This window comes from Eleutherodactylus coqui, chromosome 1, assembly GCF_035609145.1.
Source record: "Eleutherodactylus coqui strain aEleCoq1 chromosome 1, aEleCoq1.hap1, whole genome shotgun sequence".
In the NCBI taxonomy this organism is placed as follows: domain Eukaryota; kingdom Metazoa; phylum Chordata; class Amphibia; order Anura; family Eleutherodactylidae; genus Eleutherodactylus; species Eleutherodactylus coqui.
The window spans coordinates 162,284,027-162,356,115 of NC_089837.1; the positions used below are offsets into that span (position 1 = coordinate 162,284,027).

The window sequence follows — 72,089 nt, forward strand, 5'->3', positions numbered from 1 at the left end:
AAAAATCGCAAAGCACAAACTTGTGATTTTTGTGCGATGCAATTTTAGCATTAGAAAGTCCCATTGACATTTGCATTTAAAAAACATAGCGATATCACAGCGTTAAAAAAACGCTAGTGGGTAGAAGCCCTTATTCTTATTCATTTCTAGATTTACTGTTCCTTTAAGGGCTTATTCAGATGGACATATATCTGTCGGGATTTTATGTTCGGCCGATACACGCTGCCCCTCACTGCAAGGGGAGGAGGCAGGACGGGAGCTAGCGCATTGAACTCTCGCCCCCTCGCCACTGTTTGCAATGGAGGGACGGGACGGGGATAACTTATCTCTGCCCCCACCTTGCCCCTCCAATGCAAACCGTAGTGAGGGGCGGAGAGGTGGCGGGAGCTCAATGCACTAGCTCCCAGACTTCTTTCCTTGCAGAGAGGGGCAGCATATATCAGCCAGACGTGAAAACCCGACCGATATACGTCCATCTGAATAAGCCCTAAGGCATCATCTTTACGTCTACATTTACAACTTTCCTGAATTTCCTAAATAGATTTGCATTTAATTCACGGCAGTCTGAATGAACACTAAACACCCCCAAACACTTTTCCCTTACTATACCCCCCAAAATGAATCTCCACAGGTTCACCCACCCTGGAGAATCAGTAGATAGTTGTACTGTACTTCCACCTGACAGTCCTGCTCCCACAGCCATCCTTCAATTGGAATTGCTCTCATGGACACAGCTGACACTATGCTTATTTGACTAAAAAGGAATCTGTCACATTTCTGCTGTCTTCTCTCAGGGCAGCATAAAGTAGCCACAAGCATACTGATTACAGCAATATGTCTCCTAAAATGTCTTTAAAGTAGTTTCTCAAAAATCTACATTTTATCAGTAGCAGCACACACATAAAGGACAAGAAGAAGTAGTCTTTAATATTCATGAACTGTGGGGTTAGCCCTGTCCTCCCAACATTGACTGAGTAATAGGGAGAAATCTGTCAATCAGCATCCAGAGGGAGGAATGGGTGACGCTAACTCTGCAGTTTATGAATAACGAGCATTACTTCCTCCCAAAGTGCTGTGTGCACAGCTCCTGACGAAATGTGTAATGAAACTACTTTACAGATTTTATGTCTATGTCGTTTTCTATTCTATGTCATTCTCCAAAAATGACAGAAACGAGTAGAAACCATGTCAAACAGAGACCAAAGCTCCGTTTTACTAATTAATGGTTCTGGGTTCTGCCTGAACACATTTTTTGGTTATTTAGATGGAATGCCAGCACAGAGAGGCACAGTGTAGTGAATAATGCAGTGTGAGTGCAATCTTACCTGCCCATAAAATAACATGCATGTATGGGAAGACAAGAAGTCCAACATTAGAATGACCACAAATGAGTCCTTCATTACACAAATGCTTCAGCATTTTTTTTATTTTGAATAATTGCAGCAATGCTTATAAATATACAGCAATACATGACACTAAAACCTATTCTAATTTGATATACTATATCCTCCATCTCCAGTGTGAAATGTCTTGCATACAGTACATAATGTCCAAACATCTCAAGGACATATAAAATTCCCACAATATATCATCTAATAAGCACTGTAAAAGGACAGCCTCATGGGGATTAATGAATAATATAAGAAAACATTTAAGAGCATGGACGTGACCATCAGAGCTGCAGCCTGGCTATGGAGAGAAGTGAATGAATGTGCTGGGCTGTTCTCTAAGCTCAGCACCGCCCTCTGGTGGGGCTTTAATAAAAGGTGAAAGGCAGAGTAGAGCTCATTCAGGTCTGTGTAGGATGTGAAGACACTCATCCACTGCTGTATGTCATGGCAGTCCTCAAACTGCTTAAAGCATGTGAAAAACTGAAGAAATAGTCTCTATCGATAGAATAAGGTAAGTGCTTTGAATTTGTTAGTATCAGCTCTTCTACAAATCAGCACTGCTGAATTCTGCTTTTAGCCACTTTTTCAGTTTAAATGATTTGAATGCAAGAAGTGCAGTTTGCAATGAAATAAATATATTTTGTAATGATTCTAAAGTCTGTCTGGATACTAGTTATAGTAGTGATGAATTCTGTAGGTAGATGTCATTCTAGGTGAGTGTAGTAGGGAAAAATAAGTTTACACAAGAAGAATGTGTGAATGGATTAGGGTCTCGCAAATAGTAATACTACCATTGAGAAGCTCTGGACTTGGACAGTTACACATTAGTATTCAGGGAAAGGGACCTTTAATAAAAAAAGACTACAAGGAGTCAAGATAAGGCTGCACATTAAACCTCTGCAGGTTGTTGTACTGTCTTGATGACTATCATTTAGATGATGTAGAATAATAGAGGTCCATAGTTACGGCAAAAGAATTTCATTAGATCAAACAGATAAAGAAAAGGCTGTTCATGTTTGCATACATAGAAATGGAGACAGGGACATATACTGTACGCCTGTATAGAGTTTTCCCTATGCCTACATACTGTCAATAGAATGAAGCATGTACCAGTAACATACACCACAAATATTCATTGCTTCTCAACTTCCTAAAAAAATAATTAATTTTATATATATATATATATATATATATATATATATAATTGCACACAATCTACTATATATCTTCAATCTGTCGTCTTTATCTATACGCATACAAATTTGGATGTGCCATATCCATTTTCACATATTCACACACCAATGTAAACTTAAGAACTCCTTCGATATTAATATATGCAAATGCTTCCTGGGTCTTTTTAGTTAAACTGATTGTGGATTACAAGCATCCCAGGAAAATCTCTGTCTTTGCTTCTTGAAACCAATAATGAGTGATTTAATCCGCAAAGCGTATCCTGTGACTTGATTACATTATAGGAATACTCATAGGTTATCAATACGCACAGTGTCTGGACAAGATTTGAACATTTTTATATTGATAGTTTACAAAATGTCTCTATTTCTAATTGCAAAGAGAGACAAAGACATCACGTATTTAGAAATATGCTCTTTACAAAAGCAGATTGTGTAGAATGAATGTTAACACAGTAAGTAAACACGAGGATATGCCAACACTTACAAAACGGTTCAGTTTCGATCACTGGGAACCCACAATCCCTAGGAGGGGGCACAGCGATCTTCGTGTCTTCTACTGCTCCCGGACAGGTGCTGTGCAGAGAACTGTGAATCAAGAAAATTTCTTCCATTGCAGTACCTGCGAAGCACCAGGTCAGCAGGGGTGCAGTGCAATAAAAACCACTGAAGGAACTGCAATGCCGCGCTGCATACTATATGTTCTAGGTTTGGTTGGGAAGGATCCAGAGTCCTTACTTATCATGATATGAAACCCCTTTCATTGCAGGCACTCAGAACTGGGTTTATTTAATTTACCCAAGGTTCACAAATTTTTATTGGTCATGAGTTGTTTTTACATATAAAAAGTTGTGTTAAGCCACACAGATTATTAATTGGTTTTTCCCATTTTAGACATTTATGGCATATAAATGATAAATCCATCTCTGGGACCTGCACCTATCATCAAAATCAGGATCCCCCGACTCTGTCCCAGCTCACCAACTTAGCCACTGGTAGCCATGAGGACAGGAATAGCCGAACTGCTTGGTAACTCCTATAGAAGTGTATGGTAGTAATCAAAACAGTATATCACTTGAAAGTTGTGGAAAAAGTGTAACTTGTAACTCCCATTCATTTCACTGTTTCTGTAACTCCCATTCACTCCTATAGAAGTTATGGAAAAAGCATAAAATAGCCAGTACATCTATCTTTTTATTCCTGGCCACTGGTATTCCCATCTCAGCCACATTTAACTGAGATAGGAATACCCCTTTAGGGTGTGTTTACGAGTTTCGGAAACTATGCGGTTTTTCCACAGCTGAAAAGTTTACTATCAAAGTGAATGGGATTAAGCCAAATCCAGTTCACATGTAGAGGAGAACTAGATTTACTGTACTGTAACTCTAACCTGCAAATTTGCTGCGGATCCACTGCTAAAATTCTGCAAGAAAATCCACGACATTTCCGCAACTTGTGAATGCACCCTTAAGCAGATACTTAGAGAGCTGCCTGTTAAAGAAAGGAGCCAGTGTAATGGCTCCTACTCTAAAGCTAACTGTCAGTAATATGGTTTTGACACTAGTATCAGCTGCTGGTAATGCTATGACATTCCCAGTGCCACTGATGCTCTATATTATCTGCAGCTGTGACCAGCTGGGTAGCCAAATGCTAGGGACACATGTAATTCCCAAGTAACTGGTTGGCGAACATAGTTTAACACAGTATTCCATGGGACTTGAGCTCATTAATCTAGGAAAAGTTGGAAGACAGTATTTACCTTAGAGCATTGATGCCAATTCCAACCATGTATAAGTATTATTAATTGGGCCCACTGTATACATGGCTAAGAATTTCGTAGATGTGATTGTTCTTAAAGGGAACCTATCATCACCTTTGAGCTCCATAAACTATGTTACATGACTCAGAGTTGAGGGAATTGAGAGTGTGTGGATTCTCACCAATGCCCCATTCCAGTATTGTGTCCCCATTAGGTTGACACACGCAAGCATGATTCTTTTCAGATGGCTCTCTGCACGTGCTCTTTCATTTATCTCTATGGGAGGGCGCTCTAACAGAGCCATGTGTAGAATCATGTTGTGTGATTATACCAACATTGCAGGGATACAGTGCTGGAACAGGGCACCCAGTGAGTATGAAACACAGCTCCAGACTCCCCGTTCCCTCACCTTTGAGCTATATAACATAGTTTATGGAGCTCAAAGGCCCTTTAATGCTGGCCATATACTTGTGATAAAAGTCAGCGAATGTCGCTAATTTCTGCACGATCAATCTTATATGTTTGGGACCTCCCAATTCTCTCCTGATCACAGATGTTGATCTTTCATAGGTGGAAAGAGATCGTAATGCTGTATTACAAATTTCTCAAATCTTTGTTCCAATGGGAAATAAGCTGCTGCCAGAAATGTCTGGCGGCGGATTGTTCAATTCTCTCCATTAAAATAAGCATGCACACTCCATGTTTATGGTGCAGTCAGAATGAATAGCTCTCGGCCGAATGAGCATTTGACTGCTGCATAAAATGCACAGTGTAAGTGCCTTAAGAGAACAAGTGTAAGGACTAATTGCCAATCTTTGGTTTGTGTGAGTTAAGATCATTTCCCCATTGGGATATTCAGGCATTATTACGAAATATGAAGCTTTTTAAGGTTGTGCTGACCTCATCTTGCAAGGCATGACAGAATTATAGGCATCTGAACCTGTGAGAGTTTTATGTCATTATTTATTTCACAGCTTTGACAACAAAGTACTTTATAAGAAAGTGAAGAACTTTCAAATGAAATATACAGAACTAATTAACCTCTTTCATTTGGCAGAAGTATGCAGTTTTTTAACGTGCGCAGTTTTTTAACATGATTTTGCCAAGGGCCAAATTGTGATAACTAGATGACTGGGTCAGAGCACCTCCAAAACAGCAGGTCTTGGGGGTGTTCTTAGAATGCAGTGCATAGTACCTGGCAAAAGTGGTTCAACGAAGGAGAACTGCTGACAGGGTCATGGGTGCCCATGGCTCATTGATGTGTGTAAGAAGTGAAAGTTACCTATCTGGTCCAGTCTCATAGAATCTAGTAGCAAAACTAGCTGAAAATATTAATGCTGGCTGTGATAGAAAGGTGTCAGAACACACAGTGCATCCCAGCTTGCTGTATATGGCTCTATGTAACAGACCTCTGCCCATCGCCAAAAGCACTTAGGTATAATAGGCATGTACACATCAAAACCACACCATATGGCAATAGAAGAAGTTAGCCTTGACTCATGGATCACATTTTCTTTTACGTCCTGTAGATGCCCAGGTTCCTGTTCATTTCATACCTGGAAAAAAGATGGTACTAAAGAAGGAAGGCAAGCCGGTATATCCAGTGAGATGCTCTGGGAATTTTTTTTATAGGTTCTGGCATTCATGTGGATATTATAGTAACACATACCACCTACTTATACATTATTCATACTTGCCAACTTTTGAAAATTGACTTTAGGGAAGTTTAACCCTTTGCAATCTAATTTTGGATTCAGGGTTTCCTAGGGGGCTTTCTCTTTCTGCCATTATACAATGGCGCCATCTGCTGGCTAAAGCCAGTACTGTGGTATGGGACATGCTGGAGAGGCCCCCAACAACAGAGCGGCCAGTAATATACAGTAAGAATACCCTGCCAGACGTCTTTTGACATCGGAGCTGTACAGCCTTTAATCAGAATGTCTTCAGACGTCAGACAGTAGATTGGAAAGGGTTAATAATGCGGCACGTGCAACATGGTGCACTGCCAGTTTTTTCAGAAATAAATTCCTAATGCATACCCCACCCTCTTATTTACTAAAAGAATGAAAACCATATTTATGTGGAACTGTGAACCAAGGTTTTTAATGAGAAGTAGTTACATGAATACACCTGTACTAGCCTATGTCACTTGTTGTATATCCTGAGTAGACACAGCACAGCCAGACCAGTCTCCCCCTGTATACGAACACTAGACCAGCTTTCCCTCTATACAGACACAAGACTAGTCCCTCCCTGTATATAGATCCTAGACCAGCCCCTCCCCCGCCCCAGTATATAGATCCCAGGCAAAGGCTACAGTACATTATTCACACATATTTTATATATAATATCCAGCTATATGTGTGTGCTTTACATGATGGCAAAACAATACCAGATATATGAATAGAGGAAGGAGCACTGTAACTGCTGCCTCATGTATCTTATACCATCATCATTCTCTTACTGTGTGAGGCCTGTGAGCACCAAAACAGGGATACTGTTTTGTGTGGGGCACCACAGGTGGCATTATTAATATCTGGGACACTATAAAGAGTGGATTGCATAGAGATGTGTATAATGTAGGGAGGGTTCTGCAAGGAACCAAAGATGTCTTTGTGTCTAATCGTGCAGAAACAAGTTGTGACCAGGAGAAATCATCATGACGGTCTGGGCTGGATGCAGAAGAAAAGGCAAACGGTACTGTAATCACCTATATGGTCTGCAGAGCACATGTGTAGAGCTGGTAGCTACCACTATCTGGTCACAGGAATGGGGGTAATATTCATCCTTGTACAATTTTTTTTTTGCAACAGTATGGTAGTACTATGTGGTCATGGTCTGGGAGTATTATCTCATATAGTATTATTATTGGTAATATTGGTCTTTATTCATTAGCAGTGTGGTGATATAATTCCATAACTATGTGATGGCAATATGTGATCATAGTGTGGAGGCATTAATTGGCCATTATAAAGTATTATTATTGGTAATATTGGTCTTGGTATAGTTGGTTTTGTTTAGTGACAATATGGAGGTGATTATACAGCTCATGATGATTGCCCTGATACTGTGTGTTGCATTTTCTTTTTTTAATTTTACAAAATTAATTGTTCTGTGCTTTATAGAAAATTTGCATCAGCAAGCCATGCGCACCTCATAGGCTTCTCCCCTACTACTTACACAGCCGCGGCTGGTGATTTGGTGAGACTCGCTTTCTTGTATTCAGCTCACTTGCTGCTGGTTTGGGCCCATCTAAAACATAAGGCCATTTTGCAATTTTTTTCCAGGGCCACTTTGGTTTCCCAATCCTTCCCTGGAGTCATGAGCAGCTACATCTTCCTGTTGGAGGCATGGGAAAGACCCTCTGGCAGGAATTAGACTATGGGTCACCTTAAGGGCCTACTATACTATATTATCTCATTTTCTTTAACTCTCTTTGGGTCATTTGTATGATGACTAGTAGTTGCTCCAAGTAGTGTCATGAATTACCTAATGATCTGTATGAAGAAATAATCTTGATGCTAGATATTACAAGTAAGGGGGGTATTTACAGAAGTAATGTGGATTCATAGCAATACTTATTGCTGGTGCTGATTATGTCATGGATTACCTGATATAGCCATAAATGTCCATAAATGAGAGCATTGTTGAATCCTGACAATTAGCATTGAAAAGGGAAACATAGAGGTTGGGCTCATTTTATATTGGGCAGCTGCAACCTGGACTCACCCCTCCAGGTGCCTGGCTTCAAACATCTATTGTGGGACTGAGAGAGGGCCGGAAGGCAAGCGCATGCACTCATCCAGTTTCTTACAGGGCCAGTGCACACCTAAAAATACTTCCCATGCCAATGGTCTGTCTTCCATGGATGTATCAGGCATCTTGCTCTGTGTGGGGTGTCTGAATACTGTGGCCATTTTCATCTTACTCAAGGAACTAGTGAAGTTCATTGGGCTATACCTGGATATGTTCCTGCTTCTGACCCCGGCTTGACTATGCTTTTGTCCACTGCCTGCCCAGTCAATAACCTGATTGACAATGCTGAACCTGTTCTCCATGATCTAACATCTGGCTTGTGCCTTGACTACACTCCTGTGCACACCCTCTGGTACTGTGCCTTGCTATTAAGTAGCAACTTAATTTGACCTTCTACTTTTAGGAATGGATGAAAAAGGAGAGGGATTTGTATCTGATACGCTCAAGACAAGCCATACAAAAATGCCCATATTTTGGCAGCACAAACCCATGACCTTGAGATGGTTGGAATGGGTGTGAATTGGTTAGAATGTGCTATCATCTAATTTCCCACATAAAGTATAGTTGTAAATAACAGACGGAAGAAAACGATGGAATAATAACTGCATGACTTACTAAGAACACTCCTGTAACCTTCCTGTTACACAAAGGAGAATGACTTCATTGGAGACTTTTCTGTGTACTTTGTTAACAGGAGAGATACTAGGTTATGTATCAGTACAGGAAGCAGGGTGATAGCAGTGTGCATTAAGAAGTAAGGGAACGGTGTACATTAGAGGGAAACAGATATGCACAGTATAAGCCAGTGAAATACTTCTATTGCTATTCATTTTACTTGAAATGACAGTCAATCCAAGCAAAGACTTTTCTTGGAATAATAGATAACCACATCATAAAATTAGCAGCTTTGTAAAGATTAGATAGACATAAAGGAAGAAATTCATACAAATATATGAAAATTTAAAGGAACCCCAAAGTATAACACTGTCCTCTACATCTCCCAAAAAGATTGTGCATTGGTAGGTCATAGAGGCCATAATCGGGATGATGTGGAACAGTGGATATGTATTTGCATTGCAGATCCCGGAGTTTTCTGTGCCAGCAGCTCATGTTGAATCCCATAAGAAAAGCACAATGGATTGAGCATGGGTAAGATAAGCCCTTGAGATCAAGTTGTAAATGAATGGTGCAAGCTGATGCTCAAGTCATGATTACGCTGTTACAATTCCTAGTTCAATAAACAGTAATTGCAGAGTTGGGAATTCTGTGGCTCTATTCCACAAGTGCAAATCATTTCCTTCTACTTCAATTCTCAGTTGTTGCAATTCCTTACAAGAAGGTGATTTAAAGTGTGACAAACATGTTACAGAATTTTCAGTCGCAGTAATAATTTGAGGGTAACTCTAATAGTTGGAAATAATGGGTCAATATTGATAGCATCTTTGGTTTTTAAAACTTGAAGTGCTGTCAAAAACCTAGCAACAATACTCCACATGCTTCTTAATGTAGGGTGTGATGTGATGTAAGAGCAAGTATGAATCTAATAGCTATACATCTTAGCCTGATGTGGGGCAGTTTGTTGTCAAATCAACTCTGCTCTGATATATATGCATTATATAACTGTACGCTATGCCTAAAGACTCACTCATTATCACCATAGCATCAATCCATGGAACATGCAGGGTGGGCCATGGAAAAGTAGCCTTGCACCACACATGGGCATATTCATTTTCACATTTTGAGCATGTTCAGAATGCAGAACACGTGCTCTTGCTCTTAATTAATGCCAGGAGCATCTTTTGAGCACATTCTCTCGGTGTTCTGTGCAGGAGACCGCACATTTGCATCTTCTATTCTCATGCGAGATTCGCATTAAAAATAATGGATTGTATTTTCATGCGAGCTTTGTACGTCTCGCAACACACAAAACTCGCACGATTTTCTTGCCCGTGTAAATGGACCCTTAATAAAAGTATAGTTAATAATATTTTGTTCTCCAGCGGCACTAGTGCGGCTCGGGGGTATTTTTGGACTTCAGGCTTATTCACAGTATAGCTGTTTATCTTTATTACATGTTGGACTATCAACGTGATCTTACAGTGTTCTTTTAGTTCTTTTTGAATAATTTAGTTTTTTTAAGCATTTTTATTTCCATAATTTTTACTTTTTTTTTAATTCTTTGGGAAAACGGTAAAGAATATCCTCTTTTAACATTCCAGTTAATTTTACTGGTAATCATATAGAGTTATCTTAAACTAGACATTTTATTTGTTTCTCATTGTCTTCTGTAAATTGTGATATATTACATATCTATTTTAAGGTAATTAGGGTCTCAAATGCACTGCAAAAATAATTGGTAGGGTGGTCTTTTTTGGGGAGCAGGTTAATTTATATGCATTTATCAATTTAATTTATTTCTACTTTGGTTCCTTTTCTTATATGATCTAACCCCTTAGTGACCAAGCCTGTTTGCACCTTAATGACCAGGCCATATTTTGCAAATCTGACACGTGTCACTTTTTGCATGGAAAAACACCTGAAAGGTTTTGCATCTCCAAGCGATTCTGACATTGTTTTTTCGCCACATGTTGTACTTTATCTAGGCGGAAAAAAAGACCGATAGAATTTGTTTTTATTTATTAAAAGCGCCAAAATTGGGACAATTTTGAAAAAATCATCATTTTTTCACATTTCCAACTGCAATATCTCAAATATGTGCAAATATAATATAGAAATTTTTGTTAAGATATATATTTCCATCCGTTTACTTTATTTTTGGCGCACATTGGGAAAAAAAGGAGCAACCGGTGGCTTTCGGAACAGAAATTTTGCTTGAAGGAGATTTAGGCCCTTTTGCACACTTGTAGAGCCATTGAGTGACCAAAACGATGGAGAACGCCCACAAGTGACCCCATTTTGAAAAGTAGACCCCTTAACAAATTTATCTAGGGGTACGATGACTTTTTTGACTTCACAGTTTTTGAATGAATCTAAGCCAAGCCGAAGGAAAAAAATTACGATTTTCATTTTTTGGGTAATTCTGTCATTTCAAAAGCAGTTTTTTTTGTACCGCACATATATGAATGAAGACTGGCACCCCTAAATGGATACCTCTGTTTGTCCCGTGCTCAGAAACATACCCATTGTGGCCCTAGTATTACGTCTGTATGCACAATGGGGCCCAAAATGAAAGGAGCAACCGGTGGTTTTCGGAACAGAAATTTTGCTTGAAGGAGATTTAGTCCCCATTGCCCACTTGTAGAGCCATTGAGTGACCAAAACGATGGAGAACCCCCACAAGTGACCCCATTTTGAAAAGTAGACCCCTTAACAAATTTATCTAGGGGTACGATGACTTTTTTGACTTCACAGTTTTTGAATGAATCTAAGCCAAGCAGAAGGAAAAAATTATGATTTTCATTTTTTTGGCAATTTTGTCAATTTAAAAACAGGTTTTTTTGTACAGTGTACATAGGAATGAAGACATTCACCCTAAAATGGATCCCCCCATTTGTCCCGTGTTCAGAAACATACCCCTTGTGGCCCTAATCTACTTAAAGGAAACATAGCTAGGCCTATAATGGAAGGAGCACCCGTTGCATTTCAAGGTACAACGGAATAAATTCCAGTCCCCATTGCCCACTTGTAGAGCCATTGAGCGGCCAAAATGATAGAGAACCTCCACAAATGACCCAATTTTGAAAACTAGACCCCTCAACAAATTCATCTAGTGGTGTACTGCGTATTTAGACCCCACAGTATTTAAATGAATCTAAGCAAAGCAAAAGGAAAAAAATTACGATTTTCATTTTTTTGGCAATTTTGTCAATTTAAAAACTGTTTTTTTTGTACAGTGTACATAGGAATGAAGACATTCACCCTAAAATGGATCCCCCTGTTTGTCCCGTGTTCAGAAACATACCCCTTGTGGCCCCAATCTACTTACAGGACACATGGCTAGTCCCATAATGGAGGGAATGCCTGCTGGATTTCAGGGCAGAACTGAATAAATTCCAGGCCCCATTGCCCACTTACACGGAAAAAAATTTGACTTCCTAAAAATAATCCCCCCCCCCCACCCCACCCCCGCCATCCCCATTTTTTGGCATTCCCTAAATATTAGATAAAGGTAATAATATAAACTGCGTTTTATGTCCGAAGACAGGGGTAATTACGGAGGCTGGTTGGATTGGGCACATGGGGCAAGAAAACCGGGTATCCCTCCTCCTCTCATGTATTTTGGGGGGTATTTCGTGACCTCAGCGGTGGGGATGGGGTGTAAGTGGCCCTCTGTGAGGCTTTGTAATCTTGCTGCGGTGCGGCGGTCTCACGGAGAAGGCGCTCAACAAGCTGCTCCTGGAACTGCATGAAGGCGAGCATTCCCGGGGCTTCTTGTAAATTACGTATTACAGGTAGCGGTCTGAATAACGCCGGGCTCACACGGCCGTAGGTGGAATCCGCTTGTGGAGGCCCGCTGCGGATTCCAGCTGTGAGCCCGGCTGTGACCCTGCATACGGCCTCGTAATGTACTGCGCATAACTGCCTATTCACACAGGCGGTCATGCGCAGTACTTTTTTTTTTGTTTGCATTTCCCGCGCCGTCGCTTAGAGATGACCCGGGTACCCGCAGCTCATACACAATGTATTTGCACATGGGCTGCGAGTATATCCACTGTCATAGAGCACAATGGGCTTTAGGTCGCGGATATCCGTGGTAAAATATAGCATGCCGTGTTCTGTTTCTGCGAGTGGATTCCGTAATTCCGACCCGCTAATTGGGGGGAATTGTGTGATCCAATGCATGTGATTGATCCGTGGATTACCGCTGATCAAGCGCATGCAGAACCCGTAATTCCTCTCCGGTCATGCATGACCGGCCTAATGTTAGATCGCTACTTTATCACGTGACCGGGGACCGCTCAGCGAGGCCACCGGTCACTGCTCCAAGCACTCAGTGACCGTTGGTCGCTGAGAGCAAGGAGTTTTAAAATTTCCTGGGCTCCTGCGAATGTGTCCGGCATTTTGCCGGCAGGTGCATGCGCAGAAGCCGGAAGGGTCCATGGAGGATAATCGCATCTGGATTCAAATGCGGAAGCCTCCGAGAAGATGTTTCATCTCCCCCCACCGATCGCATCGGTGAGGGGAGATGAAACTGCCACTTTTAAAAGAACTTTTACGTGATCGCCATTATGCATTGGATAACGGCGATCACGTGACCAGTAACCGCATACCGCGGCTCCCCGTGACATCTCCAGGCTCTTGGCTACCTTTGGTAGCCAGCAGCAGGGAGATTTAACATTTCTTGGGCAATCTTTCAATTTTGCGCATGCGTCCGCCAAGATGCTGACGGGTGCATGTGCTAAAGCTGGGGTAAGGTCCGTGGATGAACATCCCATCAGGGAACAAATCCGGGACCTTGGGTACGTAATTTCATCCCCCCTTACGGATACGATCCGTAAGGGGAGATGAAACTTTAACTTTTTAAACTTTTTTTTAACTTGTAACTTTTTTTTTTTTTTTTTTACTTTTTAACTTTATATGATCACCGTTATCTGTAGGATAATGGTGATCATATGACTGGAAACCACATACAGCGGTCCCCAGTCATATCTCCCTGCACTCGGCTAACTGTGACAGCCGGGTGCAGGGAGATTTTGAATTTGCCGGGCTTGCCGGACTTCTGCGCATGCGCGCCACATCGGCACATCACAGAAGCCAGCGGGGGGTCCCGACACCGCCCGGAGGACATCGGCGGACCTGAGGTGAGTATTTTCACCTCCCCTCATGGATCCAATCCATGAGGGGAGGTGAAACTTTTCTTTTTTTACACTTTTTTTCACTTTTCCGCGATCGTCGTTATCCATTGGATAACGACGATCACGGTACAGGGGACCACTCACCGCGGTCCCCGCTGACATCTCCTGCCTCCCGGCTACCTACAGGAGCCGGGAGCCAGGAGATTTTAAGTCTCCCGTGCCGCCGGGCCTTCTGCGCATGCGGCTGACGTAATGCCGCCTGGCGCGCATGCGCAGAAGGACGGCTACGGCGCCCGGAGCATCGGGATAGCGGGGAGTCGTGCGGCGGACCTCGGTGAGTAATTTCAGCTGCTCCGATGGACCCGATCCATCAGAGCAGCTGAATATGTCACTTTTTTTGCAGTTTTATTTACTTTTTTGCGATCGGCGCTATCCATTGTATAGCGCCGATCGCAATGCCGGCGGGGGGGGGGGGGCGGATAGCCAGGGATGACAGCTCCATGCTGTCGGCTACCTGCGGACACCGACAGCATGGAGCTGTGACGTCCAGAGCCCGAGAGGCTTTATTCTCTGCAGGACACATGTTTTTACGTCCTCAGAGAATAAAGCCCACTTCGGGAGGACGTAAAAACACTATGGGCTGGTCGTTAAGGGGTTAATTTAAATAAAGCAGATTTCATGAATATCTCTGTCTTACCTGGCGAGGTAGCTCACCTAGCAGATCAATTTCATTTTAAATGGTGTTCAACCTCCATCCAATATCTTGGGGTGCATATAGCAGCAGATGTTTCCCCTCTATATCATCGTAACTATGTTCCTCTGCTAGAAAAGGTGACATGTGAGCTAAATGGCTATGCTGTTAAACAGCTGAGCTAGTTCAGGTGAGTCAATGTCTTAAAAATGGATGTGACCCCCAAATTTTTAGACCTTTTCCAGACCCTGCCAATTAGGCTGCCCACACACTTTTTTCAACACATTCAACATGTGTTTTGCAGATTTATGTGTGTGTGTGTGTGTGTGTGTGTGTGTGTGTGTGTGTAGGGAAGGGGGGTGAAATAGCCGTATTAGTTACTGGACCATGTCACACATGAAATCCAAGGGGGTGGAGTAGGCCTCCCGGACCTCACAATTTACTATTCAGCCGCAGTTTTCACTAGGTTAGTGGACTGGCACTATCATACAGCCTTGAAACAGTGGGTGGGTTTGGAACCAGCTTTGATTTGGCCCTACTTTTGCCTATTGCCGTGGATCCCCGTTGAGGATAGGTCATCAACTATACCCCATACCCCATTGACCTTGAACTGCCTAGACTTGTGGAACAGGCTGACCACCAGAGGGGACATCGCGATTCGTAGGGAAGCCTTGACCCCCCTTTTTCACAACCCCATGTTCCCTCCAGGGCAGGAGAGACAGAGCTTCCTATGCTGGCGGGAGGAAGAGGATATGTGGTGCTGCCAGATTGCGTGTTCTGGGGGTCTTCCATCATTTAATGAGCTATAGGCATCTCGACCAGATCAAAAACTGATGTGGATGGAATATCTCTAGTTGTCTTTATTCTGGAGGGCCTGGTTGGGGTTGTGCTTCCTCCAGAACCCCCCTGAAACCATTGAAGAGTTATTTTCGTGAGACTCCTCTCTGGTCTAAGATCTACGGAATCATTTTGGGGAAGCTCACACAGGGTCTTCCACAATACATCAGGGGTTGGGAGAAGGAGTTGGCCTTGGCGCTGCAGGACTCTGATTGGGAGAGAGCTTTCATGTTTACGCACAAACTACCCTTGGCCTGTGTGGCACAGGAGAAAAATTTTAAGCTCCTCTCTAGGTGGTACAGATGCCCAGACCTGATTCACCGCATATTTTCCTCTGTTTCCAATGTATGTTGGAGATGCGTGTCCCAGCTTGGTACCATGCTACATATCTGGTGGGAATGTCCACTCATTCAACCTTTCTGGGAAAAGGTCTTCGAGCTGCATGGGGAGGCATCCCGTGGCACGGTGGAGGTCACCCCACAGCTGGCACTGCTGTCATTCCGGGCCCTTACACCAGGATTAAACAAGGTTTGTTACGCCATTTCCTCACTGCAGCCAGGGCTGTAATCCCCCACCATCAGCCGAGTAGTGTCACCCCCGCGATCCTGGAATTTATCCAGGAGCTGAATCAATCAATGTATATGGAGGAGTTGGTTGACGAGGGCTCTGAGGCGGCATATTCAAATGGACGTGCCTGGGTACTATGGAATGCATTCCATGACTCACCCGGGTTCCAAAATATAACAGGATGGTAGAGAGATGGGTCTTGAAGGGTTCATGAGGAGGCTCTGGATCGGAGCCCTTATCTTGAAGAACCATAACGAGGTTTCAGTCAGCTGTATGCTTATCGCTACTAGAGGGTTTCCCTTCTTTTCTGTGAAATACCCCCCCCCCCCCCCTCCTTTTTTTCCCCTTTTCTTTCTCTCTTTTTCCCCAGGGGTTACTAATTCTACTTTTGTTTACCCTCAAAAATGTTTAGTTTTTCTGTTCTATATGGCTGCAGGTGTTATAAAATTGTCACCGTGGCAGAAAAGTCCTTCAATACTAATAGGGATAACTGGAAAGCACTTAAAACTTAACCTTTATTCAGTTATGCATACTAAAATCTAAAAAAGTGACGTGAAAACACAAATACACACAGATGGTCATATATTATGCCTTATTAGGCTTTAATATTGACTCCTGAATATACGACCCAGTTCAAAACAAGAGGGATGCGTGCTCTTCTGTATTAGTCTCTCTATCAGTTTCTCATATTGTTTTTATTCACTTTTATCTGAGAATAACCAATCTATTGCCATGTAATAAAGCAGCAGAGTGTGTCACAAGCAGAACCGTCACTATCTCAATTCAGCATAGCGCTACTTCTATAATGGTTATTCTTACACATATCAAATCAGGATGAAGTAGCCTTTCATCGTTTTTGCTGAGATTTTTTTTTTATCTCTTCCTAGCGATCCCAGGTGTTACAAAATAATACAATTTTCAGAGTATAAGAAATTGCCAGGTCTGTGGGCCTGGCGCCACATTGTTTTATTATACATATGCAATTTATATCAGAGTACAGCAAAGATATATAGCAGAAGCTATCGTATTATTTGGTACAATATCTTGTTTTCCCAATCTATAAGTCATTATTGCGGTCCTGTGAGACCTGCCATATGTTGTTCCTTGTCTTCTGTTTATCTGTAAATTACACAAAAGTTTTTAAAAAAAACATATTAAACATGAACTTAAAATGGGGGTTTACATAACCGGCTTACAAAAAAAACCCATCGGGGACACAGCCAGGCAGAAAGTCTAGCATAATAAGAAGGAGGGATAAGGAGGCAGCTGCAGCACTCAGCAACTCGTAGGAGGAAAGATATGACATGTTTGTTTCCAAAATGGCGGAGTGGTTATCATATAAACTGGGTTGCATATATCATAGGAGTGACAACATACATGTACGTTTTCTGGGCACCTGCAGTGCCTCTGTTAGTGAAGGGTTTCTATTTCTACAGGGTCCTCACCAGCAAGCAAATACTGCATCGAAGAAATACCAGCACTCATTATTTCCAGCGGCTCCAACTTAACCCTTTCCAATCCAATTTTGGATTCAGGGTTTCCTAAAAGGCTTTCTGTTTTTGCTGTTATACAATGGTGCCAACTGCTGGCTAAAGCCAGTGTGTGTGCGCCAGAGAGGCTCCGACAGCAGAGTGGCTGGCAATAGACGGTAAGAATACCCTGTCGGATATCTTCTGACATTGGAGCCGTACAAGCTTTAATCAGAATTTAGGAAGACATCAGACAGTGGATTGGAAAGGGTTAATAGTACCATCAGCCTGGTAAACCTGCTTACAATTGATCCTATACAATGGTGTAGGATATATAGTCTTCTGGATTCCCTAATTAATTAAATTATGCTGGATATCATTTTTGCCTAGTTGGGAGAGGAATTTATGACTAACTTTTCCCAAAGTACCATTGCCATATTATCACCAAGGATGAGCAATTCAAATTCAAGAAATTCAACATTTTCATAAATCTAAAAATGTCAATGAAAAACAGCTTCACTGTGAGCCCATCACTCATAATAGGAAAGATCTTATTGAAAAACTATTAAATATGTAATGTGAGCACATAGTAGTTCAAATCCAGTGCAGCCCTTTGTTTAAGAAATCTATCGGTTAACAGAGAAAGGTCATCAGTATCTAGACTAACAAATGTATTTTGTGTGAGAGTCAGTGATATCCCGTAAGAGATAGAAGGCTTAGTGGAAATCTATATTTATGGAACTGACCCTACGGCAATATCAGGCTTAGAGAGAAATCAATATTTATGAAGTTGCTATGAATTGTTAGATCTCTATCCATTGAAAAATAACATACATTTGCTGTTTTACGTCAAAAGAAAAAAATGTGAAACATTGTTTTTGAGTGGGAAACAAACTAACACAAATATATACAGAATTTCAACACCTTTGCAAAAGACAAGTATGCTTAAAGGGCTGTCCGAGTTGTAAGAGCTCAGTACAACTCCTTCCCATGTAGTAACAACAAATGGTGATATACTCACCTCTCTCGCTCCCGCTGTGTTGCGCTTCGGTGCTTGGTCCCGCGCTTTGGTCTGTGCTTACAGCAACAGTTCCGCTTGGTTGATGGGAAGTTATAGGAGTTGCAGCTAATAACAGAGCTCTAGAAGCAATGACATATCGTCTGATAAACTTATGTTGAGGAAGAAATCCAGATTTTCCATACAAAACAAATTATGAAGAATATTTCTTGCTACAGTACCTCTTAGCATTTATTTTCTACAACCAAGATCTACTGTGCATAAATGGTTTACAAATAGGAATTAGAGAATGTGAAAAAATAATATTGAGATACCACTTTTTTCTATGTGCTAATATGAAGCCTCGGTGTATGAAAATGTTCTGCTAGCCAATTGCTTTAGATATATCTGGTAAATATGAAATGATTAGTGGTATAAAAATATTAAGCTTCAGTAACAGTCTCTACATTCTAGCCCATTTAGTTAAGCAGGATCGGCGTTGGGGGGGGGGGAGGGGGGGCGTCGGGGACACAAACTGGGCAATTGCCCAGGGCCCCCAGGGTATCCAGCTCACCGAGTTTCCTCACGACAGCCTCAGGTTTACATACCGCCCACAGGTCTTGCAAACGACACATAGATTTTCCCTTGCCAGATGTCAAATGTTGTGGAAGGAGGGCATCTCTCAGCTGAAGTGAATCCTACCAGGCACTTTTCTATCAACTACTGCTATGGGCATACTGATGTGCATCCACTCTAATGCCCCAAACTGCAGCGTCCCATTTCCTGCCCAGGACAGGGACCATGCTGTATTACCGGCTCCATTGAATTCAATGGGAGAACGTCGCACTTCTCTGTGACAGCTGTGCCAGAGGATCGTGATCTTCACTATATGTTCTCAATGGGGTTGGCGCTGCTGCCGCCAGCCCAATTGAGCGCAAGGTGAAACCCCTGGATGCTATACACAAAACACCGGTTTAACGCAATTACATGCGTTCTGCAAACCAGTGTCCTATAAATTTCCTCACAGGCATTTTTTTGCATGTAAAATTCGCACATGTGACCGCTCACATTGAAAAGCATTGGTTCTATCTAGTGCGATCTTTTTTATGTGCGGAAAAACGCCTGTCAAAATGCCTGTGTGACCGAGCCCTAAGTTTTAATAGTCAATTGGGCAATACTCGTAGACCCTATTGGCACCATGGCTGAACCTTCCAATAACTATTAGACTGAAGAGTCATTATTAATCCCACTTCACTAATCAGAAAATATAGGCTTGATCATTACATAGTAATCTGGGGTTGTTGTCGTCAACAATCACCCTTTTGTTTGTGTTGGTTTGTCCATGGATGCGTGCCTACATCCCTGCTTTCAGATATTCATTAATAAAAATTCGTTCTTTAGCTGCTATATAAATAAAGGTAATTATTATTATAACATGGAACTACAAATTGCATTAAGAAGCCATAGTTAACTCAAATACCTAGTGAAAAATGTCAAAAAATGTCTGTGTATTAATGAGGCCCGTACTAACTAGTTATATGTTCTGTTGTTTCATATTTGCGATACTGTACTTTCTTTCTTTCTAGACCACTTTATATGAGTTGCCATGCTCTGAGCCACCATTTAACAGGACTTCAGAAGAACAGTAGGATTGTACCTTATTATACACATCAGAAAGTAAATCCTGAAGACAAGTATTCTACAAGATTTAAGCAGAAGTGAGTGGATTCTTTTTCTCCCAAAATAAGGCTACATTCACATTGTGCTTAGAACCCCGTTCAAAGCTTCCATCCAAACAATAGCATTTAGATGGAACCATGGATAGAAGCATAGGCTGCTATTCGTAAAATGAAGTCTAAAACTGCGGGCAAAAAGAAATGCGTAGTCAACTATGCAATTCTGTCTGATCAAGAAGCTACTTGCAACATTGGTCCTCATTTTACTATTAGCAGCCTATGGTTCCCTCCATGGTTCTATCTGGGTGTTGGTTTCAGCCATCACAATGGAGTTCTGAGATGAAACCCTTGAATGGAGTTCTAAGTGCACTGTGAATGCAGCCAAAGATAACAGTTCGTCACAGACCATTATATTGATAATCATTATTTAATTACTTATGAAGTATGGTCTGCATTCTTGATACTTTTGTTATTACTTTTAACCACCTACTACAGTCTTTTTCAGTAATCTAATATAGACTGGTTGCTAAAGACATCTGGCCTAAAAGCCTCAATGAAAAGACTGTAGAAGTATTGCTAACAACTACAGAAAGATAGATGCTGCACTATCTATCTAATATCTATCTATCAATCTTTTTGGTATCATGGCACTGTTTTTAATTTTTATTTATCGCCATTGTTAATAATTGAACAAAGTAGGTAAATATACGGTACATCATAAAACTATTTATTTTTTCATAGGTTTGACCATATTACATTGAGAAATGACTTTAAGCAACCATACAACCCTGGGACTACCACAGCATCACAAGAATATTCCTCGTAGTCTTGACCAAGTTGAAACTTCAAATCAAAGTTCAATAAACCGCAGCATGGCACTTTGTGATATAAACCCTGATGATTGTAACTTGACAGCAGATGGACTTCTTTTAAAGTACCTGGGACCCCGTCGATCCAGCTACTTTATCCCAATTTGTGTGATATACCTTCTTATCTTTGCAGTTGGTGCTGTGGGGAATACTTTAACTTGCATTGTGATTATCAAACACAAGATCATGAGGACTCCTACAAATTATTACCTATTTAGTCTTGCGATTTCTGATTTGCTTGTGCTCTTGTTGGGTATGCCTCTTGAGCTATACGAGCTCTGGAGTAATTACCCATTTCTTTTTGGAAGCAGTGGATGCTCATTTAAAACTCTATTATTTGAGACAGTGTGCTTTGCCTCTATTTTAAATGTAACTGCACTGAGCGTGGAGAGATACATTGCAGTGGTCCATCCTCTTCGGGCCAAGTACGTAGTAACCCGGAACCATGCTAAGAAAGTCATCATTACTGTTTGGGTTTTGTCTATATTGTGCTCTATTCCTAACACCAGCCTAATTGGAATCTATGACCTGAATGTTCCTGGTTTTGGAGTAGTACCTGGCTCTACTATGTGCACTTTGGTGAAAGCCAGATGGATTTACAACCTCATTATTCAGATCACAACCATATTCTTTTTCTTCTTACCAATGGGTACAATTAGTATTTTATACCTGCTAATCGGCCTTCAGCTTAAAAAGGAGAAGATGCTACAAGTTTTAGAAGCTAAGTCTGGTGGAGATGGTGACAGCTACCAAAGTGTAAGACTTCAACAAGAGAAAAGCCGAAGAAGGCAAGTGACTAAGATGCTATGTAAGTTATGTCAATTTTTTCTTCTTGAATTTTCTTGTGGTACAAAAATAGACATAATACAAAACTTTCGAAATCATTTATGTGCCTCCACTTGAGTGATATAGTAAAATACGTATCCAAATGTAGCTGCTGATAAACATATATATCAATCTTTATATTTATCTTGAATCTACGAATAGACTTTTATGTGTTTAAAGCTAGGCTATTCTCTGAGAATAACACAGCAGTTTATTTGGAGTAGATGCCATTTTCTGCACAACCGATGTTGCAGAAACTAAGTACGGAATAGTTTAAGTCAGTATGAGTGGTTAGGTTTAAGTGGTTTAACTCAGTATTAGTGGTCTTCTCAGCAAACGTACAGGAACAAAGTATACATACTTCATTAAGTCTTAGTTCCCTGTGGTGATTGAGTATTTGAGAGAACATATACTATTTCTGGAGACAAAGGCACATACACATATAATACATGTGTCAATTAGACTGATTATTGTGAACGTGTTTATAGTCAACCTCAGTTGATAAAGAAGATGGATCATTAAACCGGTCTCACAGTGAAAGACTAGAGTTTATTTAGAATATAGTTACAAAGGAAAAGTAAATAAGAGACAAGAGATTGAAAGTACGGTCAGCATGGAGACCCCTGCAGACAAAGCAAGGATTTAACTGGGGCCCCACTGTGCAAAATACTTAAGAGGATTTCCTGAGAAGTCTCAATATCCATACAAAATAAATTTCCTACAAGAACTTTTGAGCATACAATAAACATACAATAATTCCCAAGAGAATATTATGTGAGATAGTTAGAACATGCCTGCACCATCCTGCACCTTATCAAGAAACCAGAACATGTAAATCTTAGCCACAGCATAAACAGCAAGAACAGTTTTACAGGAACATGTGTCAAAGTTCATTACACATAAGCAATCGCTTTTTTCAAAGCCATACTGATTATTGATATTGATTATTTTCTTTATCAAATGTTAACATAAAAGTGATTAGACATTTTCACTACTCGGGAAGCAGTTATAATAGAATATGAAGTCACAATAAAGCATCAGAAATTTAATTAGTGAGATAAGATCTTTCTTAACATAAAACCATAAAATATATTTCTTATTTTTGTCATTAAAACCTAATTAGTAATTATTTCAGTTGATATTACTTTCCAGTGTTTTATTGAATAAATTAAAAACCTAACTCTGCTACAAAAATTTAATTACAGTATGGGATCAAACTAGAACACTATTTTATAGTTTAAATCTAGATATAATCTATGGCCTGTGGTAAACCATTCTACGTATACTTTACTCTACTTTTTATAGTGCTGGAAGCAAGCTGGGGGGTAAAAGAACTGGGCTCATTCAGAGGGATGAGACAGGAAGGTATGTGGTGCTGGAAAAGGCAAATCGGGTGATGAAGTGTAGTATCAGGTGTAGAAAATGGTAGGTAAGTACAGGACTAACACCATAGGAAGATATAGTCATAGTAACATAGTATATTAAAAAAAAGACATATGTCCATCCAGTTCAGCTTATCCCCCCCTCCCCAGAGTTGATCCAGAGGAAGGTAAACAACTACAATGAGGTAGAAGCCAATTTTCCCCACTTAAGGGAAAATAAATTTCTTACCTGACTCCAATTTGGCAATTAGAATAATCCCTGTATCACCGACCCTTCTGAAGTAATCAGTGACTATAAGATATAATATAGTAATGCTCAAGAAAGACATCTAGGCCCCTCTTAAACTCTTTGTAAACAATTGATGATTATCTAGCAGTTACCCAGGGTAATATTTCTACTTGGTACTTATGGGTATATAGCTTTTTCCCTATAATTAGCACATGTGCTTTAAACCCCTTAGTGATGCACCTTAATGACCAACTAAATTTCCGAGTTTTTTCATTGTCGCATTCGTAGAGCCACAACCTTTTAATTTTTCCATTTGAGAGGTTGTTTTTGTGGGACAAGTTGTATAGTTGTATTATTTAATTGCATCTTTTTGGGGTACATATAATGTATTGTATAACTTTTTTATTAATTTTTTTTAGGAGGATTGGGAAAAAAAAGAAAGTTCACAATTTATTTATTGTTTTTTGGATTTTATTTTTACAGCCTTAAGCATGCAAAATAAATAATGTGATATTCTGTAGGTCACCATGATTCCGGCAATTCCAAATGTATACAGTTTTTTATGTTGTGCTATTTTTGTACACTAAAGAGAAGCTCCACAGCTGGGCAGCACATGGGACATTGCAGTTTGGGTCCTTAGAGTAGATGCAGATCTGTATGCCCATAGTAGTAGTTGGTAGTAGTTGGGAGGATTCACTTCAGCTGAGAAATGCCCTCCTCTTTCCCCAACATTTGACAGCTGGCAAAAGAAGATCTATAGTGACGTGCACAAGACTCTGCAGCCGGTGTGTGAACGTGAGGCTGTTCTGAGGAAACCCGGTAAGCTGGAAACCTGGAGGGCTCTCCTGAAGGTGGGAGAGCTGGGCAATTGCCCAGTTTGCCCCCCTTAACCCTAACGCCTGACAATGCGTCCCTCACACCAAAAAAGATTGTTGCACTCCCAGCCTAATACGTGCACTTGATTCATTCTAATGGAAAATATCATTAAATAGTCAAGGTGTATTCTGTAGCTATAACAATACATTTTCTAAATTGTGCTTGTAGGCCACGGCTGGGGATCATCAATAACCTTAAAATGAGCCATATCATGTTATATTCTTTCAGTAATATACAGAACGGAATTCAAACAGATAACAGAATTTATGATGCCTGAAGTTATATCCTGAGTGTAACCATTGGTGCCTTACTTCTGTCATCAAGTGTCTTCTCAATAACATGCTTGATATGCATTGTAAACATCTTCTATTTTAAGGAACCGAAAGCCATAAAAAAGATTGTCCTTGTTTTGCCTAAAAAAATAGCACTTTCTGATTTTAGTAAGACAATTGCGATTTAGGGATGCCTAATCCATTCAGTCAAATTATTAGAGAGCGTAAGGGATTGACCCCTGTACTTATATTTAAAATTAGCTATGGATTTGGAGCAATTTAAAAAAAAAAAATTTTTTATATTACCTGGGCCACTGTCATGTGTATATTTTAACAGTGCAAGGTTTTAGAGAAACTATTATGTGTTCCCATATTGAACTGTAATGATGTGAATTTTATTTCACATTTTTAAAAAAAAAAAAGGCTACTATGAAAATGGACCAGTTTACAAAAAACATAATTCGAGTTTGTAAACCTCGCTACTAGCCTCCCATACAATGAAAAAGTATTACATTATGTGACGGCTACTAGTTCCAAAAACAAGACTCTCTGCCTTAGTTTTGGCTCCCATGCATAAGATAAGAGTCAAAACTCCTATCCTATGGATTGGAACCAAAGCTAAGGTTTTTGGGGTTGGTATGCATAATGTCCTACTGTATCCTACTATATATACTCTATAAATATCCTACGGTATTTTCAAAATCAACATGGAGTATCAGTATATAGTATTTATACCCCATTTCAATCTGGCAAAAAAGCAGGAGCCATGGGATGGTTTTGAATGTGAGATATCCAGAACAGTAATGATGGAAGGTTTAAAGGGGTGGTCTCGCGAAACCAAGTGGGGTTATACACTTCCGTATGGCCATATTAATGCACTTTGTAATGTACATCGTGCATTAAATATGAGCCATACAGAAGTTATTCCACTTACCTGCTCCGTTGCTAGCGTCCTCGTCTCCATGGTTCCGTCTAAATTCGCTGGCAGCTTGCTTTTTTAGACGCGCTTGCGCAGTCCGGTCTTCTGCTCAGCGCGAGCCGCTTCAGTGTGTTAGACGCTACAGCTCTTCTGCGCATGCGCAGACGAGCTGTAACCTCTCGGGAGCGCGCTGGAGCAGAAAGGTGCAGAAAGTTCAGCAGCCCAGCCGAGCGGAGACGAGAAGCCCAGCCGAGAAGCCGCCCATGTAAGTCGCCTGTCCCCGGAGCCCACCGCCTGCCCCCGGAGCCCACCGCCTGCCCCCGAGCCCGCCGCCGTGCTGCCGGAGCCCACCGCCTGCCCCCGGAGCTCACCGCCTGCCCCCGGATCCCACCGCCTGCCCCGAGCCCGCCGCCGTGCTGCCGGAGCCCACCGCCTGCCCCCGGAGCTCACCGCCTGCCCCCGGAGCTCACCGCCTGCCCCCGGAGCTCACCGCCTGCCCCCGGAGCCCACCGCCTGCCCCCGGAGCTCACCGCCTGCCCCCGGATCCCACCGCCTGCCCCCGAGCCCGCCGCCGTGCTGCCCGAGCCTCCCGATGCTGCCCGAGCCTCCCGCCGCCGTGCCCCCGATGCTGCCCCCGATGCTGCCCGAGCCTCCCGCCGCCGTGCCCCCGATGCTGCCCGAGCCTCCCGCCGCCGGGACACACAGACAGACACACACACACAGACAGACATATATATAGACAGACAGACAGACACACACACACATATATATATATATATATATATACAGACAGATATATATATATATATATATATATATATATACACACAGACAGACAGATATAGATATATATATATATACAGACAGATGTATATATATATATATATATATATACACAGACAGATAGAGATATATATATATATATATACACAGACAGACAGATTATATATACACAGACAGACACACACACAGACATATATATATATATACACACAGACAGACACACACACACATATATATATATATACACACAGACAGACAGACACACACATATATATATATATATATATATATACACAGACAGACAGACACACACATATATATATATATATACACACAGACAGACACACACACACATATATATATACACAGACAGACAGACACACACATATATATATATATATATATATATATATATACACACACATATACAAACACGTGTGGGTATATATATATATATGTGTGTATATATATATATAATGTGTGTGTATATATACACTCACGAATACGCGTATGCGTATACTCGTACACACGTATACTATATATATATCTCTCTATATATCTATATCTATATATAGATATATAGAGATATATATATATATAAAAGATGTGTACACGCATATATACACACACACATTATATATATATATATATATATATATATATATATATATATATATACACATACACATATATACACACGCATATAAAAAAAACGTGTGGGTATGTGTGTGTATATATATATATATATGTGTGTGTGTATATACACTCACGAATACGCGTATGCGTATACTCATACACATATATACTATATATATCTATCTATATATATAGATATATATATATAAAATGTGTACACGCATATATACACACACATATATATTTAGGTGAAAAAACTATTTCATCTAAAACAGTGGAAAGTGAATTGCAGGGAGGCATTACAGTACCTTCTGCTGAGAATTCAGCACTGGACAGCTCCCTGCTATTACGAAGCCTGGGTTACTTGTGCAGGGGGAAAGGATCAGCACTGGACAGCTCCCTGCTAATACGAAGCGTGACCGGCGTCTCGGGAGCGAGCACGTCGGGCTGAAGCAAGCGCAGGGAGAAGAAGCGGCGGCCATCTTTGGGAAACTTTTTATAAGTTCATGAAACGCCAGAACTGTAAGTAGGAACCGGCTTTAAAAGCCATTTACATTGGTACTTAGTAATGTATGCTGAAGAAGGGGGACTGGGCAAAAAAAATATTTCACTGCTGCCTCGAGACATCTCCTTTAATAATAACCTAAAACCCCAAGATGGATAAAAATGATACTGCCCTATTGGGGATTCTTATAATAGAGTATGTCTTTGGTGATTTGGGACAGAGTCAGCTGTTTTAGTGTCCTAATTTATTTCAAATGCTTTATATTTGCTCCACTACCGTATCTTGCTAGTGATTGGAAAGAACATGGCTTTGATACAGTTTGCCTGTAAGGTCCACATTACTTGGCAGTCATTACAGAGTACACAGTATCAGGGTGCTGTACGTGTCCAATTTTCCAGGATATTACTGCCTCTTAGAAATGATTGCCTAAGGAAATATGCCTGTTTTTCATTTTTTGTAAGTAGCCATGCACAGTTTCTTTATGTAATTGGTTTTCTTAACATCTGTCTTTATCCTCTGAACGTTATATTAGCATTTATTCAATTCATTGATTTGTAACCCTGCGACTTTTTGCCAAGACACTTTCAAGATTTCAAAGCCTAACAGCTAAGGATCCCTAAAGATTATTTCAAATATTGCCAAAAATCTCGTTAAATAATATGATGTTTAGCTCTATGGTGTTTAGTCCGCACACACATTAAAATGCATTTTTTTTTGTTCCAAAATAAATCCAGCACTAATATAGAAAAGGGTATTATGTTGAATCTGTGCTTTGTTTTGCACACTGGCCTGACTGCTGAGAGCACTGAATGTATTTGAAGTGGGTAGTTATACATAATAGCTCTATCTACATCTGCACTGAGGGCTCCATTTGGAGCCTCTGGCACACATTGGTCCCAAAAATCCCAGATGAAAGAACGCAGCATGCTGAAGGGTATGACAAAAACTGAATGGATCCCATTATAGTCAGTATTGTCTGTCAGTGCTGTTCAGTTCTGTCAGTGTAAGAGGGGGAGCTATGCCTCACTCTCCCCTCCCACCATAGCAGCTCATAGTCGCTCTGATGAGTGGCCGCTGTGGTCGCGTCAGGCTCTGTCGTCTGTCAGTCAGGGCAGGGAAGTGGAGTGAGAGAAGCCGTGCACCACCAACAAGTGCACCACAGTGCAATGAGGCGCATGAAGCACCAGAAGTTCACAGCACTTGCCAACAGTGAGGTAAAGCCCTGCCATCCAGTAGGACAAACCCCAAACTTTCATGGAGCCTGTAGATGGCTTATAAAATGGATTTTCTGCTGCGTCACAGAGGGAGAGTGCAGGATAGAGATTGTGAGCAAAAGCTGCTACTGGAGCGGGCCTGGGTACAATAGTCTGCAGCAGGGGCGTAACTAAAGGCTCAGGGGCCCTGATGCAAAATGTGAGCTGCCCCCCCCCCCCCTCTATCTGTATCTGTACCCATACCCATACCTAAACCATGCTGCACAGAGACATAACTTGAAGCTTCTGGGCCCCAATGCAAAACCTGTAACAGGGCCCCCAACTATAATTTTTTATTCATAGTACTGGGCTCCCTATATGGAGAAGAGAGGCCATATGGGCCCCCTAAGGCTCCTGGTCCCGGGTGCAACCGCATCCCCTGCACCCTCTATAGTTACGCCCCTGGTCTGCAGAAAGCAGCAGGGGCTTGACTGATGGCTTAGCTACTGTGCAAAGTGCAGAGAGACAGAATACGGGCCAACAGTGTTTGCTATCACAAGGCCTACCAACAGGCTAGTTGTCTGGGGGCACCCAAGCTAACCACTACTGAAACTCCAGAAAAGACATTAGGAGGAGAACAGACAGAGTGCGTTGCCTTCTACCATCATAGATCTTTTAGATGGCAATGTTAGCTATCAAGTGTTATCGACACTGAGTATGAAGAAATACAGTTATTATGTTTTGAAATTAATAGAGTGCTAAACCTGCCACAAGGAATTGTATGTTTAATTAAAAACATCTGTGCCAAGATATAGAGTACCCATTGCAGCTTAATGGATAAATGGCATCTACCAAGCCATTCAGTACATAACTGTAAATAAACAAATAAAAGTTTCCAAGTGCAAACAGGTTCTATTTTACTAAAAAGCTCCACAATAATGGATTCCAATAATTGCAATAATTGTTGCAATACATTATAAACTGTAGCAGTTATCACACTAAATTCTAAATAATAATCAAAACACTTCATAAAAACAGCCAATGGACCGGTATATTACATTGTCCGAAATAAAAAGCCACATTTGGGTGCAGAGCCCCCATGATGAGGGGATATCTCCAAATGTCCTAATGGGATTTCCGCATGACCCTCCACATGAACAGAAAGACAACAATCAGAACAACATATATTATCACCACCAATAAAACGTCAATAAGCAGGGAGAAGAAAAAAACACTTCACAGGATTATAATGTGGTGCTAAATCTTCAGTGGGGTAGTTCAGAAAGGAGAATATTGGGCATAGTGTGCAACCAATACAACTAAAATAACCTTCAAACTGACAATACCTTTTCCATAAATGGTTAAACGCAGAACCTAGAAAAAGGCATGGCTTCCTTACAAGTAGCATGGAGAGATGCTCCAGCTGACAGCATCTGCTCGTGCCCCCATACACATGGGCAGCTGGCGATGCCATCTGACGACTATGGAAGCCGATACAGCCCAAAAATCTAATGCGTTGTAGAACCAGTGTGTTCCTTCAATGGAGGGTTGAAGCAGTCTTTTATGTGTTCCTGGATCTTTCCACAACCATTAATTCAATTAAGCATTATTACCCACTATCTCATTGAGCCTACATCTCCAAACCCATGAAGTATTCCCCAGAATACAAGAAAAAATAATCTAAAAAATTACGATAAACAAACTTTATTTAATACTTTAAAACCGCCCCATCTATAAATAAAATCTGTATATTAAAAATAAATATACATACATCTAATGCCTTAAACAAACCCAAAAGAACTATTTATTAAAAGTGAATATTTTAATAGCATAATTGAATGCTTTGGGGGCTATTGTATCCAAATTAAAAATCCATTTAGCGCCTGCACATGGCATTTTACTGATATAATCCCCTAATCTCACACTGTGGTATATTTTCTCAATAGCAAAACCGCATGTGCCTTTCAGACAGCCTCTTTGTTTTTCCATATAACACTTTGACAAGTGAGTGTTCCGCAAAATTCCTTAAAATGTTATAAAAATGTTCCCCCACCCTTGTTATAAAGGAAACACTTCATGCAGCCCACATAAAGCTTCTGACAAGGGTACTGTATTACTGTCACACAGTTCATTGATCCTTTAATTTTGAGCAAGCAAGTCCTATCAGAGTTTTCAACTACAGCTACTGTATTACAGTTCCTAACCCCTTAAGGACCAGGCTGTTTTGTACCTAAAGGAACAGACCCTTTTTAGGGATTTTAGCCATGTGGTGGTTTTACTCCCCTATTTTTTTCCTCAAGCTACCAAAATTATTTTTGATGCATTTTCTTTTAATGACATATTTTTTAATATCTTTCTTTTCTATTTTTTAGTTTTATTGGGGTTAAAAAGCTAAACAAAAAGTTTTTTTTTTAAACATTTATAGTTGTTTTCTTTTTCTTAGTCAGTATATTTACGTTAAAATAAAGTATGGGAATGGGTTTCTTATTTTATTTGGGACGTTTTGATATATAAAATGTATGGTTTCGGATTATTGGGCGCATACGCCGACAGTTTTGGTTGGCGCCAGCTTTGGGTCATTTAACTTTTTTATGTATATATTTTTATTTTATTCTGTAATTATTTTAACTTATTCTTGTAACTATTTTTTTACCATCTATGTTCCCCATGATGTCATTTTTGGGGGTCATTCACGTGGTCTTTTTTTTTCTATTGCACACTTTTCCACTGTAGCTGGGGCATCCATAGGAGTCCCAATTACAGAGAAAACATCCCCACTTAGTGACAATAGTCACTGTCAGAGCTGATCAGGGTCTGCTAGAACCCTGCAGCTCTGCTATGCCAGGGGACTCATGGCAGTCACGCTACTGCCGTCTCACGTAGTGGAAGAAACACTTCCACTTTCACTTCTTAGTACATAGCGCTCATTGAGTGCTATGTACCTGGGAAAGGAAAAGGCAGAAGCGGTTAAAACTGCTTCTCCCTTCTTCTCTGGGTTCTCAGCTGTTACTTACAGCTGAGAACTAGACCTGCTCCTGCTTGATTGCGCTATATATTTACTGCGCTTGGTCCTTAAAGGGCTAATACATAATTTCTGGCAAACATCACAATTACATAGAATAAAGTATATCACATAGAATAAAATCTGACACCATTTTTTTGTATTGCTGTTCTTGCAAACCACTGTGGCTCCTATAAGGTTTCCTAAATTCTGAGTTTTTCCATAGACAGAACTGGGTTTATCAGGTAAAAGCCCCCCCACCATCTTATCTTGTTTCAAAAGACTTATCAGCGTGTAAGCATGTGAGCAGCCGTTCAATAACAAGAAAGGCTACGTAAACCAAATATAAAACAAAATGGCATTTTCCTCATCTTCTAGCGGTCTGTCATTTGTCTTAACCCTGATTGCAGACCTTCTCTAATTATTCAGAAATCTGCTAGTCACCACAAACTCCATCTAGTGTAAGACAGTAAGTATAAGGCAAGGGGAGACGTCTAATTGCGGTATTTTTGTATCTTGACGCCACCAGGAAGTACTGGTGGAGACAAGATTGACAAGGAGGGTGACACCCCCTGTGCCTGGTTGGATGCAAAGCTGGCTCGGCTGCAGGTCCTGACAGCCCACTAAGGTAATCCTGCCCATCCATTCGTCTCCATTAACGGCGGCCGCTGCAGGTGCGTATTGCCCCAGCTAAAAGAGGCTTCCCCGCCGGCGAGCCAGAAGGCGGCACCCTCCTCTGTGTTTAAGTACAGAGTGGAATCGGCATGAGGGATGCCACACTGCCGTGAAGTGGCTTTGCCGGCGGCACACCTTAAGGCCCCCCCACGTGTGTTTCACAGCGCAGTCAGCAGCAGCGGGGACACAGGGCTGGTGGGACAGTCACTCACAGACGGAGGCAGCACACTGCAGGACAACACCAGGGAGCCGGCAGCGGCGCAGGACACGCTGTTACATGCGTCCCCCACAGAGTGCATTAGGATAGCAGGGAAGCAACAGTGTAGGGGGACTGTGAGTGATAGGCAGTGGCCGCATACAGCAGGGAGGCCACAGCGCAGGGTCCGGGGGACAGGCAGGTAGCTGCTTTAACTGCGGTGGAGCAGAGCCCTAGCTAACACACATGGGGCTCAGTGCTTCAGACAGAAATCGAGTGTAGCACCCACTTGGACCTTGAGCTATTAAGCCAATTGGGAGCTAGGGGTGTGACAGGGGCGTTCCTCCATAGAAGCCCTGTCAAACCCCTAGCTTCCAGTGGCGTCAAGATACAATAATACCTCTAATTGCTTATCATAACAGATATAACCTGCAACAGCCAAACATGGGGAAAGAAAACCAATAGAAGGGAAGGAAAAACAACCCAAAATATGCATATCAAATACAACAGGGCACATTTATTAAAACTGTCTAAAAGCAATACTTGTTTTGTTGCCCACAGTAACCAATCAGAGTACAGATTTCATCTCTTAAAACTACTACAGTATGGGCTCATTCTAGGACAAATCACCGAAGGGCTAACATCTAACCATCCCTGATTTTTACAAAACTCTGCACATTTGTTATTAGAATGTATATATAAATCTCAATTTTCAGACCAATCAGGTTATGGGTTCAAGAAAAAAAGGGGGATGAATTTTCGGAAGGTCACCGAGAACCTTACTTTTTCATAATTCATATTTCAGAAACTGTGGGGCATAAAAAGATGTGCAAAGTGTCATTTTCTTCATAACAAAATGTAGATTTATAACATATTTTTCCTAATACTGTAATTTCACTATGAGTTAACATAAAATTGAAGCAAAATTTTGGGGGGTAACGGAGCCACTCCAGAGAGAAAGTTGAAAAAATGTGTTTATACATGCACTGAAGTTTCTTACCACAACATTTCAGGAAGGTGTTAATTGTAGTTTTTGAGAAAAAATGTTTTGACCTCTTTCTGACAATAAAATAATGCATAATTAATAGGGATGAGCGAGTATACTCGCTAAAGCACTACTCGCTCGAGTAATGTGCTTTAGACGAGTATCTCCTTGCTCGTCCCTAAAGATTCGGGGGCCGCCGCGGAGCCGGGAGCGGCGGGGTAGAGCGGGGGGGACGGAGGGGGGATCTCTCTCTCCCTCTCTCCCACCCACTCTCCCCTGCTTCCCGCTGCAACTCACCTGTCAGCTGCGGCGGCTCCCGAATCTTCAGGGACGAGCAGGGAGATACTCGTCTAAAGCACATTACTCGAGCGAGTAGTGCTTTAGCGAGTATACTCGCTCATCCCTAATAATTAATGATACTGGCATGTAATAAATATGGTGCTTAATTAATTAATTAATTTAATTAATTAATTAAAAATTAACATTATTGATTGTTTAGCTGAACATATTGTTTGTCCTGAAGCAGATTTCTTACCCAATTCATGATATGAAGCATATTCAGGTGTATTTGGTCATATTTGATACCATTACAATTGTTGTTGGTATAGAGTTGGCTACCGTCAGGATTTTTTTCCCCAAAAACTACAAAGAGCATGTTCCTGAAATTATGTGGCAAGAAAGGTTTGTAATAATTGGAAGTAGTCAGGAGTTGCCCTTTGGGTGATTTGTTCCAGAATGACCCTGTGGTAAAATGAAAGCTACTCTGTGATTATGACTATGGGCTACAAAGACAGTTTTGATAAATCTGCCTCAACATGTCTAGATATACCATATGTAATACACATCAACAGCTTCCAAAGAAGAGGTTGCTTTACCAGCTGTAATCATATCTGTACATCATCTGCTTCTATCACTGTGTGAACCTTACTGTTCCAGAGAAGAACTAAAAAAACTTTGCTCCCAAGGTGTTATCTGGGCCCGGATCCATTATAACTTGACTGTAAATTTGAAATACAATTTCTATAGCTACTTTCAGTTAGTGAAGCACAATATATATCATGCACATAACTGTAGTTGTAGGACACAGAGGTGTGAGTTCTAAAACATGAAAATTCCCAGTATAATGACTTTCGCTTCACTGTCCTGTTGAGTAGTGCTTATTAATGTTGTAATACAATGAGGAAATAAAAATGTATAAAACCTCTAATGCATTCCGGGGAACTATAGAAGGTCAATAATAAAATGCATTCTTAGGATGATTGGTCATGTATAGCAATACTTGGATTATGGTATGAATCGCAGAATTATATTTTGCTTTCATCCAAGAAAGGAATTTTGTGAAACTATTATTAGCTATTAGTATTAGCTGTTTTAGTGCTCCTTCACACGGACACTGCAATTTTCGACCAGCAGCAGTGCATGTCCCGTTTATGCGCCCGTTCAGACAGCCCAGGTGCAGCGAGTATACGCCGCACCCGGAATACTGCTAAACTCCCTCCCCCTCTATGCGCCTTGCTGGCTGTTGGCAAAGGGAGGGCGCGGGAGCTAGTGTGCTAATCTCTCGCCACGTCCTATGCCTCCCTTTGCCAACAGCCGGCAAGGGGTGGAGAGGGGGAGGGAAGGAGTTTAGCAGAGCCGCTGCTTAACTCCCTTCCACCTCTCTTTTCTGGCAGCTCTCATAGGCTCCCATAGGAGTCTGTGGGACTGGCCGGCATATTCCATCTGAAAAGATAGGTCCTATGAACAAAAATAGCAAATTGACTAAAGGAGTCAGAGGAGGTTGTCAAGAATTGTACTAAGGAATAGATGGTGTACAACTTGCAGCGGAATAGAGTGCTAGTGCTCCAACTAAGTGCCCGAATGCACAACTCCTCATTTCTTAGCAAGGATGGATATAACATTGAACAACCATTTTCAGTGACATTGCTGTCTAAGAGAAACACAAAGGTAAGACTCAAGTGGGCAAAAGAACACAAAAATTGGATGGTTAAGCAGTTACAACAAATCCTGTGGACAGATAATTCCAAATTTCTGTTGCCCCATGCTGAAATGTCAGGACTTGCTAAAAAAGGCCCCACTTAAAGATACAGAAGAAGTGAGATCAGATGTGGGGATTCTCAACTCGCTAGATAGAACCACGGGTCAACGGGGTAGAAGAAGAACTTTATTAACAGCAACATGCTTCAGTGCCGGAATAGTACTTTTATCAGGCTTTGAAAAGGTACATTTTTCTTTGAATTTGATCCCTTTTTCAGAGATCTGAACATCAGAACTTATCACAAGCATTAGCAGTAGCCCTGGTGGTGAAATGGTAGGTTTAGTTAATGGTTCGTTTCTGTTGTCCAGTGGGTTACCCACCCCTCCAGGCTCCAGCATTGTTTCTGTGATGCAGAAAAGCTGAGACTAGAATAGACAGACATCCACCGTCTTACACAGACTTCTCCATATGCTCCCCCCTTTTACACAAGTTGTTCTCTTGTCTCCTTTCTTCCACAGACTATGTCCCTATGTTACACACACTGCTCCTCATTTTCCCTCTTTTATACAAACTTCTTTCCATGTCCCACCCCTGTCACAGACTTTTCTACATACTCCCTGTGTTAAAATACATCTATCCATGCCACTGTTATTGCAATAAGTCTGTGAAACCAGGTATATCTTGTTGTAAAAGGATAGCAGCTGCCTGGAAATCATTGACACGTCACACTCAACTTGGTGTAATGGAATGATGAGTTTTATTTTGTCACAGAGAACTTTTATAGTAACATTAGTTCTGCTTTTTCATTTTATTTTCAAACATAAGAGCACATGCTATGTCACGCTAGTCTCTTATCAGCAATGTTTCTTCTGGCCGTGTCATCTAGATAAGCGAACTGAAGCAGCTATGCAAGACTATGCCCTGTAGCTAAAAAGCTTCTAAATATCTTAACATATGTTTTCTTAAAGCTACACATACAATTTTAATCACAACAAGGCATTTAATTATATAAAGAATTAATTCGACAATGTTACATAAATATATTCTCTAACACCACCTTCTCTCTCACAGATTGCTCCCCATGCACCTCTCTGTTACATAGACTACTCTACATGCAACCTTTTTTACACAGACTTCTTTCCATGCCCCTTTAACTCTCACAGATTGCTTCACATGCCCCATGTATTATATCCATACCAATACCAGTACCATTTCAGAGAAATATAGAGTATGGAATTATTTAAAGGTTAACACTCCATCTATTAGAAATGCAGTGCATGGGACGCACTTGAAGGGTCTCTGTTATCTAAGACTTGCACACTCTCCCCTTTAACAATATCTCAATGCATAAGCTGCAGCACAAGTGACAGCAGTGGGCTAAACAGTCCAATTTTCTTAGCACAGTTCTTGTCTTCTGGAACAGGCTTACAGACTGTTTGTGACTCTATTGGTGGGCATAACTAGCATTTATGTTGAGGCCGGCCTCACTTGCGGTTTGTTGTGCTAGGGCTGCAGCTTCTACCGATCCCGAAGATCCTGCACCACTGAATGAGGTTGGGAGCACTCCTTTATGCTCTTCTGTCCAGATCCTTGTGGGTACTGGTAGTTGTCATGGTACTCCACTCACTCCAGGTCCATAAAGTGACTCTTACACTCTGTCACAAGCAGTACCATTCTCAGCCTCTTCAAACTTAGTCCTGTAGCAAGTTCATGCTTTTGATTACCTCTGTAGTCTCTCTAAGCCTGCTACATGCAGCCAGCAGCTCTCGCCACTCACTTTAGGCCCTGCACTCTCACATTGCGCAGCCAACATTGCCCCTTTTATGTGAGAGCCATACTCAATAAGCGCCCATTGAGCATACTCAGTTCTACTGTGCCAAAATTTGGCCAACATTTGAAGCCCAAATAATATGGTAATGGTAATTTTGGCACAATTTTTAGTGCATTGTGTAGCCCATTTTCATAGCAACTTTTTAACCCTTTCAGGGGAGTCCTTTACACCTGCACTAATCATAAAGATGAATGCCCATCAAGGGATACAGGAGATGGTGCAGGTGTAACGATATGGTTTCTTTCTATGATCGAGTGGAGTGAATCAAAAGTGCTCTGACCAATAATTAATTACAGACCTCGGGGGTTCTGTGGTACAGCAGATTTTCCCTGAGCGGGAGGAGGTTTTAAGCTGCACAGCTGTGCTACTACTCAGCCTAAATGGAACACTGTTCAAGAACTTCATCTATCAGGCAGAAATTAAAGTGTCTCTGACTTTAGAGAACCCAGCAAGTCCATTCATTAAATGGACAGCCCATTGATTTTAATGGGAACTCTAATGTGATGCTGAAATGAAATTGAACATTTCTTCAAGATTTCCTTGTAGATTACAGCAGATTCCAAACAGTCCTATCAGTGGGACACCTAATGATTTCATTTTATTACAGGAACCATTTTAACAAAAAGAAATAGTCTGAAGTGGGACATTTACGGTCTTATCTCCACATTTTTCTGATCATTAAAGAGGTAAAAGGGCCATTTTTGAAAATTGCCAGGGATACGTAGATAAAGGTGTAAAAGATGAAAAAAAACTCTTAAAGTGTCCCACTCCTCCAGTGCCACTGTTCCAGTCCCCCCTACTTTGTACCTTGGTTGTGGTCACATGTATTTCTTCATTCACATGACTGCTGTAGCCAATCCTAGCTTCAGTGGTCATGTGTGCAGGAATGGCCAGTGGTTACCTGTAGCAGTCACATAAATGCTGAACTCTGCAGGAACTTACCAGACTTAAGTGGCAAGGACTGGACTGGTGATGCTCGAGAGGCAAAACATTTAAAGGGTGAGTGATGTTTTTTTCCCCTTTTTATATCCTTATGTATCCAAGGCAATATTTAATGAGATTATTATTTTTTTAATAACTGCATTTTTATTTTCAAAGTTTTCAGACAAGAAAATAAAGATAAAAAGATAACATATGAGCGGCAGAATAAAGGCATAAAGAGATCAAGGATTACCTCATTTTTAACTGGCGGCAGAGAGATTTGATCACATATATAGTAATAAATGGCAGAGAGTTAAATTACAGAAATAGTGAGCTACTGCGTTTCAGTTTAGGACTGTAGTAATAACCCTCACAGAGTCAGAGAGTATAACATCAAAGAACAACAAACAGGGGAGACAAAGGAAAGTAGGATTGGGTAGAAAGGGAGGGGAGGAGAGTCACTATGTAGGTGCAACGTCAATCAAAGTAGGGCACTATGAAAGAGACATCAAAAGCCCCTTTGAATTAAATATATATCTCAGGGTGACCAAATAACATCAAAGAGTTCAAACTTATCTTACATAAGGCTGTTAGATATTCCATGGTATGAATGTCCCTTATCATTACGTAGAAATCAAAGTTAGAGGGGGGAGAAGGCTGTTTCCAACGTTTGGCACTCAGACCTCTAGAGGCTGTTAGGATATGTGCAAGCAGCCTAACGGATAGATTTCTGATGTTGAACGGGTATATATTTAAAAGAAATAAAGCAGGGAAAAATCCAGGGACAGGATTTGAGCTTTTAAAGACCACGCTTCGACCCAAATGAAGGTCCAAACCAAGTGTGGTAATGTACCTCCCACTTAGTCATATATCAATGATTCAGAACCTAGTCAGGGAGGGGATTGTATAAAGTATTGTAGATATCGGATATCAACCCCTTGGTGGAGGTCCTTGCTTTGCAGATCTCAAATTGAGTAGGAGCAGATGCTAAATATGTAGTAGACAGAGCCATAAAAGTGCCTACATTGTAGGTAGGAGGAAGTGTTGGGGAAGAGGGAGGGGGGTCAAACAGGAGTAAGAGTCGAGTTATGTATTCAACTATGTCTGCGAACTGAAACAAGCCACTTTCCAACCAAGCTGAAATAAAATCGGAATAAAGACTATCTGGTAGTAGGGGGTTAAACAGAAGTGAGGTCAAAATGTATAAAAAAATAAAGTGAAGTTTATTTGAAAAAGAGAGTTAAAAAAACTCAAATTTTATCTACAAACTTTTATTATGGAAAAATTCATAATGACCCGAACTATAAAAATATTATATCTGTTATATCACATGGTGAACGTAATAAAAAAAACAATGCCAGAATTGCTATATATTTTTTATAAAAAGGGTTTTTATCGTGTCACAGTAATAAAAAAATGTAAAAAAACCCCATATATATATAAATTTGCCGGAATGGTATTGACCCAACAAATAAAGTTAACATAATAGTAAGACAGCAGTGACGACCTTAAGCAGTGGTTAAAAAAATTTTTTAAAACACACCAAAATTGCTATTTTTCACAGAAACAAAATAAAAAACAATCAAAAAGTCGCACTTACCCAAACATGGTAGCAATGGAAACTATAACTCATCACTCCAAAATCAATACCTCACATAGTTCTTTTGGCAGAGAAATAGAAAAAGAAAAATGTTATGAGTTTTGGAATATAATGATGCAAATAAAATAATTTTTTAAAGCATTTTCATTGTGGAAAAGTAGTAAAAACAAAAAAAAACTGTATAAATGTGGCATTTGGCAATCGTATTGACCCACAGAAGAAAGGTAACATTTTAAGAATATCACATGGTGAACCCCATGAAAGAATAGAATTTCTGTTTATTTCCCATTCCTCATCCACCCCCCCAGATTTTTTTTTTTTTTACAAAAGTTAAACAATACATTATATGTACCCCGATGTGGTACCATTAGAAGATACAACTCAACCTGCAAAAAAACGCCCTCATATGGCTATGTTGATGCTAAAATAATGATGCTATAGCTCTGTGCACATAACAATGTAAAATAAAAAAAAATGTTTGGTCATTAAGGTGCAGAATAGGTTGGAAAATCTGCTTACTAAGGAAATGTTTTCTACACAATAGTGAGATTCATACACTTTAAATAAGATATATTAGCTGTTGTTTCTCTCTGTTATTATTTTTAATTACGTTAACAAATAGAATTTTATATTTCCACAACTAAATGGAAACTGCAAGTACAGTTCACACAAATAATGTATACAAAGGAGCAGTGGTAGAAATAGAATTGTGGTAGATATTTCGGATAGGACTGTATCTTATAGGAAAAGCCTTTATATAACCTTCAGCAGTCGTATTCTGCAAATTGCCTGACTTCTATTTTTGTCGATAATTCTTTTTTTGTAGAACCAACATGTCTGCTGAAAGAATATTAGAGACCTTTGCTTTAACATTTAACAGTTATAGTTATTTTATTGTTGATTAAGAAAAGAAAAAAATCATCTGGATTACAAAGTCACACTTAGGCTTCTTTCCCGTTTTCACGGTCGGCCGATATATGTTACCATCTGGGGCATTAAAGCCCCTGAACAGGCGCACAAATCTAACATTTGTGCGCCCGTTTACATGGCATGGGCCCTGGCGCATATACGCCGAGGCTGCCCTGCCGTCACCCCTTTCCCCTCACAGACTCATCTCTGCTCTCCTCCCTGCTCGTTCTTCGCAATGGGAGGGGGCGGGGCAGGGGCAGAGCTAAGCACCACCCATCCAGCCTCCTCCCATTGCTGGCTATGAACAAGGGGCGAGGAGGGGGCGAAGCCTAGCTCTGCCCCATCCTGCCCCTTGTCCAAGCCAGTAATGTGAGGAGGTAGGATGGGGTGGCGCTTAGCTCTGCCCCTGCCCCGCCCCCTCCCATTGCAAAGAGCGAGTGGGGAGGAGAGCAGAGGGAGGGAGTTTAGCAGCCACGCTCCATAGGAGCCCATGCAGCGGCCGAAATATTCTAGTCCAAAAGATAGTTTCAGGACTTGTGCTATATTGGCCAGCCAAGTGCTTTTATGTTACGAGAATACGGCCATGTGATCGAATGCATTGGAATTCAATGCATCAGATTACAGCGTATATAAACCGGCCGTGAAAGCGGTGGGCCGATATACTCTCATGGGAAAGAAGCCCTTTAGGGCTCAGTCAGACAAGCATTTTTTTGCACTCACCTATGCGCGCAAAAAAAAGTGCTCTACAGTTGAGCAAAATGCACGTGACCATAGGTCCAGGCATATGCTCCGTTTCCCGGAAGGCCCAGAAGGGCCCCTGATCACTAAACACTATAACAGCGCTGGCATAGTGTGGATACCCCGCTGGGGTACACGCATGAGAGGACACCCCGCGGGAGTTAAGGAATCAACTGCCACAGTTGTGGCAGTGGACTGCGATGCTATTTGCATTGCTTTCAATGGGAACGGCACTGAGCGCTGGGTGATGTATTATTTTTTTTATTTTTTCTGTCAGCGTGGGCTTATTTTCAGGGAAGGGCCTATACTTCAAGCCCTTCCCTGAAAATCACTGTGCGGGTTGCCTGCAGCTCATTGTTTTCAAGGGGTCAGCTGCAGCGCCAATCCCATTGAAAGCAATGCGGTAGCATTGCAGTCCTCTGCCACAGCTGGTGACAGCTGTGGCAGGGGATTCTTTAACCCCCGCTGGGTGTCCCCTCATCACTAAACACTGTGACAATGCTGTCATGGTGTTCAGTGATAAGGGGACTCCCCGCAGGGATTCTTTATGTGGTTAGGTCCGTGCTGCGCATGAGAGGCACGGATTTCCTATCTTTTGCAGGTGCTCATATTTTGCGCCTATAAAAGACGGACATTAGACCAGTGCCATAGGGAACTAATGGTTCTAATAGATGCGCTTTTTTTTTTGCGCACATAGGTGCGTGCAAAAAAACGCTCATCTGACTGTGCCCCTAATTATTAAAGACAAATAAATTCCTTTTTCTGGTAAAGAAAAGCTTCACAGTTCATTTACATTTTTTACGTGTAAGTTAAATCTATCATCCCTATTACCTTTTCACTTTTTTACTTATTTTTCAGCAGTGATATGCTGCCAATATAGGCAAACTATGCGACTGCTATGGGGCCTGCATGACAAGAAGGCCTGGTCCTGAATGACCCTGCCCCCTGTACCGCCTCTAGCCCTAAATCCCAAACCTCCAGCCACTAGACTCATTTTCATACTCACACAGTCACACTGTTAAGCATTATGTTGGCTGGAGCACTTTGTGCATCATGAGACTCTTCGGCCTCCCTCACACAGGGCGTTTTCAGCAGCGTTTTCAGCCCTGTGCTAAACGCTGTACAACACTCCCATTCATTTCAATGGGGCTGCTCACACAGGGCTGAAAACGCTGCTTTGAAAAACGCTGCATGTTCTATTCTTGGGCGTTTTCAGCTGAGTCTCCCATTGAAATGAATGGGCAGCCTCTTCAGCTGGGCTGAAAAGGCAGCTGAAAGCTCGGCTGAAAACTCGGCTGAAAACTCGGCTGAAAAGGCAGCGTTTTGCAAATGCCCTGTGTGAGGGAGGCCTTCCTCAGGTTTCTGCACACTGTACTCTGTGCATCATCTGACTCTACCCCCTCCTACTGTCGGTGTGCTCCAGCCAATATCAGGCTCATTCTTACTGGTGGCTGGAGGTTCAGCGTGTGGGAAAAGGGTGCTATTACTAAGTGGAGCCACAGAGGAAGCACTCTTATTTTGTAGGTCTACAGATGGGGCATTATTACTTTGTGGGGCCACAGATGTGGGCATTGAGTGGGGCATTGTGGGTGGCAGGATGAGGAGTGTGTACAGATATGAGTAATGGCTGAAAGATTTCTTTATGTTGGATTTGTCTCAGATAAAGAAGAAAAGAAAACCAGACATCACCAATCAGAGGAGAAGCCTCTGTTATTTCTATCACTATAATGGTTGCATCATAATCACTGTCACTATGTAGAACTGGTATCTGACTACTGTATGGTGACTGCATTATATAAAGGTATACTACAGCTGAGCTGCTGTATCTACTCCCATTGTATTATAAAGGTCATCTAAAAGAATATAACAGTTAAATTTTTTCCCTCTTGTGAGGGGGTGCAATTCCGAGTTTTAGTATGGGGCCCATGAGTTCTATGTACGCCCCTGTTTTTAGTTGGTTTCTTTTCCCCCGTTAGGTTTTACACTAGGAATTATATATAAAATATAATCTCCTATTGAAAATTTGAAACCACCAAAAAAACATTTTTGTTTGCCTTTAACACTTTAAGGCCTCGGTCAGACGGGCGTTTTTTGCCGCGATTTGCGGATCGCATGACGGATGCGCATCCGCAAATCGCGTGACTGGGGCCGAAAAATCGCCCGAAAAATCTGCTGCTAGCAGCGTTTTCGGGGAAAAGGCCTGATCAAAGGAGCGCTGTCCAACCCATTGCAATTCAATGGAGCCGGCAATACAGCTGGCTCCATTGAAAGCAATGGGCTGACGGTGAGCGCGGGATGAATTTTCGGGAAGGGCTTAAAAATATAAGCCCTTCCCTGAAAAGCATCCAAAAATGTGTAATAATAAAAAAAATATATATACTCACCTTGTCCCTGCAGCCGGAGTTCAGCCGCGGCCGGCCAGCAGTTCTCCAATCAGGGGCAGCTCTCAGCTATTGAATGACAGCTGAGAGCTGCCCCTGATTGGTCCCTGCGCTGAGCCAATCAGAGGCAGCACTCACTCACCCATTCATGAATTCATGAATGGGTGAGTGAGAGCTGCCTCTGATTGGTGAGGGCTGTGACCAATCAGAGGCAGCCCATTCAGCAGGCGGGGATTTTAAATCCCCGGCTGCTGAATACTACCCAGAGCAGTTCAGGAGAACTGCCGGCCGGCCGCGGCTGAACTCCGGCTGCACGGACAAAGCGAGTATATATATATTTTTTTATTTTTACACATTTTTGGATGCTTTTCAGGGAAGGGCTTATATTTTTAAGCCCTTCCCGAAAATTCATCCTGCGCTCGCCCACAGCCCATTGCTTTCAATGGGCAAACATCATTCTTCTCTGCCACAGCTGTTACAGCTGTGGCAGAGGAGAATGATTTCTGTAGTATATGTTCTCAATGGGGTCGGCGCTGCTGCCGCCGGCCCCATTGAGCGCATATAATAGAACACAAGGAATCGCAGATAGGCACGATCTGCGATCTGCGATTTCTTGTTTCCTATAATTTATCAGACAAGCGCATAAAAAGCGCCCATGTGTACGATACCATTGCAAAGTAATGGTTCTAAAAGATCGCAGATCGCATGCGCAAGTCGCGGGAAAAATCGCCCGTGTGACCGAGGCCTAAAGATGTGATTTTCTTGTGGGGTTCTTTGATCTCTGCTTTATTTCTTTTTCAGTGTACGTAGCTATATGACGCCTTGCTTATTGCAAGGTGATCTGTAGTTTTTATTGGCATCACTTAAGGGTAAATCTACATATCACTTTTATCAATTTTTTTCAGGAGACAGGGTGAAAAACACATTAATTCTGCTACTAGTTTTTGTTTTATGGCATTCATCATGCTGTATAAGTGACATGATAACTTTTCCCATCAGCTTGGTATGATTATGACTGAGCACTCCCCCTCCCTCTGTTAACCGTTTACACGCCTCTTTCATGGGGTTAATGACTAGGTTCAGAGTAATCTCCGATTTTGGCCAGTGCAGCACAACCTTAGCTGTTAGCTATAGCCAGCTCCTGCTGTGAATAGCACAAGCTCTTCTCCTGAGCCCCGCCATCTATATGCTGTAAATATATGGCATTTTGTGGAAACTGCTTCCCTCCCATGACATACATGTATGTCATTGGGTGGGAAGGGGTTAAAAAACGGGATCACAATGAAAGTTGTATTTTTTTCTGTAGTTTTAGTGAAAATGAAGACATTGCACAAATTTGTAAAGCCACGTTTGGTTTTATTGATTTTATGAATGTTGAGAATATTCTCATTGGTCTGCAATTCTTATGCCATAAGGTTCCCAGTGTTCCAAATTCATGGAAATAATTAGAAGGACTAAATTGTTTTGCTGTAGAAAAATTATTCATTTACGGTAGTTCCAAAGAGAGCAAAAGACTTTCTCGTAGTCTCTTTTGTTCTATATATACATTCATTATCAAAAAAAAATCAGGAACCTAGAAGGAGTTGTCAGAATATATATGTGTGATTGTAACGTTGATATATTATAATAGCATAAGGATAATTTATTGTGGAAAACTGAACACTTGAAGGAAGGCTCTAGTACCCTGATGTACTGCCTCTAGCTTGGATACAAGATGTTATACGGGTGGGCATAGAGGCTCTAGTACCCTGTTGTACTGCCTCTAGCTTTGATAAAAGATGTTATACGTGTGGGCATAGAGGCTCTAGTACCCTGTTGTACTGCCTCTAGCTTTGATAAAAGATGTTATACGGGTGGGCACGGAGGCTCTAGTACCTTGTTTTACCGCCAATGGCTTGTATGCAAGATGTGATACGGACAGGCAAGAAGGCATAGAGGTTATGTATGGTATCCTGCAGCATATCACTCCACATTTTCTGTAACTGCCTCTAGATCATGCAAACTCATAGGATAAGATTTATTCAATCATTTAGTCAATTAAAACCAGCAGATATACGTTTCGGGATAGGCCCCTTCATCAGTCAAGCTGGGTTAGACATAACTCTTGGGGCTGGAGAATAAACCCAAGAGTGGTGGTGTTACCAAAAGGTGCTGTGAGCCTACCAGGGAACACCAGGAGCAGTGGTCTCAGCAAAGGCAGGATTGAGGCGCTCACCCCTAAGTCTCTAGACATGAACACGGCTGTTGTCATTGTCCAAACTAAACCTGGATTCGTTGCTGAAGACAACCTGGTTCTACTCCATATCAGTACAGTTTTGTCGTTCACGAAACTATGTAAAAAGAGGCGACGGTGGGTGGGTGTCAAAAAAGCAGTACACGTAATAGACACTGTGAGACCAAATGTCCTTCAGCCAAATGCCTGGAAATGGTTCCGTCAGACACAGGGCCTGTAACAATGAAGCCACTTGTTTCTGTTTGCGAATAACGAAACAGTTGGAACTGCTCATGCTTGGAATGATCAGATGAGCCTCTCTACTGGTGGTATGTCGAGGGCGTCCTGAGCCCAGTCGCCTTGTATACATGCCTACATATATCCACTGGTCCCAATACCTCCCAACGGTCTGGTTAGAATGGCCCAGGTGGTGGTTAATTCGTTAAAAAGACGACATCCAGCTTCTCGCATTTCAATAATGCGCCCCTCTCAAACTATTAACTGGGCAAAATCTCTTCCATTGAATCGCAGAGACATGTCTAGTGGTCAACAAGCTCTACACAAGTGGAAACAGAGGTCCACTACACACAAGGAGCCTCTGAGAGTCTTTTATAGGAAGGATGGAACCACTTTTGGGGCCTCAGGTGGCAAGGGAGTTCATCTAGCCACGCCACAACTCTAAACATTTGCCTGAGATGTAACTGCATGCCGAGCTTTGCAGGAAAATGGCAACTCCGAGTCCTAGGTGCTTGATTTTTTTTTTACAAAGAGAGGACCATTGCTGCTTACGAGGCTCATCAATAGGGCAGAGAGGTCAATGGAATCAATTTCCTTTATATAGTGAGTTTTCTTGTACACAGTTCTTCCTGAAATGAATGAAATTATTCCTCGCAAACATAAGTGAAGCCTAGGTATAGCTTTATGGATACAAATCACAGCTCATTATATACCGACATTTCGAAAGTAAAAGCTTTCTACTTGAAGAACTCTACACTTAGTCTGCTAAAAGATCAGAGCGGAGGATTCAACCACCTTCCAGTCTCTTTGTTGCAGTTATTTTTTACCATTTTTATTTTGACCTTGTATGATTTTCATCCCTCTGACTTCTGTCTAAATGGAGCAGGAAGGAAGTATTCCAAGAATTCCAAAGCTGCTATAAAATTCTTTTAATGTATCCCATACATTAAACATGTTTATAAACGCTGATATCTATTAGCTTGCAGAGGGATCATCTTTTTTCTGACAGTTTGTCATATGGAAAGCAGCGTGCTGTCATTGTGCTTGATTGATAGGAACTTCCAGGGATTATGTGACCCTGCAACATGTCCAGGTGCTGTTTGCATCCAGCTGAATAGGGCTCTGGGCTGTCTCATGTTGACAGCTCATGGCTGTTCTCCCCTTTTAACTCTAGGTGTTTTTTATCTGATTATGCCCTTATTAGGAATTTTGCTTCATGCTTCATTTACCCCAGCAAGATACTTGCAATATACTCTGGTCAAATACCTGAGGGGGCATTAACCCTTCTTCCTTCAGTCTTTTTTAGAGTTTTATGATCTGTGATGATAGTGGGAGATGTTAACTGCGTGTGAAACACAACAGGCGGGAGGAGAATAATATTTATCTTTTCACAGCAGGGCCAGGATATTTTAGCAGACAATGTACCTTTTTATATGTGCAGCCCGCTCATATTATTAGCTTATTTAAAAAGACTTGCAATTAGATGAAAATAATGTAATTCTTTTACAGTTGTGTTTTACACTATGCAAAGAATAATAGTATTGTTCTATGTAACAACAGAATAATAACCCTTCATTATCCACTGCAAGACCTCAGCCAAATAGGGAATGCTATTCATTTTCATTTCAAGAGCATTTCCCCTTGAAAATAAGTACTTGCAAATACAGCATCCAAAATTGTTAGATTACATGAAGACTCTTCATATTCCATTCTGACATTTCTATGTTACTGTATTTTAGTTTAACAGATCTTGGATTTCTAATAGGGGACAGTCACTAATGGCATTCATAGCAGTAATCATAGGGGATGTCAAACAGCTTTTAAAAGACTGAATGACAAGTAAATCCATGTTTTGTGCACTCATGCACTACTGCTCTGTGTATGCAGTACTTTGGACATTTCTGAACTAGGAAACTCAGGATAAATAGTACTACAGGTCCATTTCAGAAAAAGAAATGACAAAGTGACTTATCTAATTATCTTTAAGTAATGCTGTACCTGCAATCTAAGGATGCCTCTTGGAGTAGCTCTTTAAAAATATAGATTACTGAAGACTTAAAGGGGTTGTCCCGCGAAACAAAGTGGGTCTATACACTTCTGTATGGCCATATTAATGCACTTTGTAATGTACATTGTGCATTAATTATGAGCCATACAGAAGTTATCAAAAGTTATTCACTTACCTGTTCCGTTGCTGGCGTCCTCGTCTCCATGGTGCCCGTCTAATTTTCAGCGTCTAATGGCCAAATTAGACGCGCTTGCGCAGTCCGGGTCTTCTCCTTTTCTCAATGGGGCTCCGTGTAGCTCCGTGTAGCTCCGCCCCGTCACGTGCCGATTCCAGCCAATCAGGAGGCTGGAATCGGCAATGGATCGCACAGAAGCCCTGCGGTCCACCGAGGGAGAAGATCCCGGCGGCCATCTTCAGCAGGTAAGTAAGAAGTCACCGGAGCGCGGGGATTCAGGTAAGCGCTGTGCGGTGTTCTTTTTTAACCCCTGCATCGGGGTTGTCTCGCGCCGAACGGGGGGGGGGTTGAAAAAAAAAAAAACCCGTTTCGGCGCGGGACAACCCCTTTAACATATCAGCATGTAGGAAGTGTGCAATACTTTATTTTTCCTGTAGTAGCGCTCCAGGTAAATTGAATATTTGTCATTGCATTCCCTCACAGGGTACTGTTGATCACAGGAGGTCTAAGCAGCTACATAGGTTGTGATCAGCTTATTGTCAAGTGACCTGTTATGTCCGCTCGGCGCCACACCTCAGAACCAGCGCAAGCGTGTCCATTTAAAAAAACCCAAATATACTTATATAGTGTTTGCACTACAAACTACACCTCTCCAGGCAAGATGGGAGGACCCCTGTCCCTTACTAATCAGGGAAAGTGGGGACCCCTGCCTAAAAGGTGGGTGCTCTTCCCGATAAGGTCGGCCCCACTGTCTTCATCTGGGATCTGGCTATACCTGATTAGGTCGCCAGGAGAAGTGCAAAAAACACACAGGACACAACACTGTTCACACACACTGAACACAGAACACAACAGTTCACATCTCATGTCTGGCCACCTGCACAGACATACAAAACACGTCGCTGTTCACACCAACACACAAGATTACACAAACCACATAGAACAGGACTGCACATGGAGCACATGTCTGGCCACTTGCACAGAAATACCACACACGTCGCTGTTCACACCAACATACCAGGTTATGCACACCACATATAATAGGAACCCCACCCAGAGCTCACATGCATACAGATGGTAAACCATAGCTAGTTCAAATGTCCTCACACCAGGGGAATGGAGAGTCAGCCATTGTGCTGACATAGAGAACATTGTCATGCATCACCCATCTGACACACACATAGAACATCAGACATTTGGAGGCCGCACCTGCCCAGGGGTAGGGAGAAACCTGTGGTCACCATACCACACACTACACAATGCACACACCTCAGAACGCAAGGAGGGGACAGACAGCAGAGGTCCAGACCGTCTTCAGGGGAGGACAGAGGGACAGTACAGAGAAGCATGCATAACACCAGCTCTGAGTGGGATTTACAGAGTAGAACAATAAAGCACTAAAATGACTAGCAATCTCTCACCAGAGTTTGCTGGTATTTATCTGCTGCAGACAAGGGGGATTGGCTGGTGGAGAATACCACACCCAGCCAGCTCAATTAACCCCTACCTGTGAAGGTGTGCACAAGGAAACCTGTAGAACCACAGGTCCCAGAAGCACAACCTTAATATGACCTTTTTAACTAATAGGAATTGACCAAAGCAGAGTCCATTAGCACATCTGTCCTGGTATTTTAGGCCATATGACCTATTGCTCTTGATCATCAGCACCAAATGCCATATTCAACAATGTCTCCTAGCATGTTTACTGCCACTCAACATCATTTCCTTTCCTCCCTCAAAGGCATCATAACCATTCACTGTAGCATCTTGGACATCGATTCCCTCAAATTCATCTCCCCCCCAACAGAAACCCACCGCACTTCTTCACAGAACCACATCTCTCCTCTTATCACAATCTCCTCCTCCACAGGACTGTGCCTCCCGCAAAATCACAATCTCCACCTCCCCTCATAACCATGTCTCCCTATCACAATTGCCCCCAAGAGCCATTATTCTACTTCACAGAGCCATATCTCTCCCAGACAAAGCCATGCTTTCCACCCACATCATAATCCCCCCTCCTCACAGTGCCATGACTTCATGACTTCCCCCACATTATAGTATTCCCCTCTATAACATCTTTCTCCTGTTGCCCCACCTCCGGAAACAGCGTCATAACTTAGCTCATGGTGCTACCCCATGGTGACAGAGTCCCTTTAACAAGCTAGAATGATTTCACAAACATGTGCTACTTCTTTTCCTGTCAAGTAGTATCTTTGTATCTTTAGTTTTAAGATTTATATGTCATTGCATTTAGTTATATATGATTTTGTGTTTACAAACAACTGCTTTCATACACTGTCTTTTTTGCCCCTACAGTCATCCTAGTGGTGGTGTTTGGAATTTGTTGGGCTCCCTTCCATACTGAGCGACTGATGTGGAGCTTCATTGTTAATTGGTCAGAAGAAATGCACCAGATGTTCAGCTTTGTCCATATCATCTCTGGAGTGTTATTTTATCTCAGTTCGGCGGTCAATCCAATTCTCTACAACCTCCTTTCCACACGTTTCCGGGAGATGTTCAAGGAAGTCATGTGTCATGGGAGGAAAAAGAGACTAGGTTCTCGAAGATCATCGCCTAGTGTTACAAGGGTTACCACACGTAGTACAGTGTGTGAGCATGTTCCAGGAAATGGGCTCCCTTTTTCTGATGTAGATGAATTTGATGTGTATGTGGAGTGTGAAAATGTGCCCAAAAATCAGTCATCTTTCTCTTGAACCCTTCTCTTGCCGTAATGCAGCCTATAAACTGTACTAATGTTTTTACACAATAAGCTTCAGCTCAACTGGATTCTTAGAATTTCAAAAATGTTTTAAACTTTTTTCCATCAGTTCAATACCCAGGTTGTAAATGTTTGAAAAAGAGCCACACATCTTATATACTCGGCCTAGATAAATATTGTCAGACAACAGCACTGAGCAAATAACTCTTGGTAGTCCTCTAGGTATCACAAGGCGACTTATACCTGATTGGTGATGTTATATACAGCTGGATAAGAGATGTCAAATTTATCACCTATTCTTCCACACTGCTTTTCCGCACCCTTCTAGTCCTGCACTCTTTCTGACTTTAAAATGTCAGTAGCAGTAAAAAAAAAAGCGGGTTACAAATTCCACAAGCAAAAGCCAGAGAATTTAGTGATCTGTTCATTGCATTCTCTCTTACAGGCTTTAACTTTTGAGGGGCTAGCGCTGGCTAACTTACTGTTGTATGTAAATAAGGAAACACTCAAGGTATCAGGATAAATTCAATTTGCCTTTATTACGTACATGGCAGGTTTAACACCCACTAATATTGCCATGTACGTGTCTTGCCTAAGACAGTATTAATTAAATCTGCATTGGGTTTCTCATTATAATTGGCAGAATGATCTGTAGGACTACACACAAGTGAATATATCAACTAGGTGTTTGTTTTTCCTTCATTTTTATACATAATGCAACAATTCCTTGTGATTCACTATCACTGTGCTGCCTTGAATATAGCTGTAATATGGGAGATGCAGCAACGAGAATCCAGTTCAGAGAGAAACTCCACTTGAAATTGAAAACTCACCTGGCTGGCACATAAAATTAATGTATTTCTTATCTGCACATTGTGAAGTCATTGAGAATCTTTCATATCTGATATCACGGTGTTGCTGTTAGTGGCTGTTACCTGCAGAATACATCACCAGCAAGTAAAAGTAAAGGCCCATTTAGACACAACGATTATCGCTCAAAAGATGTCACTCAAGCGACTTTTGAGCGATAATCGTTGTGTCATTTGCAGCCCAAGATGATCGCTCAAGATGAGTGATCACCTTGCGCTGCCAGCAGAGGATGCAGAAGGCAAGCAGGGTGTCCCCTCTTGTCTTCTGCATCCAGCTGTTCTCCGCTCTGAGCGCCCGGCTGTTATAATCTGGGCGATAATCCTCACGTGTAAAGGTACCTTTAATGTCAGACTCTACCTCTTTATGCTACTGGTCCCTACCTACACCGACATCAGTTTATAGATGCACCCTGTCTTCTCCAATAGAGCTCTGACTATGGTAGGAAAGGTTTATAAAATGGTAGTTGGAGATGGTTTCTCACGGGAACACACTAAAATAAGATATTTATACAAGGCTTTACTAAAATTTTCAAGCCTTGTCTTCATTGATTTCATAGAGATGTGATGCCTGGAGTTTTTCTTTAAATATTAAACAACGTAGGCCTGCTGTAGCAAAGTGACCCAGTTCTTACACTAAACTGTATGTGCATGAAAGTCAGTGCTGACAAGGAGCTAAACTGAAATGAGAATTATGACTAGACCTATACCCCAAAGAGTAGAAGATAGACACATACGGCACGTTTGTATATAAAGATTTCTCTGTCTGTGATTACTTAGAATACACAAGTGGGAATTGTTTTAAATGTGCACTTACAGTACAAGATGTAGCTCTTTAAAACCGCTAATTGGCATCTACAGTTGTAAACTGTGTCTTTCTCACGTCGAGTGTCCCATAGAAAATTGTATAAAATCCGTACTGCTATTTCTGGTTCTATGGATTTTGTGGGCAAATTATGCCCAACAGTTCCAATGTCAGACTAGTTATTTACTGCAGGACATATGACTAGGCTAGTGCATCTTCTCTCATAATTGTTGGAGACACTTTTATCTAAGCACAATGACTTAAAAGTTGGTGATTTATAGCCAATTGTATCTTACTCTGTGTATATCATATGGTGATAAATCAAGGTGGAGAAATATAGAACACTCCACCATTCTGTCAGACCACAGACTGTCATAGAAATATTATGAAAATTTATGTTTTTCTGTGTAGTGTATGTATATATTGTCAACAATATTTAAAGTTCTGTATTTGTATATATAAATATATAAAAGGTGATTCTTTAATTTATGTTGAAAAACAAAAAAAAATTACTACAGGGTATCATTCTAATAAAGATAAAACACTGCAAACTATTTTTCAACATTCATTTACACTTTTCCAGTTTTCTCATAATTAAAGCTTTACAGTAATTAAAGGGGATATGCCATGAATCATTTTTATACACTAGAAATGCTGTAAGTAGCTGTTTTTAAGAAACCAGACATGTTTCTAGCATAAAAATATCCTTTTCACCTTTTTGCTTCGATGTGACTCCCTTAGTGCTGCTGGAGGCAGGCTTTGGATAGAATTAGTCTCCTTCCAAGTCTAGCAGCTAACAATTTAGTCAGTTCTCAGCTGGACTGCCATATTACTGCAGAGGCTCTGCTCCTTCTCTGACAAGCAGACAGAAAGCTACTTCTATCTACTGCTGTGCAGAAAACTGATTTGGGAAAACCTGATTGAGCGTGTGTGTCTTCCTGCACTCAGCTCATTAGATGGACATGCAAATTGCTATACATGTTGAACAATAGGGGGCACCATACCATGTAAGTAACTATAATGAAAAAAGTTTGCTACCATGTTAGCCAGTAGAGCAAAATGTGATTGTTTCCAGTAAGAGAAACCAAGTAATCTTGTAGATATGATACCTTTTAAAAACTAACAAAAATAAATGATGTTAATGCAAGCTTTCGGACTTACTCTGAGTCCTTCATCAAAGCATGATGAAATGGATCTGAAGAGGCAGGCATATTTATACACACATACTTTCTGTGTTTCCCTGGAAATAAAACCCTGTCTTATATTTATTTTTCCCCAAAAGAAGCACTAGGTCTTATTTTCAGGGGATGTCTTATACTTACCTAGAGGCTCAGTCCCTGTCCCTCCCACTGCTCTCCAGAGCTCCGACGCGGCATTGATTGGCCAATTCACAGCCACTATAAAGCGATGGCTGTGATTGGTTCTTTGTCTGCTACTCAGCCAATCAATGCAGTGCTTGATGAACCAATCACAGCCATCGCATTGGTTCATCCAGTGCTACATTGATTGGCTGAGCAGCGCTCAAGAACTAATCAGAGCTATCGCTTCCTGGAGGTGGGATTTATGAATCGCGTAACCAGGAAGTGATCTTCTGTGGGTGAACGAGGACTGCAGGATGCACAATAGAGCTCTGGACATATATTTCAAGCCTCCCAAAAAAATCTGGGTAGGGCTTATTTTCAGGATAGGTTTTATTTTCAGGGAAACAGGGTACGACAAGGCACATACATGGATGTGAATAATTTGCACTTAAAAGAATAGTCACTGATAAAGGAGTGAAGGTACCAAACTTTTTTCATCATACCTAATGGAGGATACCAGAATGTACCGTACACGAATGGAACTGAAACATCTTCTGTATGTGTGCATAAATATGCATGCCTCTTCAGATCCATTTCATTATGCTTTGATGAAGAACTCAGAGTAAGTCTGAAAGCTTGCATTAACATTGTGTATTTTTGTTAGCCAATGAAAGGTATCATATCTACAAGATTACTTTTTTTCTCTTGCTGTGAACAATCACATTATGTAAGTAACTGTCATAATGCTTTACTAGAACACTTATATTAATGAGTTTATGTACAAAATGAGTTTAGAATTTGGTGCTTCATTTAAGTGAAAATAATATTTTTTGACAAAAGATTTTATAGGGAAAGTAGCATTTACTATGCAGCTTGGAAATGGTCTCATCTACTGATAACCACATTAATTACGCTTTGTTCCATGCAACAGCAAGTAAGAATAAATTATGTCTACTATCAAGAAATAGGGCACATTAATACATTATATTAAAATGTAACAGGAACGTAGAGATAAATACTGGCTCAACTGAATTGTTTTACCTTAAAAAAATGCAAAAAATGGAAGTCCTCCTAGAACAATTGACTATATGGAATGCAACATAATTATTACAATATACAGGTATGCAGATACACAGCCAGCTGTCCCTAGTGAGAGGGACAGAGGTAGGAAGGAAGAGGCTGTTGGAGTGCTCATCTCATGAATACAGTGGGCTCATAATTAAAAACATGTTGTGCTGTTTGGACTAATAGTTGGGCAGATCTGTCCCTGTATTTTTCTGCCCTTAAGTAAAATTAGTAATTCGCTTTATTTAAAATTGAGTAAAATGTCTAGGCCATGGATATACAGTAATTATAAATAAACAATTTCTTGAAAGACCAATTCAAAGTAATGTCTCCTTTGGAGGTGGGGCCTATTTCAGTTTTGCTATAGGGTCCTATCTTTTCTATGTAGTACAACATGCAAAAAATGCTCTTATGTGCATTTAATGATTTCACTGTGTTATTTTCCCCCTTTGAATAAACTGAGGACCATCAAACTGTCATTTCATCCATGACGTTTGTGATTGTAACTGCCCAGCGTGTTTTTATGACTTAGAGGGAATCTGTCGGCTCAGACCTGCTGTCCAAAATGCAGGCATCATGTTATAGAGCAGAAGTAGCTGAGCAGATTAATATATAATTTTATAGGGAAACATTAAGTATAAGTTATACTCTGAGTTGAACAGTCAAATGGGCGGTCCTATCAGTGATTGCCAGCTATCTGTGAATGACTGCACATAAAGATAGCTGTCAATCACTGATAGGACCTCCCATTGGACTGATTATCTAAGAATGAGGAGAGATATAAATGACATATTATACTGAATCTTTCCCCATTAATATATACACTCAGCTCCTGCTGCTCTATAACATCATTCCTGCAGTTTGGACAGCATGTTTTGACTGACAGATTCCCTTTAATAGTTGCAAATGGATATTATATAGCAATCATATTTGCTGCACACTCTGTGGCTGCCTCAAACAGTAGGCTGAGCTGTAGCTAGGAATTTCTGTGTGGTCACAGCAATATCGATAATCTGACTGGAGTGAATGGAGAGCTGACCACACATCCACACTGCTGTTGCATTAATTTAAATGGGGATGATGGAAATATCTGAATCCTATGCTCTGGTATTTTGGTCAGCACTATTAAAATGAATAGAGCTGCCTCAAACCTGTGTGGCTAGCACTCTATTCAAACTGAAGTCACTCTGGTCAGAGCTCCAATGCAGATGCAAATTGGACCCACTGCTCGTGTAATCAGTGGAGGTCACAGTGCTGGACCCTACCGATCAGCTCGTTATCCCATATCGCATGGATAGGAGATAACATCTTGTTACCGGAATGTCCCTTTAACTAAATTTATCCCCAGGGCAGGTGCTGGGGCCCATTGCGCCTGAGAGACCAACTTTCAGAGCAGGGATCTGGCAGAGGCAATTTGTACCACTGCCCATTTAGAAGGGAGTCTGTTAATACACCAACTATAATGAGTTGCTTCCTCTCAGAGTTTGTCATTAGATCTGTAATCACCTGCTCTTCTGCTTTCCACATCGCTCAGCATGGCTTGGCAGCCTGTGTATCTTCAATACCGCTCCCCTGTCAACTCCCCCTTTCTAGTTCCTTCTTCTTTGAGTTGCTGGAGAAGAGGCATTTATAGGGAAGTGGTATTGAAGATACACAGGCTGCCAGTTCGTGTATTGCGATATGGAAAGCAGGTGATTACCGATCTAATGGCAAACTCTGCGAGGAAGGAGTTCATTATGATTGCATACCAGTGTAGGGAGAAAGTAAGAGTGCTAGGAGTCAAAGAGGGGACACATTACTGTGTAGGGAGCCAAACAGGGAACAAATAACTGTATGGGACCACAGAGAGGACAAATGAATGTGTAAGAGGTCATAGAGGGAACAAAGTACTGTGTCGGGGCCACAGAGGAGGTCAATTACTGTATGGGGGCTAATTACTGTATGGGGGGGCACAAGTGTGCTAATGACAGGTACGCAGGGTCACCGGACAGATACAGGGCCAGATTCCGCAGCGGGGGCTCCTCTATACGGAATCTGACCCGGTCGTGTGCAGCCGGCCCTGAGGTTAATTTCTGTGAGCAGTCTATTATTCATTTCAGGAGACATAGCGTATTATTTATTTCTGGGGCACAGTGCATTACGAATTATTTCAGAGGGCACAGTGTGTATTATAATTACTTTCATGGTCACAAAGTGTATTACTCATTTCTGGGGGCAAAGTAAACATTACTATTTTTATGTGGCCACAGTGAATAGCACTGTGTGGCGCTATTATTTTCAGAGGAGCCAAGAATGTATGTACTGCAACCGCTACAGAGACAAGAATTAGCTGGAAGAAGCCATGAAGCTCTGGACTAGAGTGAGAAGAAAAAAAACAAACAGAGTTACTCTGGAAGTCACTCAGTGTTATTGTGTATTCAATCTCTGACTGTGTCCTATTAGTATGTGGTCTCCAAGCTGTATAGGGAAGGAGACATAAACTGAAAACTAAATTAAAAACCTTAGGAGCAAAATAAACTTTGTAGTTGCCAAATGAAAGTGGATATACGAGGGGCTGCTAAGTCTTTGGCTTTGTGTTCTTTTTTTTTTGCTTCTATGGTAACGAATGTTACATCACATGAAAGCCTTTTGTGTCTAATATATGTTTTCAAAATTTTGTGTTTGTAGCTTATGGCAACAGTGATCTAGGCACGCAGGAAAACAAAATGGCGGAGTCTAAGGCGATATTCACAGCAAATGAGAGGAGTGATAAAATTCTTGTTTCTGCAAGGAAAGTCCGCGAAGGATATTCATGGTGATATGTCATAGATATTGGGGGATCAATGCCCTTCGTATTCTACAGTTAAGAACTGGGTTGCCAAATTTAAAACGGGCCACTTCAGCACCAATGATGAGGAACGTCCTGGACGACCGAGAGAGGTTGTTGTTCCGGAGATCGTCGATGCTGTGCACAACCTCATACTGGAGAATCGGCGAATGTCAGCTAAAGGAATAGCAGACATCATGGGGATTTCTCATGAAAGTGTTTGTGTCATTATCCATGAACATTTGAACATGAAGAAGTTATCTGCAAAGTGAGTCCCCAAATGTTTGACAACAGATCAGAAAAGCATGCGAGTGAAAACTTCCCAGTCCATTTGTCAGCGTTTCCGGACTGATAAGAAATTCCTGGATCGACTGGTCACTATGGATGAGACCTGGATTTATTTGTATGACCCTGAAACCAAGGAGCAGTCAAAAGAGTGGAGGCACAGTGGTTCCCCTTGCCCAAAGAAGTTCAGGGTGCAAAAATAAGCCACTAAGGTGATGGTGTCTGTTTTCTGGGATAAGGAGGTGTGTTGCTAGTGGACTACCTTCAAAATGATTCCACCATCAATGCAAGGTATTACATTGAACTTTTGGACCAATTGAAGGCTGCTCTGAAGGCCAAAAGGCACAGCAAGCTGTCCAAAGGAATCTTGTTTCTGCAAGACAACGCCTCCGTTCACACTGCACAAGCGACCATGGCAAAACCTTATTCACCAGATCTAGCTCCCTCCGACTATAATCTGTTTCCAAACCTGAAGAAACACCTCAAGGGTACCAAATTTCAGACCATTTCTGATGCCATGGCTGCTACGGATGACTGGTTTGAGGCACAACCGAAATCCTTCTTTTCGCGAGGCTTACAGAACTTGGAATACTGATGTAAGAAGTGTGTTGACATCAGTGGAAAGTATGTGAAATAAGTACTCCTCCTCCGCCACCTCTACCTCCTTAATTAAGAAGTGTGAGCACGTTGCCAGCAGTCGGTAGTGCGCGGCGCGCCAGCACAGCGGTGGAAAGCGTCAGCAAGCCGTACTGAAACTAATCAACTTAGGTGACAAGAGGCACACGGCCCCCAAGCTGCTGCAGGGTCTGACAGAGCAGACTGACCTCTGGCATTCGCCGCTGAGCCTCAAACCCGGCATGGTGGTGTGTGACAACGGCCGTAACCTGGTGGCGGCTTTGCAGTTCGGCAGCCTCACACACGTGCCATGCCTGGCCCACGTCTTCAATCTGGTGGTTCAGCGGTTTCTGAAAAACTACCCCCACTTGTCTGACCTGCTCGGCTAGGTGCGCTGCATCTGCGCACATTTCCGCAAGCCCACCACACTGAGGACGCTGCAATGTCGGTTTCAGCTGCCAGAGCACCGACTGCTGTGCGACATGCCCACACGCTGGAATTCTACGCTGCACATGTTGGCCAGGCTGTACGAGCAGCGTAGAGCAATAGTGGAATACCAGCTGCAACATGGACGGCGGAGTGGTAGTCAGCCACCGCAATTCTTTACTGAGGAGTGGGCATGGATGGCAGATATCTGCCAGGTCCTCGGAAACTTTGAGGAGTCTACCCAAATGGTGAGCGGTGATGTGGCAATCATTAGCGTTACCATCCCACTGTTTTGCCTGCTGAGAAGTTCGCTGCAAAGCATAAAGGCCGATGCTTTGTGGTTGAAACAGGAGATGGGGGATGACAGTATGTCACTTGATAGCCAGACCACCCTCATGTCTATATCTCAGCGTGTTTTGGAGGAGGAGGAGGGGGAAGAGAGAGCTGAGCACACTGCAGAGGGTACCCATGCTACTTGCCTCTCATCTGTTCAGTGTGTATGGGCTGTAGAGGAGGATCTTGAAAGTCATCTTCCTAGTGAGGACAGCGATGTGTTGCGTACTGGTACCCTGGCACACATGGCTGACTTCATGTTAGGCTGCCTTTCCTGTGACCCTCGCGTTAAACGCATTCTGGCCAACACGGAATACTGGGTGTACACCCTTCTCGACCCACGGTATAAGGAGAACCTTTCCACTCTCATTCCCGAAGAGGAAACAGGTACGAGAGTGATACAATACCACAGGGTCCTGGGGGAAAAAGTGATGCTAAATTTCCCATCTGACAGCGCTAGTGGCAGAAGATGCAGTTTAGAGGACCAAGTAGCAGGAAAGCAGCGGGGATCAGGCAGCATGTCCAGCGCAGGCAGGAGAACACTCTCCAAGGCCTTTGCCAACTTTATGGCTCCCCAGCAAGACTGTGTCACCACTCCCCAGTCAAGGCTGAGTCAGAGGGAGCACTGTAAAAAGATGGTGAGGGAGTACGTAGCTGATCGTACCACCGTCCTCCATGATACCTCTGCTCCATACAACTATTGGGTGTCAAAGCTGGACACGTGGCATGAACTTGCGCTGTATGCCCTGGAGGTGCTGGCCTGCCCTGCTGCTAGCGTCTTGTCAGAGAGGGTGTTTAGTGCAGCTGGGGGAATCATCACGGATAAGCGTACCCGCCTGTCAACTGCCAGTGCCAACATACTCTTGGCACAGACATGTTACAGGGGTCTGCCTATACTTTTGCTAAAGAAATGTTACTGGGGTCCGCCTATACTCTTGCTACAGAAATGTTACTGGGGTCTGTCTATACTCTTGCTACAGAAATACTGCAGGGGGTTTGCTTATACTTTTGCTACAAAAATGTTACTGGGGTCCACCTATTCTCTTGCTACAGAAATGTTACAGGGGTCTCCCTATACTTCTGCTACAGAAATGTTACTGAGGTCCGCTTATACTTTTGATAAAGAAATATTACAGGGGTCTGCCTATACTTTTGCTACAGAAATGTCACTGTGGTCTGCCTATACTTTTGCTACAGAAATGTTACAGGGGTCTGCCTATTCTTTTGCTACAGAAATGTTACTGGGGTCCACCTATACTCTTGGCACAGAAATATTACAAGGGTCTGCCTATACTTTTGCTACAGAAATTTTACTGGGGTCTGCCTATACCTTTTCTACTGAATGGTTTGAGGGGTCCGCCTATACTCTTGCTACAGAAATGTTACTGGGGTCTGCCTATACTTTTGCTACAGAAATGTTACTGCAGTCTGCCTATACCTTTTCTACTGAATGGTTTGAGGAGTTCGCCTATACTTTTGCCAAAGAAATGTCACTGGGGTCCGCCTATACTCTTGCTACAGAAATGTTACAGGGGTTTGCCTATACTTTTGCTACAGAAATGTTACAGGGGTCTGCCTATTCTTTTGCTACAGAAATGTTACTGGGGTCCACCTATACTCTTGGCACAGAAATATTACAAGGGTCTGCCTATACTTTTGCTACAGAAATTTTACTGGGGTCTGCCTATACCTTTTCTACTGAATGGTTTGAGGGGTCCGCCTATACTCTTGCTACAGAAATGTTACTGGGGTCTGCCTATACTTTTGCTACAGAAATGTTATTGCAGTCTGCCTATACCTTTTCTACTGAATGGGTTGAGGAGTTCGCCTATACTTTTGCCAAAGAAATGTCACTGGGGTCCGCCTATACTCTTGCTACAGAAATGTTACAGGGGTTTGCCTATACTTTTGCTAAAGAAATGTTACTGGGGTCCGCCTATACTCTTGCTATAGAAATGTTACTGGGGTCTGCCTATACTTTTGCTACAGAAATTTTACTGGGGTCTGCCTATACCTTTTCTACGGAATGGTTTGTTTGAGGGGTCCACCTATACTCTTGCTACAAAAATGTTACTGGGGTCTGTCTATATTTTTACTACAGAAATGTTACTGGGGTCTGCCTATGCTGTGGGTGCACAAAGACTTCCCATCGCGGTGTTTTACCTATCTGGCACAAATACACTGACTGACCTAGGCAGAAGGTGAAACTCTGCCATGTTTGGGCACTTTGATTTCTTCCTCTGTAATACCATCTTTGTGCACCCACAGCATAGGCGAGCCCAAGGAACTTAAAGGCTTCCCATTGCGGTGTTGAGCTATCTGACACCTACACAGAATGAAGTGTGTGGGGACCCATGGATTTCCCATAGCTATTTAACTCATGGCACCTTGGGTCACACAAGGTGGAGGCTGGGACCAAGCCTGACCCAGGGCCCGCTTACATACTTTGCGGGTCCTACCTCGGTCATGGTTTCTCGGCCTTATTATGCCACCTCCTCCTCCTGCTTGGGGTCTGGGGATCAGCGCTGGGCAACATGTATTTTCTCTCGTGTTACCACAGTTATCTGAGACAGTGTTTTGGGCCAAACAAAAGGAGCGTTACTGCATTAATGAGACGTTCACAGCTGCACTAGCATCCGAGCCTGCTTTATGCCCATGATTAATGAGGATGTGAGCCGAGGCCGAGGTCTTTGGCAGGGTGAAACTGCAATGTTTGGGCGCTCTGATTTCTTTATGTGTTATACCATCTTTAAGTTCCTTGGGCTCGCCTATGCTGTGGTGCACAAAGGCTTCCCATAGCGGTGTTTTACCTGTCAGGCACAAATACACTGACTGACTAGGGTAGAAATGTGGGCCGAGGTCCTTGGCGGGATGAAACTCTGCCATGTTTGGGCTCTCTGATTTCCTCATGCGTAATACCATGTTTGAGTTCCTTGGGCTCACCTATGCTGTGGGTGCAGAAAGACTTCCCATTGCGGTGTTTTACCTGTCTGGCACAAATACACTGACTGACTAGGGTAGAAATGTGGGCCGAGATCCTTGGTGGGGTGAAACTCTGCCATGTTTGGGCGCTCTGATTTCTTAATGTGTAATACCATCTTTTTTTTTAATTATCAATGTTTTTTATTGGTCATTCAAAAGAAAAATGTTACAACAGTAATATATAGGTATCAGACATTGTAAGAATTACATGAACATAGGCTGATGATGGACAATAATATAGAAACCTATATAATTTTTATAAACATCTGACCATGTTTGTTAACAAGAATAGAGATGTTGAAAGATTGTTGAAACAGATTGGGTGTGAAGGGGAACCGGGAAGGGAGGGCGGGGGGAGGGTATGGAAGGTATAGGGGTTTTTTTTTTAGCGATTAGAAGTTTAGCGCCTAGTAGGATATGACCTATTAGTTTTTTCGTTGGAAGTTGGGTCTATCAGAAGTATAGCTGTTTCTGGGTTGAATGGAAGATAGAGCCCCGATACTTTATAAATGAGACTGTATACTTCCTTCCAAAAACCTGAAATAAGTGGAGAAGACCAGAATATATGAATCAGAGAGCCTCGACCATCACATTTCCTCCAACAGTGGTCACTCGTGGATAGGCCTCTTTTATTCAGTAAAGATGGTGTCAAATACCCTCGTGTCAAAGCTTTGATATGAGTTTCGATCAGGTTTGCTCCCTGAGAAGCTTGTTTGGCCCATCTAAAAGCCATAATCCATTGATCTAATGTTATCTTTTGGTTTATGTCTTTTCCCCAATTTAACAGGTGGCATTTTTTCGTGGGTCTCAGAAATGCAGAAAAATTGTCGTAGAAAGAGCGAGTGGATAATTTAGTCTGGGTATGGTTTAGTATGATATGGGCTATTTTGGGGATTTTAATGTTTTGGGGATTTAATGTACGAAGAAGGGAGCATATTTGTGTATGTTTGAATAGGTCAGAGTTCGTTAGGTGGTATTTATGCATTAAAAGGTGAAAGGGGAGAGGACCATCTTTATTGCATATATCTGAAAGAAAAATGGTTCCTTTTTATACCCATGTATTTAATTGGATATCAGGTATGAAGTATTCTAGAGTTTTTATCGGTATGTTTTGGAGCAATTGATAGGTACTTTTGTCAGCTGTTTGTAATAAGCTGTTGCAGGCCTCAAGTGTGGCGTGCATAGTTGGGGAGAGGTTGAGAGCTTTTAAACATTTTTGGAGTATGGTGGAGTTTAAGGCTAAAGCTGAGGTGTATAGAAGGAGTTTGAGAGGTTTTTGTTTGTTAAATTCTAATTCAATTGAGGGCCAGCTTAGGTTTGGATTACTATATGTCCAAGGGAACATCTGGCTTAGTATAGTTGATTTTCGATATGATTCCAAGTTGGGAAGTCCTAATCCGCCTTGTAGTCTATTTAAAGAGAGAATAGATGATGATATTCTCAGTTTTTGTTTAGCCAAATGTAATTAGAGAGTTGTCTCTGGAAATCCGCTATGTTTTATTTAGGGATTTTAATTTGCAGAGTGCGGAAAAAATGCAAAATTTTTGGTAAGATAATCATTTTGTAAATGACTACTCGACCTAGCCATGAGGTGGAACGAAGATTGAAGGAATCCAAGTCTTTTTGGATTTCGGACCTGAGTGGAGGAAAATTAGTTGAGATTAGCTCTGAGGAAGGGTAACATAGTTTTATCCCCAAATAAGGAATGCTTTTATTTTGCCATTGAAATGGAAACTCCTTTATTATTTCTTGTTTGAGATCTTTTGGAATATGGAGGCCTAGGATCTGTGATTTAGTTACGCTTAATTTATAATAGGAAGCTTCTGCTAATCTGGTCAGGGTATGGTAAGTTGTTCTGAGAGATCTAATTGGATTTGTAAGTGTAAGTAGGATGTCATCAGCAAATAGGCTAATTTTATGCTGTCGTAGTCCTGCGTTTATACCTTGTATGTCTGGTTATTTCTGATGTGTTCGGCTAGGGGGTTCCATGACCAATGTAAATAATAATGGGGATAAAAGGCAGCCTTGGCGTGTGCCGTTTGTAATGGGGAAAGGTTTAGATATGGTACCGTCAACCAGGACTTTTGCTGAAGGGGCTGTGTAGAGTGCCTTAATAGCTTTAAAGATATTTCCATATAGGCCGAATTTATTTAGAGTGGAGAAAGCGAATTCCCAATGAAGCCGATCGAAAGCTTTCTCAGCATCAAGGGCTACTAGAATTGATGGAAAGCGGGTGTGTTCAGTTTTGTGTATGAGATTTAAAATTCTTCTAGTCCCATCTGAGGCTTGTCTTCCTTTTGTGAAGCCAACTTGATCAGAATGAACGATTTTGGCTAGTATTTTAAGTAATCTAATGGCTAGAGTTTTTGCATATATTTTTATGTCGCAATTTAGAAGAGAAATAGGTCTAAAATTTGAGGGAGAATTAGGGTCTTTGCCTGGTTTCAGAATTGTTATGATTGTGGCCTCAAGCATCTCAGGTGGAAAGGAGCTTTGTTTGATTCCTTGATTAAAGGCGTGAGACATATGAGGTGCTAGATAGGACAAGAAGAGTTTGTAGTAGTCATTTGCATCTGGTCCTGGGGCTTTGTAGGGTTTCAGTGTTTTAGTAGTGTCTTTAATTTCTGTAGGTGATATGGGAGTGTTTAGGAGGTCAAGCAGTTTTTTTGAAAGAGATGGAAGATGTGATGGTTGGGGCGTGTTTATGTCGTCTTTTAGATTATAGAGCTTCATATAATATTAGCGAAAGGCCTCTGTGATTTGTTTAGGGTGATAACGTTTTGTATCTTGGTTGTGAGAGTCTAAGACATAGGGGATAGCTGTTCTGTGTATTTTCTTTTTGACTAGTTTAGCCATCATACGTGATGGTTTGTTGTTTGAGATGTAAAAGGTTGATTTTAAAGCTCTCGATTCTCTTTCATAATTGTCTAGTAAAAGATTTCTAAGATTTTGTCTTAGATTGAAAAGAAGATTTTGTTGGGAATCCGAGGGAGATTCATGTAGACGATGTTCTGCTTGTTCTATTTGTGTTAGAAGCGAGTTGAGTTGGGAGTTTTTTTCTTTCTTATAGTGGGCACTGTTTTTTATAAGAACTCCTCTGATGAACGCCTTGTGGGAATTCCAGATAGTAATTGGGGAAACATCTGGAGTGTTGTTGATTTTAAAGTAGTTTTTTAAGTCCGAAATAATACTATCATGATATTTCGAATGTTTCATGAGAAACACATTATTCCTCCAAGACTTGGCTTTTTCTTTGGCACCTTCAAAGGTTAAATATATAAGTGCTGGGGCATGATCAGACCATGTTATTGGACCTAGTTGGGCATCTGTGAATAGGGGGAGAGTGTTTTTGCTTACTAGGATAAGGTCTATTCTTGAGAAAGATTTGTATCTCGCGGAATAAAAAGAAAATTCTTTAGCAGAAGCATTTAGGCATCTAAAGGTATCGTATAGGGCTTCTTTGTGGATCCATGGTGCTAGAGAAGGGGTAGTTCTTAGACAGCCTCTAGAGGAGTCGAGTAATTTGTCCAGTATAGTATTGAAATCCCCACATATGATAAGGGTACCCATCTCGTGTCTCCTAACCTTTTTCATTAGTTTGTTTAAAAACGTATTGGAGCTTTGTTGGGTGTGTAGAGATTAACAAGAGTGAAAGGCTTCGTGTTTAGAGAGCCTGATAGTATGAGGTATCTACCTTCAGTGTCTGAGATTTGTGAGTTAATTTCAAGTTGTAGGGCATCTTTAAAAGCTATCAATAATCCGGCTCTTTTTTTTTGAGGAACATGCGAAGAAGATTTTTGGATATTTTTTATGTGAAATGTTAGAGCAGAATGAAGAGACGAGATGGGTCTCCTGTGCGCATATAATGTCTGCACCAGCATTTATGGCTTCTTTCCATAGTGAGGATCTCTTAAATGGCGAATTGAGCCCATTTACATTTATAGATAGTAGTTTAATAGCCATTTTTATGTTGTTCTAAAGAGATGAAGTAATGATTGTAGAAATTGAGAGGGTTCCAGGTGGTCAAGAGGTAAAGGTCACAGAGAGTAACAAATAAACTTTTCTCAAAGCGTATTGAGACTATACTTTGCATGCAAAGTTTACAGAATTTTGGTGTAATAGAAAATGTTATTATTATTACTTAATTATTTTCTTTACCCTCCAAGCGAAACGATTCCTTAAAAACTTAGATTATAAACAAGAAAAAGAAGGGGGAACGTTAGGTTGACACAGGCGATGAACCTGGGCAACAACAGAAGGGGAGCGAGAAAGTTCACCTGGAGAGGAGCTCTCCGGAACCCTTAAGAGAAGTCGTGGTGGAAGTCTTCTTCCGATAGGGTATTCATTTGTTGAATAGTTCTTGGTCTTGGTCGTAGAATTTCCTGGGCGGAGTTTGTTGGCGCTGGGGAGGTGGTGGGTTTATTCCCCAGGATTTGAGTAGTTGGTCGGCTTCTTCTGGTTTGAAGATTACATGGGTGAAGTTGTCTCTCCTGATCAAGATTTTTGTGGGGAAACCCCATCTATATGGGATTTTTGCTTGACGCAGTGCTATGGTTGTTGTTGAGAATTTTTTCCTTTCTAACATGGTAGCTTTAGATAAATCTGTGAAGAGGCGAATGTCCTCGTATGGAACTGGGAGCTGTGAATATTTTTGAGCGGCCGACATTAGTGCTTCTTTTGTTTGAAAAAAGTGTATTCTTGCGATAATGTCTCTTGGTATAGAGTCGGCAATAAATCTAGGCTTGGGTAGCCTGTGGGCTCTGTCTATAATTAGATCTTGAGAAGTTGCTTCAGGAAGCAGGGAAGACATGAGTTGATTTATATATTCAGGGATTTCTGGTGTTGTTATAGATTCAGGATTTTAATATTGTTTCTTCTGTTCCTGTCTTCGATATTAGCTATTTTCATTTTAAGTTGGTTTATTTAGTCTTCTAAATCATAGTGCGCATCGATTAGGGCGTTGTGAGATTGTGAAAATACACTGACTGACTAGGGTAGAAATGTGGGCCGAGGTCCTTGACGGGGTGAAACTCTGCCATGTTTGGGCGCTCTGATTTCTTCCTGTGTAATATCATCTTTGTGCACCAACAGCAAAAGCAAGCCCAAGGAACTCAAAGACTTCCCATTGCGGTGTTGGGTTATCTGACACCTACACAGAATGAATTGTGTGGGGACACATGGCTTTCCCATTGCTATGTAACTCGCGGCACCTTGGGACACACAAGGTGGAGGCTGGGACCGAGCCTGACCCAGGGCCCGCTCACGTGCTTCCCACACAGTGTATTGCTGCATTGTGGAGATGTGTAGAAGTGCTGGCACCTGAGTCCCCTTTATGCCCACGTTTGCGGCTCCTGACAATTTTGTGACGGAGGTGGCACGGAATTGGAATGATGATTGTACGTCAATTTATCATCCATTCTCAACAGCATTGTGGGCTATCACCCACACTTTCAAAGAGGGTCGCTGCCTGGCCATGCCAACCCTCTGCAGTGTGTGTCTCCGGTTCCTCCTCATCCAGTACGCACTCATAAATAGACACGAAGGTGGTGTGGCTATGAAGCGAGCGTGTGGCATGAGGGCAGCTGAACGCTGCGCAGGGAAACTTTTGGGTGCGCTGTGGACGCAGGATCGTGCAGGGGGGTTGGACAGCAGTGCCAGCATGTAACCCAGGAGAAGAGGCAGCATTGTCACCCACAGGCAGTGATTGTCAATGGTTTCAGGTAGTGTGGTGCTTAGCTAAGATGTGCCAGCGCGTGTGCCTTGCTAATGAAGGTTTATCAGAAGTAAATTGTTAGAGGGGTGACGCCAAACTCTTGCCCCCATTTTGGCTTAATTGTGGGACCTGAGAGCCTCAGATGCAGCCATGCATGCTGCCCCTGCCCTTCCCTATCCGTTTCTGTGGTGTTTCCATGACTTTCTGATGTTTTCTGGTGTTTGACAAGTCATGACCTATGCGGAGCATCGGTCCCATACAAAAATGCTCGAGTTGCCCATTGACTTCAATGGGGTTCATTACTCGAAACGAGCTCTCGAGCATTACGAAAAGTTCGACTCGAGCAACGAGCACCCGAGCATTTTGGTGCTCGCTTATCTCTAATTATTACTTTATAGGAGGCACGCAGCTCAGTGCGCTATTCTGGTTGAAAAACAAATGAAATGGAATGGAATTAAATGGAAATATTTCTATTATTCTAAAAATCCTATTAGAATCAACGGGGAGAACGATGGAAACATTTAATTCCATTTTTATTTCTGTTTCTCTGCTCCTCAAGTGGAACAGAGAGACAGAAATGGGTAACTGAAGCTACCGGCAGTGAGAACAAGCTCTAACTGCATGGGATATGAATGCAGGTTATAATGATATGATGATTTTACATTGCTAAGTCACACTCAAATACTATTTATTAATGACATGTAGCGAGATTTGCAGTTGTAAGTTGATAAAGGTAAATATAATGCACTTATAAGCAACAATGTGAACTTGGCTTAAAGGGGTTGTCCCGAGGCAGCAAGTGGGTCTGTACACTTCTGCATGGCCATAATAATGCACTTTGTAATGTACATTGTGCATTAATTATGAGCCATGCAGAAGTTATAAAAAGTTTTATACTTACCTGTTCCGTTGCTGGCGTCCTCGTCTCCATGGTGCCGACTAATTTTCGCCCTCCGATGGCCAAATTAGCCGCGCTTGCGCAGTCCGGGTCTTCTGCAGTCTTCTATGGGGCTCCGTGTAGCTCCGTGTAGCTCCGCCCCGTCACGTGCCGATTCCAGCCAATCAGGAGGCTGGAATCGGCAGTGGACCGCACAGAAGAGCTGCGGTCCACGGAGGAAGAGGCCATCTTCAGCGGTGAGTAGAGAAGTCACCGGAGCGCGGGGATTCAGGTAAGCGCTCCGGTGAGCTTTCTTTACCTCCCTGCATCGGGGTTGTCTCGCGCCGAACGGGGGGGGGGTTGAAAAAAAAAAAAACCCGTTTCGGCGCGGGACAACCCCTTTAATATTGTCTTCAAATCTTAGGTTCAGCTAATTTGTAAGACTTACCAAGTGTGATCGTGAATAGATAATAAGTAATTATTTATTGTTCCCTATCTTAGCATACAATGAAACTAATATAGCTCTCACCTTCTCTGCAGCTGCAAGTGTTTTAATAATCTCTTTTTACAGTGCTATCTATTTTCATGACATTAATGAGGGACCAGTGACAAAAACATCTTTTGTTGCAATTGCACAACAGATTCTCGGCTTGGTCCTGCTGGCTATGTGAACCAGTACTGCATTCATAATATCTTTGGCGCACTGTTGCAGGAACATCTGTGTACCAGAGCTACATTGTGTGGATAAACTATCTGTTCCTGGAGTGGTTCTCTACTACTAGTCCAAATAGTTTAACATGTTTTTAATATTACTAATTGATAAAGAATCCGAGAAAGTAAATAAAACTGTTGTAGAGTTCAAAGAAACTAATGTTTTCTACACTTACTGTGTTTGATATCAGTATTTTACAAAACTGAGAAACATTTCTCTTCTGTGCAGATATATCCACAAACAAAAAGCCCTAGATGTTAGGAGTGAGTATACACAGAAGAATAAAAAACAGGGTGTTTAAGCTTAGGATCCCCAACAATCCTGTGAATTGGGCGACAGTGCTGTTTTATTGTTGTGTCCCCTTTGCTACTCTTTCCTGCAAAGCAGCACCCCAGCCACCCACCACGCAGGGAACAGCGGTGCAGACCTACTCAAATGAATGGCCCTAGCTGCAGTTCCCTGCATAGCTGATAAGCTGGAACATTACTGTGCAGGACGAGGGATGCAGTACTAAGGGCTCATGCCCACGGCTTGGTGGGATTCCGCCTGCGAAATATCGCAGTAGAATCACATCCAGCGCCCCCAGAGACCCTATACTCACCTCTCTGGATTTGCCGCGAGTGTCTCGCCCAGCGAGCCGGCATGCATCCGTGGTGCAGCACATGATGCGCCGCGCTGGGCGGTGACATGGATTCTCACGGTACTTTCGCTGTGCTCACAGCGGAAATATCGTGGGATGGACGGCTTCGATTGACTGCAATAGAAGCCGTGTGCACGTGTTTCCACATAGAATAGAACATGCTGCGATTCTCCCCCACAAGCGAAAAATTGCAGTTGATTTCTGCTCGTGGACAGGCGAGAATCGTTTACCATAGCACGTCTGTGGACGGACATTGCTGCGGAATTTGCGGCAAGTGTCTGACCGTGAATTCCGCAGCGATATAATCCGTCCATGGGCATTAGCCCTAAATTATTGCCATGGCCCCTTCATTCTTAGAACTGCTGTGAGTTCCATAGATAAGACTCCCAGCTTACAAAAGTGATAGTATACCATGGTAGTATGTCATCAGTTTATAAAATGTAATAAGGTGTAAATATAAACCTGTTCTGTAAACCTTTACTTTGGTAAACCTTTTGCCATATCTACAATAAAAAAAATCTAAATCATGAAAGAAAAATACATATTTTGTATCGCCGCGTCCGTAAAAGCCTGATCTATCAAAGTATCACATTATTTACCCCACACAGTTAAGTTTGTCGAAAAAAATAAATAAAGAACGCCAGAAATGTACTTTTTCAGTCACCCTGTCTCCCAGAAAAAAACACGATAAACAGCAATCAAAAAGTCGTATGTATTCCAAATTGGTACTAACAGAAACTACAGGACATCCCACATCCCGTTGATGGAAAAATAAAAAAGTTATTGCACGCAGAAGATGGCGGCAGAAAATAATTGAAAAAAATGAAATGTTCCTTTCGTGGAAAGTTTTATTGACAATAACAACGTTGTATAACTGGTTTGCATAGACCCATTAGACAAGAATAAGTGGGGCTTGAAACTCAACTAACACATAGACAAAAACAATACCTTATTTTTAAACATACACATTGCTATTGAGAATAGAGAAATAGAAATGATGCTGCTTTTCTTTCTCAATTTGGCCCCCTGTCCATCGCCGAGGTGGAATATTTCTAGCAATATTCCGCTGCGGAGGAGGAGGGGGGAGCACTGACAGGTCTCCGAGATGAGCCTCTCTAATAGATAGGCTCACCACGGAGAATCACGGCAATCACAGCATGCAGCGTTTTAAATCCTGCGAGCGGAGAATCGCTGTGATTCTCAACTTGTGGACACCGGTCCTGTGCTTTCCATAGTCATCCCGTGGACAGGCAGCCTAAAATACACCTACGATGATTTTGTTTGACATCTTCAGCTCAGGATGCTGGAGGTGACATATGTTCCAGATCTTTTGTGCCTGTGTTGCATAGAGGACTGTGCATGAGCGTGGCATCAGTTATGACGTGAACAGACAAGACTATACCACTGCACATGTGCCATACTCAGGCACAGGAGACATCAATCAAGATTATCATGGGTCCCATTTTACTGAAAGGAGGAGGAGAGGGCCCAGATGAGTAAGGCTGCGGAGTGACCG

At 41.8% G+C, this 72,089-nt stretch overlaps 1 protein-coding gene across 1 annotated transcript; it reads left to right on the forward strand.

The window, feature by feature from the left end:
• Positions 1-1,799: 1,799 nt before the first annotated feature.
• Positions 1,800-53,332, forward strand: NMUR1 (neuromedin U receptor 1). The gene is made up of 4 exons (XM_066602741.1): positions 1,800-1,902; positions 20,000-20,131; positions 20,831-21,766; positions 50,745-53,332. Exons 3-4 carry the CDS (start codon positions 20,854-20,856, stop codon positions 51,140-51,142), a joined length of 1,311 nt encoding a protein of 436 aa, XP_066458838.1. The 5' UTR covers positions 1,800-1,902; positions 20,000-20,131; positions 20,831-20,853; the 3' UTR covers positions 51,143-53,332.
• The last annotated feature ends 18,757 nt before the right edge of the window (positions 53,333-72,089 follow it).

Excerpts from the sequence above, each read along its gene's own strand:
- NMUR1 (XM_066602741.1), top strand. The coding sequence starts at position 20,854 with ATGACTTTAAGCAACCATACAACCCTGGGACTACCACAGCATCACAAG. Across the intron at positions 21,767-50,744 it reads GCAAGTGACTAAGATGCTAT|TCATCCTAGTGGTGGTGTTT; the intron begins GTAAGTTATGTC and ends TTGCCCCTACAG.